General features: G+C 39.3%; 1 protein-coding gene across 4 annotated transcripts; it reads left to right on the top strand.

Annotated features, from left to right (window-relative positions):
- The first annotated feature begins 16,025 nt into the window (after positions 1-16,025).
- Positions 16,026-60,119, top strand: INTS6 (integrator complex subunit 6). 4 transcript variants are annotated; one of them, XM_065630251.1, is made up of 18 exons: positions 16,026-16,446; positions 16,690-16,767; positions 17,557-17,706; positions 36,622-36,711; positions 42,014-42,197; positions 43,160-43,285; positions 44,134-44,288; positions 47,126-47,278; positions 47,410-47,542; positions 48,059-48,153; positions 48,578-48,688; positions 50,461-50,544; positions 50,653-50,779; positions 52,031-52,173; positions 52,833-53,067; positions 53,825-54,196; positions 54,658-54,751; positions 59,647-60,119. In XM_065630251.1, the coding sequence occupies exons 1-18, from the start codon at positions 16,336-16,338 to the stop codon at positions 59,738-59,740; spliced, it is 2,535 nt and encodes an 844-aa protein (XP_065486323.1). In that variant the 5' UTR covers positions 16,026-16,335; the 3' UTR covers positions 59,741-60,119. The 4 variants fall into 4 exon arrangements, with proteins under 4 accessions (XP_065486323.1, XP_065486321.1, XP_065486326.1 ...); XM_065630249.1 differs by having other exon boundaries at positions 50,329-50,544; XM_065630254.1 differs by lacking the exon at positions 50,461-50,544.
- The last annotated feature ends 934 nt before the right edge of the window (positions 60,120-61,053 follow it).

Genomic DNA, 61,053 nt, shown 5'->3' with positions numbered 1-61,053 from the left:
AAACTGCTCTGCTGACAACGAGCCAGATTTCAGCTTCTGAGGCCTCTTCCTCAATCACCCATGCAAAACCAGAGAACTTATTTACACGAAAGATAACCCCATAAAAAAGGTAAAACCACTTGGCAACAAGTAGAGCGGCCTCTCAATAGCCATTGAATATGGCAGTGTTTTATTCTCTCCCATGCTTTTCTTCTCTGGCTGTTTGTAAACTAAACGTTTTCCAGCTTGACAGTATATAGGATTTACAATTTCTTCAAAACTTGCACTTGCACGCGACGGCAAAAATGTGTGCTTAAAATTCTCTCCTTCTCCTGTTTTGTCAGCAGTGATAGCCTTCATAAGATAGTTACTGAAAAATATTTTTAATTTCAGATGCTACCTCATTCTTGGAAGCATGTGGGAAACAAATATAGATGAGCTCTTTATAGAGAAGGGCAAACTTCACAGAGCACCAAAATGTTCTGTGGAAAATTTGCTTGTCCATCTTGCTTAAAAATACAAAACTTGCCATAAAAATGCACCCTCAAATTCAGACATTGCTTCTTACTTTGCTCCAGGCATTTATCAGTCACACAATGAATAGTACTGCCTATCACATTTCTATTAATAACCCCTACAGGCTCATTATGACAGTTTTCTCCTATATTTCATTAGTTTTGTTTTATGCAGGCATGCAGAAAATGAGGACCTATCAGAAACACAACCTGAATCTGCTGTAGGTCAAAGTTATGGAGGAAATGATTAGCTTTAAAAAATATGCATGGCAGTATCACTGTGTAGCACCTTATTGAGAAGAAACATACTCATTTTTAGCTGCCATGCAAGTGCTGTTGGCTTTGTAACTGACTGTGAACATGTGAGCACAAAAAAAGTGATGCTGTGTCAGTGTGTGGGCTGAAAATGAGAACTCCTGGCTCATACATTTTGCCCCATAAGCAGTTCTGGCATTGTACACAGTCTTACTGCTGTTTCCTTTGTCCTCACTGATCCTGCTATAGTGTTACTCACATTTTGGGCTCCCAACTTGCTGTTAAAAAAAATTGTAATTTAATTTGCTGTCTTTTTGGTGGAGCTTTCTGACCACTAATTCTTCTAAGCTCATTATTCTTTTATTTTTCTAGGCCTCAGGACTTCAGAACTCCTTTCCACCCCCCCCCCCGTAAGTTTTCCTTCCCTCTGCCATATTGAAGAATCATGGAGTATTGTCAATAAATACATTTTCTATTTGGAAAATGCATTAAAATCACCTATGTAACCTGCTTGAAAGGTAAATAAATTTCTCTTACATAAGGCACAAACTATATAAAAGCTTTGAAGTATTTCCTTTTCTTTCATCTGAAGTGTACAATTATGAACATGTTCAGGGAATATCAAGGAACATTTTCTTACAACAACTTCTGTCTTTTAGATATTTTTTTATTCTCGCCTTTACTACACATGGACCTACAGTGGATGTTGTTAGGTTGACAAAATGCTTTCAACAATCTGAAACCTCATGAGGGTCAACAAGGTCAAGTGCAAGGCCCTGCATCTGCATCGGGGCAACTCCAGTATCAATATAGGCTGGGGGATGAAGGGATTGAGAGCAGCCCTGTGAGAAGGACTTGGGGGTACTGGGGGATAAAAGATTGGATGTGAGCCAGCAATGTGTGCCTGCGGCCTAGAGAGCCAACTCTATCCTGGGCTGCGTCAAAAGCAGCGTGGGCAGCAGGCCGAGGGAGGTGATTCTGCCCCTCTGCTCCGCTCTGGTGAGAGCCCAGCTGGAGTCCTGTGTCCAGCTCTGGGGCCCTCAGTACAGGAAAGACGTGGGCCTGTTGGAGAGGGGCCAGAGGAGGGACATGAAAATGGTCAGAGGGCTGGAACAGCTCTGCTGTGAGGACAGGCTGAGAGAGCTGGAGCTGTTCAGCCTGGAGAAGGCTCTGGTGAGACCTTATTGCGGCCTTTCAGTACTTAAAATGGGCTTATAAGAAAGACAAAGAGAGACTTTTCACCAAGGACTGTAGTCACAGGACAAGTGGCAATGGTTTTAAACTGAAAGGGGGTAGGTTTAGATTGAATATAAGAATTTTTTTTATGAGGAGTGTGGTGAGACACGGGAACAGGCTGCCCAGAGAAGCTGTGGATGCCTCATCCCTGGGAGTGTTCAAGGCCAGGCTGGATGGGGCTTTGAGCAACCTGGTCTGGTGGAAGGTGTCCCTGCCCATGGCAGGGGTTGGAACTAGATGATCTTTAAAGGCCACTTCCAACCCAAAGCATTCTGTGACTCTATGATCTGAGCATATCAAGAGAAAAAAACCCAATAAAACTATTATTAAACTATTAAACACTGGTTTTTGCTTGCAAATGTTGAAAGTACCTTAGACACAGGTATGAAGGAATATTAAAAAAAAAAAAAAAGCTTTATACAACTTGTGGCCAAAAAGGTCCTAACAGTGGTACTGCTAACACAGCTATTGCATCATTTTAATATGTATTTTTCAATTGAAAGTTTTTGGAGCTGGGCAGTTTTCTTGAAGTCAAGCCATTTTGTAGACTATCCTTTACTGCAATTATATGGAAAGCTTCATATTGTACAAAATAAGCTTTAAAGTCTTTAAAAAAAATAGGTAGTCCCTCACTAAAGCTGCCAATTTTTTTCAAACCTAATGTTGTGGTTTAACCCAAGCTAGCAATATAACCATGATAGCTACTCGCTCACTCCCACCCCACCCCCAAATAGAGGAGAGAATCAAAAAGGAAGGGAGAAACTCATGGATTGAGATAAACACACTTTAATAAAATAACACTAATATACTACTACTATATATAAAATGGAAATAGAGTATAAAATAAAAGATACTCAATCCAATTCCTTATGAACTCCGTCCACACCAAGCAGTCAGTCCCAGGAAGCAGTACCTGGTCCCAAACAGCCGATCCCAGAAAGAGAAGAGAGAAAATGGCAGGATGGCAAAAGGCCAAACTAAAGAAACTCCCAAGCAGAACTCCCCTGAACAGGTCTCTATCTCTACAAACCAACTCGAACATAACTGGAAGATCCTGACTCTCCTTAGGTATGAAGCATGACACTAATGGCATGGGATATTCTTATCGATCAGTCTGGATGTCAGTCAAGCTCTGCCCCATCTGTGCCCCCCTTCCTGGCTGCCTCACACCTGTGGGCAGAGTGCTCAGAATGTCCTTGGCAGACAACAACAATTAAAAACACTAACTCTGTCCTGGGGTGTTATCTTCTTGTTCTCAAAATAAGTCCAAACAATGACTGTGCTAGCTATGAAAAATAAAGGTTTCTAACTGCATGAAGAAAATTAACTCATTTTCAGTCAAACCAGCACATCTGTGACAAAAGATTGCTTTAAAAGCTTGTGGTTCCTGAAGCAGGGTGGCTCAACTCATCCTTTCTGTGGAAAACAATTCCTGCAAAGATGTCCCAAGAAGCAAATTGCAGAAGTTTCAGTGTATAAAGGGACTTATGACTCAGTACCATAGAGCTGTCTGAGGAGCTAAAAAAGAATCCCAGATTGTCTAATCCAACTTTTTAATATCTTATTCTGTCCAAATGCTATGAGTCACCTTCACTTTAGCAGGTAAGTCAGCATTTCTGGCCATCGCTGCAGGAGGGGGTTCCTCAGCCTGTGAGCACATCTATACATCCCAGTGATACCACATTCAGATGGGCACTATCGCAGATGGTGTTGTGGAGCATTTGGTTCCCCAATTACCTCGTGGCCATTCCTGATAAGCATAATTTTTATTCTAGATAGATTACAGCCAGAATGTCTGATTGCTTTGAACATCTTGCACAGTAGTAGGCCCATATGTCTATAGTCAAAATCTACAGAGTGCCCTTTGATTTTGAAGAGAGAACCGTACTTAAGTCAGGTTTACCTGCTTTGGGGAGACATCCTTTGGCACAAGAATATGTGTGGAAGCACTGGCCCATTCCAGGACAGCCATCAAATAAGAAAATCCATAAAAGTGGAAGAAATACTCTTTATCTGTAAAACAGTAAATGCTCTAGAGACGAGAGGCCGCATGTGTTTGCAGGGGAAAACCAGTCACTCAGTCATGTCCTCATCTGTAACTTGGTGACCTCCTTGTGTAAAAACATCATCTGACAAGATAGTAGAAATACCTCTGTGAAGACTGAGAAACTGGTGAATGTACATATTCTACCTCTGAAAGTGGATGAGGAAACTCCAAATGGGAAAACAAAGAAAACTCCTTAGTCAGCCCACCTGGTACTGACTTAAAAAAAAAAAAAAAAAAAAAAAAAGTCTGACATTCCCATTAGTTTTGATTAGCCCCTGATACTCAGGCTAATTGGTCCCAGAATTGCCTCTGTATTGTATGCTTAATATGAGCCCAGGAAAATTTTCAGAGGTTCTAAAACAGGTATCAGTGTCAAAAATTAAGGTGCTCAAAACGCTCCATATGAGGCAAAGCGTTGCTCTTGAAGTCAAAAGAACTTCTCTGGTGTGTTAGATCAGTTCCAAATAGTAGGAAGGAACTAGGGCAATAGTTATTTTTCACTGAACCACAACAACAAACACTGTAAGAACTGGCTTTATTAGTGCTCCCAAACTGTTCAAGTGAGAAGACATTGGAGAAGGGACAGGTAGTAATTAAGAATATGTAAAGACCCTCAAATTGTAATGAATGAGTGTTGAAAATAGTTTTCTCCACCTGAAAATCCACATGGGTAGATATGCATGTATGCACATACTTCAACACATTTAAAAAACAAAACAAAACAGAAAGCCCCCAAAACACACACACAAAACAAACAACAAAAAAACCAAAACCAAAACAAACCAACTCAAAACCAATAACAAAACCCCCCCCCCACAAAACCGAACTAAAAAAGAAGCCTTTCCCTAAAGCTAGAGAGCCCAAGGCCAAAATTGTAGCAAGAAACTCTGGCACCTGCTCCACTATAGGTCCAACCCTATTAGCTCCTAAAACAGACCAGAGATTGTTCTTTGGGTTCTGAGGCCAAAAATTGTCCCAGCTCACATCACAACACTACATTTTCTTCTGCCCCCAGGAAAGAGTGATGATGTACAACTGCCTTTGGGGAAAAGGTCCCTGCTCCATGCTGTCCTCCAAGCCGTGTCCAGGTACCACCTGAGAGGCTGCTAAGTGTTGTGTACCAAAACTGCCAGGTAACATGCTTACAATTCAAAGGTAAGAGCTCTGCGTAGCAGTGCCAGAGCATTGGCCTCTGAACCTATCAGCGTAGATCCAGCTGATGGATCTTTCTCCAGGGTTTTGGTACCTTCCACTCCAGCAGCTGAGCCACAATGACCCTTCCAGTCTAGAAGCAGGTACCAACAAGACATCTAGCAAACTTCTTGGCATTCAGGAACTATGTAGTGGTGGTCCCAGGCAGCTGCTGGAAGCCCAACTGATACAGGTGCACTTGTGTGCCCGCAGCCCAGTTTCTCTCCTTCACAGTGGCACACAGTGAAGTATGAGCCATCTTCTCAAGCAAATTTATGTCCTAGGGACTTCAGCATCTGGCTTGCGGAATTCTTCCATAGGGATGTCTGACTGGACTTGTATCAATCAGCAACCGATTCCTTGACCCCCTCCCCTGCCAGAGGAGTGCCAGATGTTAGGGACTCTATTACCTCCTCTTTGATACAATTCTGCTTGATAGTTTTCCTCTCCCAAGTGGGAGAGATAAGAGAAACAAACAAACAAACCAACCAATCAAACAAACAAACAAAACCCCCCAAAAACAAAACCAGAAGAGAAAGTAGGACAACTTTCCTATGTAGGGATGGGCTCGAGCCTGATCTGAATGGGGAGAAGGAAGGAGGGAATGGTTATGCAGCTGCAGTATGATGTCATACTGTGAATACATCACTAGCCTGGAATAATGGTCTGGCTCCAGTGCCTCCAAATCCTCTTGTAAGACTATATTTGCCATACATGTAAAAACGACAGTCAAAGAGGGTTTCCTACCATGGACATTTCTAGACAGCTACCCTTTCCCCATCTTGAAGGCTGGCAGTGTCAGTTCTGACTTACATTTATGGAAATACTTTTTCTTTGAAATTATATTTTGATTAATTTCAGGGGTCCTTTTTTTTTGGCCAGAAAAATACAGAACTATACACATCAATGTATGTACACATTCACTAACAAAAAGGTTCAAAAGAGAATGAGGGAGAAATACCACTTCCGACTAGGCATAACAATTCTGAAATAAAATTTATACACATTTTATGCATTTGGTTTTTAATAAGAGGTGACATGCTGCCCTAGTGCTGACTTGTAGCAGAAGAGATTAAAAATTCTTGGACCATCAGTAGCAAGAAATCACAGGGCTGTACTTACAGAGGTCATTAACTGTCCAGACATCTGTTGGGTAACAAATTCTGCTAAACATAGATCACGAAACGGTTCTTGAATTATGCAGAGGATCATTTCACAATCCAGAAAACAGAGAATTCAAGCACAGAAAAAGCTGTGTAAGACCTTTTTATTGCCAGCTGGGGACGAATTCACTATGATTTCAGAATTACAGGGAAGTTTGGTGCTAGTGGCAGTGGTTTGCTGGATTGCTACCAGTGTGATACGGAACAGATATAGACGATGGTCACAATTACATATTCCACAAAGTAACTGACATGATAGCAAAATTTGCCATATTAATTAGAGGGACACTGTGACAAAAGTGTCCCATTAACTAGATAAAAATAAAAACTCCAAATGTCTCAGTGAAGACTACTGTAAAACATGTTAACATACAAGTAATAAATTTCACTATAGAAAAGGGAATTAGGAAACAAGGAGCGGATGCAGCAATGGAAAAATTAGCGCTGTGGTGGAAACAGGCTGGAGCATTCCAAACAAGGCACAACAAACCCTAATTCCTCTTGAAAAAGGAACACTGTCCGATTACCCATAAATGAACTGTAGTAGCTGGTTGGTAGAGGATCACAAGTGCGTCCAATTATGTGGCACTAGACTATAATTGGGTTAAAGGGCTGTCACCTCTGAAATGAGAGCTCAAGTGACATCTGTCAACCTTTGGAATCAGGAGTTACTCTGGAATCAGGAGTTACTTATTAGCTGCTGCAGAAGTAAAGCACACAGCACAACCAATCATTGAAAACACAGAGAGTGAAAACACTTGTCAGGGCAATGCATAGTTCTGGCTATTTTCCCTCACCCAGCTGAGACAAGCCATACTAAATATCTAAGTAGAAATGTCAAGAAAAACATATTGCAACTTTTTCTGAAGGAAAATATAAGATAAAGAGGACCTGAAATGGAAGACATGAAGAAAAATAAGATTGATCAAGGAAAATAAAATACAAAATGCCTGCTGCAATACTTTGAAAGTAAATGGAATGGATATAATTGGTAAAAGCCTGATTTTTTGTCTCATTTGCATTGTTAAGTTTCATCTTCCTTCAAGACCCCAGTTATGTAAATCTCTGTTAGCTGTGTATTCACAACTCACATAAACCAGCCAACATGAATGCATATAAGTGTCAAGGCCCTAGGAAAACAGAAATAAGAGAAAATAGAAATACCTTCAAGGAGGGAAGGAGCAGGAGAATCTCAGAGAAAATGTTACATTCATCACGCAACCAGTGTCCACAACACACTCTGCCAAACCTGGAGAAGTGTACACTTAGTGTCAGCCTGAATTATGGGATGGGCTTTCTTGGACTTTTTATTTTGAACCCCTGTTTGGAAAATAACCATAAACTGTATATTGCCTTAAAAATGGCTCACCAACAGGAAAATATTAGAACCGCTCCCGAAATATTCAAGCCTTTCTGATTGCAACATCATGAAATTGAAAGCCATCTCCAACAACAAAAGAACTCATCACTGACCAAAACAGTGGTGCTTGCTGAAGACTGTTCTTAGGAAAAAAGTTTACACTTGGAATTCAAGGTTCATTATAAGCTGGTCTCAAGGCAGTTCTAAAATTTCCCTAATGAGAAGTGTTTTTGTAAGCTCAACTTGGTAAGAATTATACTTTTGTGCTTTTCAAAGCCATGTTTTAAGTGTCCTTCCCATTTGAAATATTTCTAAAACAAAACAGTATTTTTCTGCAAGTTGGTGCAAGATAGATTTGCCCACAGTGGCAAGTTTTCTCTATCAAATAGGCCTTATTTCAGGGCTTCAATGTGTGCATGAAAGTAGAAAAAAACCACAAACTCTCTCACTTCATTTTAATTCTATCTTTTGAGTAACATGCTCGGCAAACAGTTCCAAAACCCTTGCCAGAGGTGCTCAAAGTCATGGAATACAGATGAACAGGTTTCTTCCCTGGATGAAAGAGGCTTTATGTTTTATTCTACAAGACCTACGTCTGTGCTTTATAGATGGCTTTTGTAGATATTTCCAATTAGCTACTAGTTGAGAGTTGATAAGTTTTCATTAACTGGCAAGTGGTAAAAGACAAACCAACAGGTCTATATTCCATTTGACACCAGGCACGCCAGCTGCTTTGCAAAGAGCGACCATGTGCATCTTTTTTTCAGAGTGTATTTTGACTTTGGGCAAAAGTTGGCAGTGTACAATAATCACATTTAGAGTAAAAGCTGGATAATAAACTTATACAGCATGGCAATATTTTAAAGAAAGAGCTCCCAGCTCTCAAATAGCACAAGCAGGTGTGATACCTCAGTGGGAAGCAATTTAGGGATGAATGAATAATTCCGTCCTCTTGTTTACCAAGACTATGCCCATTACATTAGCCACTAAAGAAGAAGAAAAGAAGAAAAATATACCTCATTGTTTTGCCTCTCTGGGAAGTGCTTGTAGACTATCTTTTAGCTGTAACTGCTTTATACTCCAAGCTAGAGTTGGTGTCCCTCAGCTGCTTGATTAGTTAGATAAATTCTGCACGCCTCTGTCTGGGATCCATGGTAATGGCGTGACGTTGCTATGCTATGAAATGTGCGGGAGGGTGCAGCATTTCGGGAAGGATATGATTTCCGGGGCTACTGAAACTTGGTAGTGTAGACAAGAAGGAATGCTTGGAGGAATGAACAAAAGCAATCACTGGAACGGTGACAGGGATCGCTCAGGTCAGCAGGGCACTGACACCCCAGGAAAGCTTCCCTGGGAAAGATGTAACAGCCATCTGAAAGGTTGTGTAAAAGTGGTGTTGGAGGGGAAGAATATCCTAGTTCTGTTCCTGTCATCCTGACCAGAGCCTGCATGGCAACATTGTGCGTTACAGGTATTTGTGTGGAGGGCTGCATTAACCCCTTACCACACATGCAGGAGCTTTTAAACAGGGCTACAAGAGAAAGCTAAACAAAACCAGGGTGGACTGCTACATATGACCTCTCTCAAACTATCTGATAGATATAAATATTATCTCTGGCTATCCTGACAAGAGAGGATTATTTTTTTTCCTTGGCATAATAAGCAAAGGTCTCCTCAGACCTGTTGTTTTAGCGAACACTAAAGACGACTCCTGTCTTCACGGCCCGGGGGGATGGAGGGAAGCTGTGAAGTCTGTACCAGTATTTCCCTGGGCACTCTGATGTTGTCAGGAATCAAGCAGACTGCTGCTGCTACCAGCATCTCAAGGATGGAAAATAAGTTCCAGAAGAAAGGAAGAAAGTAAACAAAAAAAGACAGGTAAAATGTCTTAGCTTTTGTATGCTAGAGGGTGTTTTCTGTTCTCTTTGGGTCTTGACACGCAAGCTGAGATACCCAAGAGACTGAATAAATTTAAAGACCTGGAGCTGAGACCGGGTTTTTTTTCTTGACCGGAATACTACCTTAAGTGAAAGGAGCAATGCAACATGTCAGGAAGGATAGATAAAAACTGTGCATCTATTTGAATTCTCATACATACTACTTTATTACAATGGTAATTTTGAAATGTTTGTTTTTAGCAACTTTCTCCATGTTAGATTTAATATTCACCCATGGCACCAAACAGGAGAGGTCCCGCTCTGTTGAACGCTGACGTAGGTTACCCAGAGAGGTGGTAGATGCCCCATCTCTGGAAACATTCCAGGCCGGGCTGGACGGGGCTCTGAGCAACCTGATCTAGTTGAAGACGTCTCTGCTCATTGCAGGGGGCGTTGGACTAGATGAGCTTTGAAGGTCCCTTCCAACCCAAACTATTCTATGATTCTATGACTGTTAAATACATATGAAGACAACTCATAGCCTAGAAGACCTTTCATTCTAAGGCCAGCAATTCTAAAGGAAAGGCATGTATCAAACATGCAGTTTGATTTTAATGACAAAAGCCTCCTTATCATCTATTCGGGTGCCTTGCAACTTCTCCATCGTTATTTGGCTGACTTTTGCTGTTACTGCACAGATGGTCCTCAAAGAGATTAGTTTTTCCTCTGAAAATAAATTTTATTGTGTACTTCCACCATAACTTTCTTTGGAAGAACCTAACTATTTCATGAATATTCAGGAACCTAGTCTCCCAGTACCCACATTCAGTCTGTACAGTTAGAAAACAAACTATATCAAACTCCTGTAATACCCATTTTCTTGCATTTCCACGTTAACTATTCTTCCCCTGGCTGGTACGCTGCTGTTCACTGTGGTTCCAGTTCCCAAGTCAGGAAACAGCAAAGGATTTGGATGACTGGAGGGGTGGTGGGGAATACAAAAATCCCTAGGAAGCTTCAAAGGCGATCCTCTGGGTTTCCCAACGGACAGACAATGGAAAGGAGGCTGTCTTTGAAGATGGGCCAAGAGAAGCCAGAATGCAACTTCTTTTAGAGGTCATCATTCTGCAAAGGGATGTAGTTTCACCGTGTTCTGGTGCTGGGGAGGCAAAGTACAGACTTCTAAAAGGTGCTAGACAGTTTCAAAGGCAGGCAGCTGCCTCTGCAAATTTTAGAAAAATAGGCCTCCTCAGTCCAAGTCATAGAATATACACGAAAACCTGAGATCCAGTTATCTTAATGTCACTTTTCTGAAAAATTTTGGGGGTTACATCTTATCCGATCCCAGCATTCTCAGTAATTACTCACTCTAGGATGAGTTTTATATGTTTACCTGAATTATAAGATTAAATTTGTTTCAATTTGGTGACAATTTCAGGAAGAGGAAAAAAAAGTAGGGTCAAAACCCAATGAATTGAAACTAGTAAAAACAACCAAAAAACCAACAATATGAGCTGCTGTGTATGCAAGACAAGTGAAAAATAAAATTTTATTTATTAAAAAAAGCAAGTAAGTTGAATACACATAACTTCGCTAAAGAAAGACTAAAATGAAAAGGACACAAGTATTAAAATATAATAAATTGAAACTCAGAATGCTGTATAAAGATATATATTTTAATGATAAGCAGTAACATAAAATTAGGCAATGGAAAGTATAAGACTTTCAAATGGGAAAAAAAGCTTAATGCTGACAACCTACAAGGCTACAGAATTGTATTCTAAAGGAAGCTCTGAAAAATTTACCTGTGTCAATAAAACCTGGACTGAACAAGATCTTGACATATTCTTTCTGAAACAATTCTGTACTGAGAAAGAGAAAGCCTACTCAAAAAAAAGTTAGACTGTCAATTTTAGTTCTCAGACCTGCCTGAAGGTCTTTAGCATAACATCTTCCATTCGAGCCTGCAGTTTAGGACCAAATAAGGCTAACACTATGAGATAATAGAACAAAAATCTCTCAAATATCGATGGGGAGAAGCAGCTGTTTAAGGAAAAAACACAGTAAAAGCAAATGATGTGAAAAATGCATTCTTCATTTTTTTCTTATGATGTTTTTAGGTATATTTTCATAGTTATGTTTGAGTTCTGATTTATTGACTTAGCATTCAAATTTAAAGCAAAATTTATATTGTTAATACCATCTTATTTGTCCCCAAATGGACAGTGCCCGTTCTGAAGATCAGAAAATGAGTATTCTTAGGCATGCATATACATTCATGCTATTTTACGGGTGCATGACAAATAACAGACTGTATGAACTGTATGAAAGTAGCTGGAATCTTTTGCATCATCAGAACAGCAAGAGTATTCCTTCAGACAGAACCATGCTGAAATCATTCTAGATTTAGGAGAAAAGGTAGAACTGACTCATTTGTGGGATTCTTCTATCTGTAATAATCAACAGGGATTGCACAGCCTGGAGAAGGCTCTCGTGAGACCTGATAGCAGCATTCCAGTACCTAAAGAGGGTCTACAAGAAAGCTGGAGAGGGACTTTTTACAAGGGCACGTAGTGATAGGACAAGGGGTAATGGCTTTAAACTGAAAGAGGGTGGATTTAAATTAAATATAAGGAAGAAATTCTTCACCATGAGAATGGAGAGGCACTGGAACAGGCTGCCCAGAGAAGCTGTTGATGCCCCATCCCTGGGAGTGTTCAAGGCCAGGCTGGATGGGGCTTTGAGCAACCTGGTCTGGTGGAAGGTGTCCCTGCCCATGGCAGCAGGGTTGGAACGAGATGATCTTTAAGGTCCCTTCCAACCCGAACCATCTTGTGATTTAGACTATGCATGGGGTATAACTTTGCCCATTATGCAAAAAAGCTGAAACCAAAGGAAGATGCATCTGCCTTTAGTGGCAGCCTCAAGCTCTCCCCCTGCTCAGCTGTGTCAGCTCTACCAGTAATGAGCATAGGCACTAATATCACTGGGTTTTGTTCCTTTGCAGCAAATCTCTCGTACAGATTTATAAATGTGACTCTGATGGCAGCACTAGCCATTATGACTCTCACATCAAGAGGCTGATACACACTTAAGGCTCAGACTGATTATCTTTGAAAGAATCTTTCTCAGTATTAAACAAATTGGCCCACTCCCAGAAGAAAGGTATTAATGCCTGCCACAGACAACACCCACCCAGCCTTGATTCTGCCCTATAGGGAACCTAACATGGATCTAAGATGCATAGGAGCAGGAAGAACCGAATGTTCCAAACAGCTTCAAATGTAACAGCAAAAAGCAAGTACATACAGAAAAGTACAGTAAAGTGGCTTTGTTTCTATAAATCCCATTGGAACCGTGCGTAAGTTTTATTTATGAGATTCTTCTATCAGTAATAATCACTGGGGATGAGGGTGTTAAGGGCAGAGTAGGCTCAGATGCTTTGGTCCCACCTCCCTCTTGTTTTGGTAAGAAAATTACAGTGTGCCTGCAGCTTTCAATTTTCAAGGCTGATTCAGAATTCATGCTGGTTGATGACTGATTCTACCACTAAGAGTTAACTTTTTTTTTCTCCCCTCTCTCTTCACTTACTGGCAGCAAAACTTGGAAATTCCAAATGACCCTCCAGGATTTATGCAGAGTCTCCATGGCCCAGGCTTCCATGACATTTTCCTGGTATAGCAGGGACTCTAAAATGCATTTTTTCCTGCAATTTTAAGAAGGAACCATTCCAGAAGTTTTTCATTTTTAGGATCCTCTCCAAGAAGATGCGTGATGCTTGACACGTAAAAGTGAAGCTGTTTTTATTAGGACCATCAATGAAACATCAGCAACATACAAATAGGAGAGAAAGTGGCATGTCTGAAGAGTGTATCTATCTCCAAGATTTAAAAGGAAGCCAATTAGAAGCTCACATCATACACTCACTCAACATTACTCCCATATGAAGTTAGTATTCCCAAGGTATGATTTGTTAAAGCAGCACTGCAGCCTTTACTTAGTAACTTGAATCCCACCACCTTAGGGAGACAATTACTACTCTAGCAGCAACCAGTACTGCCAGCCCCAGGAGCTGCAGAACATACCAGCAACCTTCTGTGGGGAAGAAGGGTGTCCTAAAACACCTCTGTAGAGAGAAAACAACTGTGAATCAAGTCTCTCCAATGGTTTTACTGTGTAACGGGGACTGGTATGCAGCTGGATTCCAGAGCAACCTGACAATGTGGCCTCTGCAGCACCTGCTGGTTTGCTTCCTCTGACAGCAGGGGGTCAGATTAACCAGCAGAACCTGGATCAGGACAGCCTTGCTGCCCGTAACGAGACACAGTACCACTGCTGGAGCTCTAACATCAAACTGCTTGGAAGGTACAAGCAGCGCAAGAGCCATGGGTTGCGCAAGAGCTTGGCCACTTATCCCCACCAGCAGGACCCACACTGAGAAATACTCATAGTAAAAGCTGTTACTTTTAAAGAATCCCAGTCACAGTATTTTGGTCTGCACCGACTCCAAAGATTCCTTCCCAGCTCTCACAGGGTCCTTCAGATTGAAGATTCCTTAGCGGCCTTGACTGGTGAACGGGGCTGAAAGGAAGCATCCTGGACTTCACCCCAGTGCCTGAGGATGGATGGCACAGGTCACACCAAAATAAGCTGCTCGCAGGCATAAGAATGCATGCCAATCTGTAATGGAAATATGACTCCATCGCTCTCTCTTCCTAGAAATGGAATTCTAATATTTCATTAGTCTTAAAAAAAAAAGCCAAAACCAGCTCTTGCCTAGCAAGACAGAAATCTTGCCTGGAAGAGCAAGATGAACCAAACCAGGACACTGCCGATTTTACCTTGAGAGAAGAAAGGAGCACAGTGGCTTTATACCTTCTAGAGATGTGGCTGTGGGAGCACATCAGCTGCATCAGGGAAAAAAATATCAGGCAGATAGGAAGCAGAGCAATCTCCTGAACAGATTATGCTAAGAAATGGCTCTGGAGTTACTGTTCAGGTCTATGAGAGCAGAAACTGCAGAGACTGAATTGCTGGGACAAAACAAAAAAAACTAACAAAACAAACCACCAAACAACAACTGAGAACAGAGATCTTCGTCATTAATTGCTTGGAAACACTCCACAATTATGTGATTTATAGGAAGTAAACTTGGAGTGCCTTGGCATAGATCGAAGACACATTAGTGTTAATCTCTGCTTGTATGTACGGGAAAAGGTCACAGCTAGGGCTAGCCAATTCATTTCTTTTCGTTTCTTTTTTTCTTTTTCTCCCCCCCCCCACCCCGCTTCCTTTTTTCTTTTTTCCTAAGCACCGAGTGAAAGGCCAAACCACGTTTCTGGGAATCCACCATCAAAATGGTTACGGAGCACTGTTCTCCACATCCGAAACCCAGTGGCTCTGACGGGCGACGGGCACCGCCTGCCCGGAGCCCGAGTCCCCTGGCCCAGCGAGCCCCCCGCTGCCCAGCACCAGGTTCAGGCTGACCTGGCTCCCCTAGCCGTCCCCGGGCCGAAGGGGCAGTGCTGTCACCCCAGCGCTGTACAGCCCCCCCCCCCCCCCCAAAAAAAAAGGGTTCCCTTCCCCCGGGTGAGGTGGAAGGACCCGCCGGGGCAGGTGGGGCCCGGGCACCTTCCCGCAGCGCCAGGCAGAGCGGCGGCGCCCGCCGGAAGGGGCGCTGGGCAGCGCCCGCGCCCTCGCCCCGTGACTCACGGCCCGCTCCTGGCGGGGACAAACCGCCAGCGCCGGCGTCATCGCCCCGGGGGAGCCTCCGGCGGCCCCCGCTCCCCCAGGGCCTCCCCCGCCACCCTCCCCGACCGGCTGGCTGGCTGGCTGGCTGGCTCCCGCCCGCCGCCGCGCCCCAAAGCAGGCGGGCCCGGCACGGCGCTACCCCCGCGGGAGGCGTCAGCCCACAGCCCTCGAGATAGCTCAGCGAGGGCGGCGGGAGGACCCTCCCGCCTGCGCTGCAGCGCTCCCCCTCAGCCCCTCCCCATGGCTTCTGCCCCCAGAACGTTCATCCGAGAAGCGGCGCCCCCGCCCTCCTCCGGGTCCCCCCGCCACCTCTCGCCACTGCGCCTGCGCGGCGGCCACGCTCCACCACCGCCCTCTCCCTCCAGCCACCCGCTCCGCCCTCCCCGGGTGATTTGAATATGCTAATGAGGCGGTTACGGGGAGGCCTATAGCGGGGCTGCGAGGCGGTCACGTGGGGCGGGGACGTGTCCTTCAGAGGCGGGGCCCGACCTGCCCAGGCTGCCTTAAAAGCAGGCGGCGAGCGAGGAAGCGCCTCAGTCAGAGAGAGAAAGTGCTGGGGTGGTGGGGCTGCGGCTGCTCCGCCTGAAACTTCTGAGTAACATCAACAGGGGGAGGGGAGGGCGGGCGGCGGTAGAGGAAGGTGGTGGGGGGGAAGGTTAGCAGCAGCGCAGCCCTATCCGCCTCTCCCTCACAAACCAGCCTGTGTTGGGCTGAGCAGGCCCCTCACACAAAGGAGGGCAGGGCAGGCAGGGCTGCCCCCCTGCCCCCCCGCCTCGGCAGAGGGGCACCGGGGAGGCGCCCTTCCCCGTGCAGAGCACTCACAGCCACTTACTCCTCTCCCGTCCCCCGCCGTCTTCTTTTCTTTCCCCCCCCCCCCTCCTCCTTCTCCCACCCCGCGGTTCTCCCCTCAGCCCCCCGCCCGCTGTCCATGTAGCCGCCCGGCCGCCGGCCCCTCCGCACTATGCCCATCTTACTCTTCCTGATAGACACGTCCGCCTCCATGAACCAGCGCACCCATCTGGGCACCACCTATCTGGACATAGCCAAAGGCGCTGTAGAGACTTTCATGAAGGTACCGGCTCTGCCTTGCGAGAGGAGGAGAGCGAGAGTGGCTGCGCGGGGAGGGGAGGGGGAGGCAGGGCGCGGGGGGCTGCCTGGGCCGGGGGCGCGGGGCGAGGGCGGGAGAGAGAGAGGGAGGGGGTGCGAGTGTGTGCGGGCAGGGAGGGCAGGGCCGTGCCGAGCCGAGCCGGGGGCTCCGGCGGCGCCGCCGCCTCCTCCTCTCGGCTCACCCTCTGCTTTGTCCCCTGCGCCGCAGCTCCGAGCCCGGGACCCGGCCAGCAGGGGAGACAGGTACATGCTGGTCACTTTCGAGGAGCCTCCCTACGCTATCAAGGTAACCTCCGCTAACCCCCGCACCCTCCCCCTTCCCGCCGCTCCCCCACGGCCTCCTTCCGGCCCCTCCGCGCCGCCGCGGGCCGCTGCCGGCCGCCGCCCCCCCGCCCGCCTCGCCCGCGCTGGCGGCGGTCCGGGGGAGCTCGGCACACACGGGCTCCGGCGGCGGCGGCGGCAGCGCTGACATCAACATGGCCGACATTTTTTTCCCCTGTGTGGCGTGTGTGAGCAGCAATGAACTGTGGGGGATATTTATTCAAGTTGGGAGAAGTGACAGCAACTCCAAGGAGAGTTGGGCTTGGAGGGGGCGAGCGGGGGAAAGGAGTGACTGCAGCCTGGAGAGTCCGGACTCGGAAGGGGACGGGACTTCCCTCGGCCCGCCGGGGCGGGGAGGGGCCGAGGGGCACGTACCGCGGAGGAAGGGGCGGTGGGTCCGCGTGACACACGGCGGTGAACCTGTTGGAGGTCGCTTCGCAGTGCAGGCGGCTTCCATCTAGAACAGGCTGTGGTGTCTGTAGCTGCAAGGTTTGTGCATCGGTGACTTCACAGAAATCTGTCCCGCGGAAGAAATTAAAAAAAAAAAAAAATCTTCATTCGATCTATGAGGAGCTCTAAGCTTTAAGAGAACTATGTGTTTTCAGGCTTTATGGAGTGACACTAAATAGTAACTTCTGAGATGTTTTGTCAGCATTTGTAGTGAGCTACATGTGGCACGGAAGGCACTCTGTAGCCTAATAGGAACACAAAGCTCATATCTGGAGAATAAGTCTTCTCACATTTCTCTTTTCAGGCTGGCTGGAAGGAAAACCATGCAACGTTTATGAATGAGCTGAAAAACCTTCAGGCTGAAGGACTGACGACTCTTGGCCAGTCTCTAAGGACAGCTTTTGATTTATTAAATTTAAATAGATTAGTAACTGGCATAGACAACTATGGGCAGGTAGGTTGACTATTAATAGGCAGAAAAATTGTAAACCACGAACTTCACAGACGTGACAATTAGCTTGTTGTCCAAAGTGCATCTTCATGAAATACTCAGTATGGGAGCTTCTTCAAAAGTAAGCAGAGCTCAAATAGGTTAAAGAATTGCAGGTGCTGACTGCAGTTTCACACCCAACTTTTTCCTTTTTTTTTTTTTTTTTAACTTCAGTTATTCCTCAGTTTTTAAACTTTGATGTAGCCTCCAAGTTGACTTTCTCAGTTAAACTTTGTCTTTTTTTTTTTGTATCAAGTCTATGTTTCAGAACCTTAGCTGGTGAGCCTGGTGGGGTCCTGAAAACTGCTTTGTCTATACAGTGCTGTATAATCAATTGAGTACAGTTTGGGAGATTAGCTGTTTTTCTAACACCACTGCATGTCCAAAAGTACTTGAATGGAGCACAACTTTTTCAAAACCTTTTTTTTTCCCAATGAGTTTACTACAACACTTCTCTGCATACCAGTATTTTTATAGGCCTGTCTGTTGTATCAGAGCCTTAAGAAGCCCTGCATTTCGAATGTCTATATTGCTGCTATTCCTTTAAAGCAGGACATCTTTGGTGGGCCAGCATTCTATTGCTCAGTAGTATGAGTTTGCTAAATGACAGTAACTCTAGGTTAAACACGTGCTTGAGGAAGCATACCTAGTTCTTTCTGGCACTGGATCAAACCCTGGATTTGTTTTGTGTAAAGTATTGGGCAAAGTATATAGTGTATTTTTCACATGGGACATACTCAAATATCCTCTTTTCATTTGTTGTTCACGTGTATGCTCCCTCTACTATCCGAGGATTACTCACTACTTAACATGGGAATGTGGTTGTGAAAATAAGTCCCCTTTCTCCCCCTCCATTTTCCAGTCTGAGCAGAGTCTGTGTGATAACATGCCATGTTTGTTTGGGAAGGAAATTTCTCTCATGTTGCATTATGTGGCTTTGCCACTAGGTGATCAAGTGAGCCTAAACATTTCTAAAATGCCAGTTTAGTGATGAAACTTAATAAAAAAAGCCCCCCCCCCAACCAGACAAAACCCAAAAAACCAGAACCCCAACTAGTTCTGCACATGGTTATTTTTTTTCTACTGCCATCTGCTGTCATCTTATACATCTGTGTGCTAATCTTTCCCATTTTCTGATGTTTTTGTTCAGTTACATGAGTTGTACAAAGCTTTTTTGAACACTTTCCACTGTAGGCACACACAAGAAATACTTGCTCTTTCCCATTGCTACTGATGCTTATTCTAATTGAACCTGCATCCAATAATTTGTTCTGAGTGAACCAACTGTGCTCAACTACTCAATCAAGTGGGCAGTTGAGCTGTCATGACTGTTTTGACTCACTAGTAGTGTTCACTAGTGCAAGTAGCTGCTCTTTTGTCTATGAGGCAATGACTGACCTGTTTCGGTTACAAGTCTCTATCTGGGCTTCAACCCACCCTTGCTTATGCATGTTTTTTGCTCTGTTCCACATGTGGACTTGACTGTTGAAGAGGTGTTCATGTGTGCTGTCAAGTGATGAAATAGAAATTCTAACTCTTTTTAGTGTCTGCAAAAATAGATGAATATATTGCAAGAGCCAGGTCATCTGCTGCTGAAGTCACAGGTTCCAATTTTGGCTTTACTTATCAAAGTAGCAGTTTTTCATAAATCAGATCAAATTGGGGAGCAGTTAACTGTTCTTTCAGCACTGGCAAGGGATGAGATCCAGGGCAGTTAACTTTCCTTAGCTTCACATTGGCCTTTGAGCACTATGTCATGTTATCCTGTCAACTTCCTGTTGTTTATGTTTACTACCTAAAATTTACTCAAGTTAAATGGGTATTTAAATGTATGTGGTATGAGAAACTTACAAATTCAGGATAATAAAAGTGATCAGGATGCTCACTTGCATTTGGAATGGTTTTCACTCAGAACATAAAGTCCTGATTCACTTTTTTAAAAGCAGTTACAAATATTAAGAACATAAAATATTTGAGTAGTTTATTTAACTAAAATATAGCAGGCAGATGTTTGAAGAATGATTATCTTAGAGTGGGAAGAGAAGATAATTTTCCAAAAATGCAGCATTTAGATGATCTTAGGTGTGGTATTACGTGAAGTAATAAATCTAAACTTTTAAGATTTTATCTGAAAACTTTCTCTGGCTTAACATCTTTTGACTATCACGCTTGGGTTTTTTGGTGTATGACAAGCTCCTAAGATGTTTGCTAAGATCCATTTTTGTTTCACATGTATGAATTGTAAAACAGATTTTTATTATACGTACAAATTACAAGACATTACACAAGCTTGGTGGGATTGTCTGGTTATGTCATCCAACAGCACGATGTCTTGTCCCCCTGCTGAGTATGAACTGTGTGTTTAAATGGCAGTGCGACTCACTATACTTGATTTCTCTCAAAGTAGACCAGAGTTCTCCATCAACTGATATGCTGAACAAGAGTGATGGCTGAACGGTCATTCTGAAATTGAGGAAAATCTTCTGCTTCGTATTTTCTTGCAACATTCATGTTTGGATTTTTAATATGAGTATTTATCATATTACTTTTTCAGTAAATAAATACTGACTCAGTCGCTCATGAAGATTGAGTTACCAAGTGTACAGCTGTATTAGCTGATCACAGTATCTCACATTCAGGTCTTAAAGGGACACTGTCAACACACTTAGATTGTAAAGAACCTGGAAGATTTTTTCATAAACTGTTTCTGATATTAGTGCTATGGTATGGCTTTATAAACCCTTGGTCTTATCTGAGGTTGTTAGGTTCATGTTTTTGTGGAGGTTTTTGTCAATAACAAAAGATTTTGGAAAGTACACATATTTTAAGGTGACTATTTGTTTAATTTTTACAGCACTTTCAGACTGATAAATTCTGTATTATATTGCTTGAGTCTAATAATAATTATAGTTTTTTCCCCCATAGTATGCTTTGTGCTGACCATGTTCGCAGAAGAATGAAGCTTCAAATAGGGTGTCAGCTTTTAGCACTTGCTAAAAATAGTGGTCCTCTTCATCTTCTGCATTTTTATAGAAATATTAGGAAAAATACATGATGTGGATGTTTTCAGGAAGAAAGTAATTTAAAGACATTAAGTTCAGTAAGGGCTCACTGTTGTATCACATGAGACATTGTACTTCATTAGTCCGGTTTGCACTTAGCTAATTGACTTCTCTTTGCCATACTTTTCCCAGTTTAGCTTCTCCATTGTTTCAGGTAGTCTGAAATACCACGCCTTTTACTAGCAGATTTTCTCTCCTCTTGGAATACACTCCTGATTCTTACACATGTGGCTTGTTCAGCAGTGGGTGTGTAGTCACAATTTAACTGAATAGTTTTGAGTGAGGCAAACATGCAGCTCGTTATAGTTGATGGAAGGGTTAAACACTAATATATGTCATTTTCTGTGGAAACAGAAAATGTGAAAAATGTAGATATTATTATAATACAGTAAAAATGTAGACAAATGGTTGAATTGAACCATCTATGTACATCAATTATTTGCAGTTCGTAGTGAAGTTTCTAAGACTGAGCTCTGAATCTAAGGTAGGTAAACTATGTATCAATGGTGTTTTCATACTCGCATGCGAAGCACCAACACAGCACTACCAAAACTTGAATCTGAAAATTGCTAAAGCTCTGGTTCTGTGATACCTGATGTGTTTCACCTTGTTTTTTGTTATTTGCATAATGAAGGTCTCTTACTATTTTTTTTCAGCAGTGTTGCATACAGTGAGGTTTGAGAGGATAAAATGTACTTATCTGAGTGCATTTCTAAGTGGTGGAGTTGATGTATCAAGGTGTTTCTCCAAATTTTTTCAGAGTGAAATTTTGTTGTAATGTTATGACCAGAAACAGTGCTTTTCAATAACAAGGTTTTTATGAGCTTTTTATCTCGCTAGAGTATGTTGCACATACTCTTCAGCATCATAATTATTAGTGATACAGTAAATCTGGCTTAGAGATGACTTTTTGACTTTTAAACAAATTTGATGTAAAAAAAGCACATGCTAACTTAGTTGTTTTGAAACAGAAAAGCTGATTATAATGCTTCTGTAATCCAAGTGGACTTGGGATAAGTATTTTTCATTCACAGCGATGAATAAGGTGCTCTCTGGATTTAGACTTGTTTGAGAAACACTGTTTAGATGACTTACCAGGCTGTGTGCCATCTTGGTGGAAGCCTTTTTTTCTGCAGTGTGTTTCACATACATACAAAAGTGTAACTAAGAAATTTTGAAACAAACTAAAATCCAAATGGAGTTCAACTGATTAAGAATGTTTTGGGAACTTAAGAATGTACTAAGGGCTGGAAAGACCTATTTATTTCTGATCTGGAAGTTGGAAGATGTCCTGTGTATAATGGCATTGTTTTTAGACACCACAGTTTCTCTTCCGAGGTTTTTTATTCATACCATGTGTGACCATCAAACAATCTAATCTTGGGTTAACTGCTGCTTTATAGTTTTCTCTAAATATATGGTTAGACCCATTTGCAACTACGGTAGCAGTATTGCTGATGTGTTCACACAGTAGAACTTAGTGTTGGTCTGTAGAGATCAGCATGTTTTGCCATAATGGCTTAAATACTGTAGTATTTCAAATACATGTAAATAGCACACCTAGGAGATCAAGTCTAATTGTGCTTGTAGGTGCATGACAGCTTTGTTTTTAAGTCATACATTGTAGGCTGACTCCTTGCTTATGTGCTTATCTGTGTCTCAGATCTGCTGAGCTTAAAACCCCACAACAATCATACATATGAAATTTTGTCCCGTAACACTGCACACATTATGCTTTTGCAGTGATACGTTCTCTTTAAGTTGTTAGAGCAGTTTTATTTTCCACTTGGTTTTTGAGGATTGTTACTGGATTTCGTTGCTTTCAAAATCCTTGGACCATGACTTTTGTCCTGGCAATCTGGGATCATAAACACTGCACTGGAATGGCCTATGTTGAATGTGCAGCCAAATTTGGAACCAAAGTTGAGGTTAGTGTTTCCTGCTTTGTCATGCTGGTGTGGTTGCACAGGCACTTTGCTTCTTCTGTTGGTAGAGGCAGAGTTTTGTGCTCACAGAGCAGCTCTCCCATTCTCTTCGTTTCCCTTCCTCAACAAAACCAAATGAGAGAGTTTCAGACAGTAGAAAAACAGCGTTGTGAGCTTAAGCATGGTAATAGCAGAAATATGTATAAGAAAGGACTTCTCATAGTCTTTTGTTTTCCATGGAATGTAAATGGGCTTAACATAAACCTTTATGCTAGTTAATATCAAAGATGTCTATGTGAAGTGATGGTGAAAGTCAGTCTTTCTCACCTCCTACATGATGAAATTAAGCATATTGCTTCCAATTTATACTTTTTAGGCTGTAACCTTTACACATGCTATCTCGTCCACTCTTGAAGTGTTTGTAATTTTTAATTTTGTTTTATAGTATACTTTATCCTTTAATGAGAACGACAGCAGACATCGTTGCAGTTGTTTTTTCATGTTGCGAGATGGAACTGCCTGCCTTTCAGCCTTCCCAGAGCAACAAAGTTTACTGAAAGTGTCAATAATAATGATCACATCAGACTTAAGTGTTCTTAAAATCACTTGTCCACTTCTAGTCCAGTATATTTTTAAAGAAGAATTTAAAAGTTAAAACTAGCTTACACAAAGTACTTTTATTTTTTCAAATGGAAATGATCTCATCAATCTGTTTCACTAGCAGAAAGAATTGAGATACTTCCTCGTGTTCTGAATATCCAATATGCTTTGACTGCTTTGCATCTTTAAGTGCTCAGTATTTCAATAAATTTGATTTGGAAGGGGCAGTGCCATAACATGTTTGTTGTGGCTTTCACTTCTAGGGGTCGGGTGAGCACAGTCACGCTGCCAAAGTTCAAACAGATGATACAGACGTCTGTCTCTGGCTGATACTCTTGGATTCACTAAAAAGTCAGAGAATGTCCAAAATTTTCTCTCTTGGCTTGACTTTCTATCTGGAACAGTTTATTTGCCTCAGGTCGTTATAGACTCGTTGAATATACTAGCTTTCTTACTTGGGTGCTTAAAGGTATGTGTCCCATAGCTGAGGTAGTCTTGTCTCTTTGAAATGTATTTGCACTTCTTCACAGCCAATTGTCAGGGAGGCAAAGCAAATACATATAGATATAGAGCCAGGAGTTTGGTTATCTTGTGAAGCACAAGTATTTATTTTTTTTTCCCAGTGTCTCTGTCATGATGTTTGTTCTCTTTAAGCTTGTTTTCACTTTCCTTACTGAATAGTTACATTCAGTCTTGATTTTCTGTTGTAGGCAGTCTGTATCTTTGGAGCTTGAAGGGAAGAGCTGTTATTTGTTTATGTGTCTGAATTTTAATTCAACTGAGACTCAGCTGAAACTATGATTGTGTTGCTTTTTTCTTGTAGTACATTCTGTACCTTTAACAATATAGTGAGTCTTTTAGCTTATAGAATATAGCTATATCTGCATCTTCCACTTAAAGAACGTATTAATGTTTCCACTCCATGTTGTGATTTTTAGCATCATATTGTCTGGCCCTTTTTCAAGTTTTTTTCAGCTGTTTACACAACATGGAATTTCATATAATTTCTGAGTGTTAGCATCTAACCGATACAGAACTCTTATTAAATTTCCATGATTATGGTGCTAATTTTAAATGTTCGAAGTGTAGACTAGTCTCATTTAAAGAAAAACTAATACTTCAGATAGGAGATAGTGGTTATATGTATATTTATGCTAAATCTTCCATACATATCATTGATTTTTTTTTTTTTAAATGAAGTGGACTAGCCTGTGAGCCGTCAGGTATTTCTGATTATTCTGTTCTATATTTCTGTGATATCTGCAAAGGCTATTGATGTTCATTAAGTAATTTCTATGTATCAACATATTTTTTATTATTGTAATTTTGAATATTGACAGCAAATAGTATTTCAGGTTCTTTATTATTGCCTGTATGTTTTAGTTAACAAAAAAACCCCAAAAAACCAACCCAAACAAAACCAAAAAAACAACTAAGGTGGAAGGAATGTATTTAATCACTCTGGTACCATAAAGTTGGCCCCAATGGACTAGATTTTTCAAAAATATATAGTATAGGCAATTTCGGTCTTACAGTAATGAGAACTCAAGTATCTGTTATCTAAGCACCTGTTGTTTTCATTTTGGAGATAGTGTCTCTGCCTTAGTTAACTGACTTGCTCTAGCTTACATAAATCTGCAGTCCACTATAGATTTAAGCCTAAATTTTTCCAGTGGGGAAACTAGGTTAGTGCCAACGGCTGAATTAAAATAGACAGGTAAGAAGTTGCTGGCTGCAAGATACGATACTAACCTGAGTCAGGAACCTTGAATGACTGTGACTGGGACACTGGATAGATAAGACTTGTGGTTGTATGAGAGGACAAGAGGATTTGTCAAAATCTGATCCTACTCTATTTATTCTAATACAAGTGGCAAGTGTGGATCTTGCAGAACAGCAGTGGTAGATAACTAGAATAGCAGATATAACTAAGTGTTGATTATGTGTAACATAGTTCCATGCCTTTAATATTGGAGGTCTTTTAGAAGACTGATCTAGCAGGAGCTACGCTAGAGATGAGTTGTCTATTATGGGGTTTTGACAGTGATTCAGGGACATACACATTGAAAATAATACTTAATGTCCTGTTGTTGACCATGAAACTTTCACCTGAATAATCACATTTGGTGTCTGCTCAGCATGGCCACTCCCATTTCCTTTAATTTATGGAGTTTTCTATCTACATGTAACTGCTACTGCTTGTGGAGAGCAGGGTGTTAATCTGATTTCATCTAACAATAGTGTTTGAGGATAAATTATATGTGAATACACTGTGCATTTTGTCAGCATCTCCTTGAGCCAAAAAGCTGCATTGAACAAAACCAGAATATTTGTCATTGGAATCAATTTAGGGCACTGACATTCTTTTTTGATGCTCATCATATAGAATATGAACAAAAAGTGGCCATTTCTTTCTTTGACTGATATGTTCCCTGCTCTGGGGCTTTGAATCCCAGAATGCTGGCTTGATTGTATGCATCACTCTATATAAGACTTATCCAGCCTAGCTGCCTGCTCTGCTCCTGAACTTACGGCCTCTCATGTGCACATAGTTCTGCCAAACTTGAAGCAAGTCAGCGATTGATTCAGAGCCTTAATAAGCTGAACTGTGAACTGTAGTGGTTGAGAATCTGTTTTAAAACAGCTAAGTTGCTCCTGTTGTAGGTGATGATAAACTCAGGGAGGGAGTTGTGGAGGAGTCTTGGGGTAGTTATTGAAAAGAATTGCCCAATGTTGGTGAGTCAATAAGCTGCTTTCAGTCAGCTTGTCAGTATTTTGGATTGATAACCCCCAAAAAGGTGAGGAGAAATTTATATACAACTCTCTTTGGCTTTTCTCCTTGTTTGGTGGTTGGTTGGCATTTTTCTTCCTTTTTTTTTTTTTTTCTCTGTGTTTTCCTTGCTCGGTGTGTTGGCAACTGTGAAATTCATTACCATTCTCCAGTATATGGAGAACAGAGCCTTGGCTGAGCACTGTGAATTACACTGACTGAGCCAGGACCAGCTATGTAAAGTCATTGCTGTGAAGCAGAAAGACTGCAGTAATTAGGGACTTGCTCCAGGACTTGACAAGGTCAGTTATTTTTGGAATAAAACACTCAGAAATATTTTTAGGAAATATGACCAAAATCATCTTTAAACCCAGATTCTTTGGGGCTGACTTTAACATTATGTTTGGTATGGATGGCTAATTTTTTTTTAAGTTTAAAAAAGCTCGATTATAACCTATTTTTAGCAGCTTCCATTTACCGTATTCAGTCAAATAATGACTAGGTTTTGTTTGTTGATTTATCCAATTTCATATGATTCAAGTAGTGACTAGTTTACTAATCTGTAACTAACTGATAAGGTGTATCCTTTTTTAAGTGACAGTTTCTATTACCTTAAAAATAAGGTACAAGTTGTGATCAGGGTTGCGTTTCTGCTTAGATATTTCAATTAATTTAATGTAAAGAAAAGTTAAAATTCTTCCCTTTTTGGGATTATCATGCATCTGTCACATGAGTGCTTACGTGTTTCAAATGTTAGTGGCTTTTTGTTCTTTGTTTTAATGCTGTTCTTCACTGTTTAGTTACTTGCTGGAGTTCACGATATATGGAGTCTGTTCTATGGGTTGTGGTTTTTTTTTTTTTTTTGAGAATGTCACATAAATAATTGTCAAAAATTGTGAAAGATTCAAGGACTGAATTGGTTTTGAAATTTACCAAGGACCTCATCTGAATTGGAGCACTTAGAAGTTAATCAAGAAGTTACTACTTATGTAATATGTTATTTAGAACTCAATTAAATTTATTCTTAGATGAAGGAAACAGGACAAACCTTTTCAAAAATGCCAGTTTAGTATAACTCTGTGACTTGGTAATGTTGGGAACTCTGTGATTTAGACACATGAAGACATCAATATATCTCAGGATTTTATGTTTGATGTCTTAGTAAATCCTACCATCATTCCTTTATTGTTCAATATGAACTTAGCCTAAAGTGTTTCCTTGAGACACATCCCTTCTGTTTTCACATGTGCAGTATTCAATATGGAGACTTTATTTTCCAAAATGATCATCTCTTGCATTGAATCTCCTTTTCAGGCTGCTTTGGGTTGCTTTTTTGGATTCCTTTCTGTTAGTTTCGGTTTTGTTCTTAACACAGACTTTTTGAGTGGAATTCCAGAATGACTGATGTAGTGCAATTAAATAGTCTCTAAGCAGTACATTCTATACCAGACTTGGGAACTCAGAATATGTAAATTATACTAAGCACAGAATTTTTTTTGTTACACGTTTCAAGATGGATATGCAGTGAAATTGCCTATAGAACTCAAACTTGCAAGCTCAGGCAAAACAACACCTGATATGTATTTCTGTGATTTTTTTTTTTTTTTTTTTGGACAAAGAGTTTGGCGTCTTTTCTTATGCAATTCAGCTAGATGGTTTGTCTTTGTAGTATTTGTAATTATAGTAAGTGATATCTGACTGGATCTTTGATTTTTGCTGTAGGGCTTCCAGACTGGGCAAGAAAAGTATAAGATGATGTATGTTTGGAGCTTCAATAGTTAATTGAAGCCATAAATGGTTATTTTTAAAAAAGATTTTAAAAAATGCTTATCTTTTCCTAGATACCTTAAATTTCCTTTTTTTTTAAAAGTGAAACTTGCATAGCCTATGTCATGAGGATAGCAGTTGTTTCAGGAATGCTGTCTTCATATAGTCCAGGAGTGTCAAACTCATTTTCACTACTCCTACATTTATACAGTCCTAAAATTACATTCAGCCCTTTGAAAGCAACTGCAAGGCTGATGTGGCCCCCCGTGAAAGTGAGCTTGACACCCCTGATATAGTCGAACTGATGCCCTGAGGAGTTTAATTGCTGGCTTGGCTTTAGGAAAAGTCTGCTGTTGCACTTGTGTTCTGCTTTGAAAAGAATTTCCTTTTTCTCTCTTTTTTTAAAAAAAATTTATTTAAACCTAACCTGCAACTCGTTTGATCCGATCAACTGAAATACAGAAAGCTTCAGTCATACCACCAAATCAATGCCCTAACTGTGTGTATAGAAATAATTTTAATTATTGCTAATCTGTAGTGCCAATAAGGGATGAAGCAAGAACCATGTAACTACCTTGTTAGTCTACTCCATAGACATTCCAAATAAGGAACTGTGATTAGTGCATGTCCAGGGCATTGGAGTAACTCTGAAGTATTTGTAATATAGTTAACTGAAGAATTGTCTAGGATGTGAAAAATGATTACTATAACAACCTTGCTGTAGCCTATAGGGAAGGACAGCTGTACACAGCTGAATTTAGGTTTTGGAATCTCCTCACCTCATGGAGGAAAGGTCTTCTGTGGTAGCCATTCTTACTGCAAAGTCGTTGCCATTGATACCCTGACTTTCAGAGTGTGAATGAGTGCAGGAGAAATGATGACTGCTTGCACAACATTTTCTGTTTCCTTGGGGGAAAAGATGGTGAGTTAATGGAAGCATGAGTCCAGACCTTGATAAATTCCAGCAGACTTTCTTAAAACTTTTTTAAAGTCTTCTCCAAAAGATAAAATCATTTGAGAGAATATTCTATCTTTTAGCTTTAGAAGAAAAGGGAGTGTGTGTGTAATACATTGAATGCTTGTGGCTGAGCCTTCCAAAAGATGAGCAATCGACAGCAAAGAATGGGAGAAGTGGAATGATATTAGTATGGGCTGTCTCTGATGTCAGAAACCATGGACTGACTGTTGGATTAAGCATAGAGTTAGATCAAGAGATTAGGGTTCAGTGACTAATTACTTATTTGTACTTATACAGTCATTTATGGCTTTTTAGGTATATGCAGTTTTAGAAAAGTATTTACCTGCTTGTATGTATTTTGAGATAGTATTCAAACAGAGCATGCCTCACGTTTATCTCCTTGTCACTCAATCACCTCATGCAAAGATAGATTTTACTAACTTGGGCCCCCTCTGCTGGCTAGTTTTCCAATTACAGAGTAAAAGCACAAGTTTACATATGTTGAAGTACTCTCTGGTAAGCTATTTTGGCCAGACATTGATGTATAGCAGTCCCTTTTATGGGGTAAAACTAAAATGAAAGCCACGTGAGTCCTAGTTAGTGAGAGTCAGTGGTGGTGTTGAGAGTTGGTGTTTCCATAGTGCATAGTTATTGTCATGGGCTCAGTCAAGACTCCTTCAGCATTTATCAAACCTGTTTCTTTCCCTCATCCCTCAGTTGAAGAGATCTGGTGTGTTTATCTATTCTGTTTGTGTATATTGTTTCATATACAGAGGAACTAGATCTCCGTGATTCTCGAGACTATGAAGGACTACACTTATGCTTCTAAAACCTGCTACTATCATCTGCATTTCTAATACTAGTCACTTTCCCTTCGAAGTGTGGAGTTCTCTTCTACTGGGTGTAATAAGGGGCTGTCTCAAATTACCTTTAACAGATGATTAATTTACCCGTGTCCTTCCTAAAACCTGTTTTTGAGGGTGATGTGGTATCCACTGCTGCTTAGCATGAAGGGGAGGTAGAGGATAAGTCCTCCTGTCTTGGATACTGCAGGGAGAGCTAAAAGGTTTCAGTGTTGTGATAATATATGCCAGTATTGCAGATGTTTATAGACTAGAGTTAACTAATGATAAGAATCCCCCCTACTGTCCTTCAGCCCTTTCAGAAAAACACTAGGATTTTTTTCTTAGTGGTGGTGTAATTTCTGAAATAGTGTTTTATAACATTCCAATCTGTGACCAACCTGGCATCTATCTTTGCCATTAATCAAGCATCAAGGGAGATTTCCATTTCATATTAAAATTTCTTTTATGACTTAAAGAATAACAGACTTCAAAATGCTTATATCCTGTGTTTAGTATAGCTTTCATTGAACTTTCTTCTGAGGCTTCTGAAAGTGATCTTGAAATATATTTGCTGTATAAATAGCTGACCATCTACGAGAAGGACAGAATTGCCACTACTGCAAAACTGCATTATCTATTGAATAATCAACAGCATTAAAGGAATGTATCAAAATCTTACAGACAGCAAAACAGAGACAAGTTAGCAGCTTTCTTTGTGCATGAAGCCTGGCTTGTCAGATCTTAATCCTGTACAGAATTCCAGTATGTTCTTCATCTCTTCCTCATTCAGCCTGAAATCACAGAAGTCTCTCTGACACTTAAGTGGTTCCTGTTTCTGGAGTCAGTTTCTGTTCTAAAATGGCCATAGCAAGTAAACTCAAATATGGTTTCAAAGCTGGCTTTCTCCTGCAGGTTCAGTCACTTAGGTGACACCATGATGTAGTTCAGAGGTGCTGTGCTTTTCAGTCTGGCCACAGAATCATGGAGCTCTTACGGCATATCCTGTGAGAAGTCAGATTTATCAAAGCCAGTGTTGTGGCAGAACTCGACTGCCCTTCTTGCTTCCTCCCCCACCCTCCAGCGTATTCTTCCTTGCGTTCTGATAGATCACAGAGTTTCATAGTGTGTTTGTGCTAAATATTAATTAGATGAAATGCAGGACAGCTTCAGCTGGGAAAGATTCAATTTAAAGCCATTTTGCTTCTTATCAAGTAATAGGAAAGAATTTACTAATCTACTGAAGCAGAAAGCTTATTCATTCCTGAGTACTATAGACTGTACGTATATATGTGTGGTTATGGTGCATGTCTATGTACATTTGAAAAAGGGCAAAGTAGTTTTTTGTGAAGAGACGTTGCCAATTATGAATTCACTAAAATACTATGATGCCAGTGTATTCAGCTGTGTTTGTGACTTGGGAAACAGTTGTATGAATGCATAAAATACAGTTGATTCTATAGGTCTTCACAGCTATGTTGACTGGTTCTTCGGGGATAATAGAAAATAGTCGAAGTTGCTGAAAATGAGAGTGGGATATGTAACAAGATGCCATGGTTGCTATATAGCTGACTGTCAGAGCACAGAGCAGCTGTTAAATGCCTCAGTGTACTGGACTGATAGTGTTCTGCCTTGAGCAATGAAGGGGAAAGCCTCTAATAAATGTTAAATTAATTTTTTAGACATTTCGTGATTTTGCTAAAATGTAGCTGAAGTTTCTAAGACAGAAAAAGTCAAAACTATGATGGATTTGGACTGTTTTAGTTTGTTGAAATTCAAGCTCAGTGGTTTGATATTTTTAAAGATGTTATCAGTTAAAAAAATAGTTTTAAAGCTATTAATTTTGCTGTCATTCTGGCTTTAGAGTTCGTTTTAAACTATTGTTTTTGAACAATGGTTGCTCACAGATTCTCATGAGCATTTATGAGAATCTTGACCTTTTAAATTCTAAAAAATCCAATTGAATAAAAAAACTGATAGTGCACTTTTGCATTTCCTGGTCAGGTGACTAAATTTACTGGCAGTTAGGGTTGATACTTCTGAAAATAAAAAGGCTCTGCTGAGATAATATAATATATGATGGGTGTGCAATGCAACTTCTGTTAAATTTTGTGATTTACCAAAATGAAAACGTACCTTTTAGACATTTTATTGTGATCTGAAAATGAGGGTTTTTTCCAGTGATTCGTAATGTGTTCTGTTAAAAATACGCACTTTATTTCAGCTTACGTTTATTTTCCACTTGTAGCCTTTCTTGGGCATGAAGCTTTTGTACTACCAAATACTTCTTTTTATAGTAGTTGCTTGTTGATTGTGTCATTTTTAGTCTTTGGCTTGGCATTTTTTTGGTCATGTTTCTACCTCAGCTATTTCTTAAGTTTTTCAACGCTTCTGACTCTGAAATGAATATTTAAATGTGTGCATTGAGATAACAGTAGTCTTAAATCAGTTTCCTCTTACTGCCTGTATAATACGATATACTTGCACATCAAAAGGTCACGATAACTCTGGAATTGCTTTACCTGCATACTTTGAAGAAGGAAAAAAAAAATCCATAAATGTATTAATTGGCCATGCTGAAACTGGTTGCTCAACATAGTTGCCTATTAAAGTGAATTCTTAGTTTTGGGAGTTTTAACCAGACAGTAACGTGGCTTGATATTTTGATACACTTGTGGCTGGATCTGTGGCCCCTGTCAGAACATCGCGGGCTGGGCTGGGCTGGCTCTGCCTTTTCCGTGACCCGAGGGAGCCGCGCGGAGCTCGGTGCTGCTCGCAGCTCTGTGCTGGTTTCCTATTATCTGAGCATGGAACTACTTCAGCTGGAGACTGAAGAAATGGCAACCAATGTAACCGAGTTGCTCTGTGATTGGGAAACAAATAGTCATGGAGCTGTCGAATTATTCAAAAGAATGTATGTTGTGTAACAGATACGTTAGTTTTTAAGGCTTTGTATCTCTTGCATTTTAGCCTAGCAGGCTTGCAAGGTTTTCCTGGCATTGATGCTGATTTTTAAATAACTTTCTTCCAAAAAGAGGTATGTGGGGTTTTTTTTGTCTCCTTGGTTCTGTTCTTGAGAATGCAGGTTGTAGGAGAATGACAAAACCTCTTGTAGCACATCACAAGACTTGGTGGTTGAACAGGATGATCTGTCATTAAGACTTTAGGTACTTCTTAGTACTTTTTTCGCCACTGCTAGGAACCTTCAGAGGGAAAAGCATGTTGTTGAAAAGAATTTTGACTCTAGCAGTTACTTGGACCGAAAAGGATACCAAATGAGCCAGTTTGTCTACATGACGCAATTAGCTGAAGTCCCTGTGGGAGCTAGTTGCCACTGAATTTTCAGCTAGAAAAATAAGTAATATTTAGTTTTTCCAAAACAGTTGTTTATAAGCAAATCTATTTAAAAATAAGAGTTTAAAATAAAACTTGAAAATACTTTTCAGTTTACTGTAGCCTGAGTAGTAAACTTGGACTCAAACTTCCACAGTTTAAATATAGCAGTTGAGTTTCTAGACTCTCAAAATGTTTATCCACTATCAGTGGTTATAATCTGTCTGAAAACAGGTAACACAAGAACAGAAGTGTCTTTGTTTATATGCTTGTTAGAACAGACCTATATAATGCCAGCTTAAATTGCAAGCAGTGCCCTTATGTTTCCCAGTATATTGGTACTCAGTTGCTCTTTATCCTACTTTAAGAACTCAGGGTTTCACACTTTCTATCTTTGACTTTCATGTGTGGGTATGTAAGATGATACTAAAATTAGCTGCTGGATTATTTTTGGTTTTGAAATGAACAAAAACTTGGTGGTAATTAGTTAGTTGTCAGAGTAAGTTGTAAACAGGCTTGTTATTTACCCCTTGGTATGCTGGGCTGATTTCCAGCCAGGGAGCTGGTGCTGCATGCTCTGTCACTCACTGTTTCGCTGTGTAACTAAAACAGTTGTGCTGTGCTGAATTGATTTGATATGCATTCACAGTCAATGGTGTTGCTACGTATTTTGAAGAATGATATTTCTAAGATATGTAAACTCTTACTGTTTTATTTTAATGGTATATTTCTAATGGAAGAGCAATGGAATGTTATTACATTGAAAAGCAGTTCTGAAATGGTAATTGACAAACCTCTTGCCATTTATTTAAAAAAAATGTAAAGTGTAATTCTTCTGGTATTTCATTTTGCCAGATTTACTAAACCATCTCTAAGTTTTGAGAACTTATTTATATAAGATTGTGTGGTTTTGGTGTTGGTTTTTGTTTGTTTTGTGTGGTGTGATTTTTTGTTTGGTTGGGTTTTTTTGGTTTTTTGTTATGCCTGGTTATGTACAGGTTTTGTATGCCTTCATATAGCTAAGGTGAGGAGTAGAGTCAGAACAGTAAGTGGTGTTTCCATGTTAATGACGTGGAAATTTTTAGTCAAAAATAGTAAACCTCCATGATAGACACTTTATCAGAAATTCTTCCTTGATATATTCTGCTTCTGCTACTTTCAGTGGAACGTAGATACTAATGTTTCTAAATTGCGTGGAGTTGTGAACCCAAGTGCAGCTAAGCGAACTCAGCTCTGTTCACTTGTCTTTAATTCAGTAGTGAGTTGCATACTCTGTGACTTGGTTTAATAAACTCTTTCTAGAAAGGGTAATATTTATAGCTGTATTGATGAGTTGATAATCTCAATATGACTGTATTTTTACATCTAACTAATGAAGAAGAGATTTCAAGGGGAAACTTTCCTTTATTACTTGAACAGGTGTGGATTGTTCTGCAACAGTGCACTGCTAGTGTTTCCACAGTTATCCTGTAGATGATACATGTGGAAATGTGAGTTACTTTGTTTTGGGGGTCAGAGATTCTCAAATTGGTTGTTACTCTGGCTACAGATGAATGTTGTTCTGGTAGAAAGAGCTTCTTGCTTCTCTAAGTATGTTGCTGTGCGAGTTGATTTTTGACTTAAGGTGATCATCCATTGTACAGGTAAAATGCTTATGAAATTATAAAAGATAGATGGAGGATGAAGTAATATCTCCCTCAGATATTTTTCCTGGGGGCACTTAAGCTTAGAATCTCTCATTTCCTTCCTTATAATTTTATAGTAATTCTGAGACCAAAGCGTTTAAATTTAAGGCTTACATTTTGGATGGGTAAAATTGAGAAAGATTATAGCTGAGGTACACAAAAGTGTTTAAGATAATGAGGATATCCAAATAATAGGGGTTGTTAGAGACTATATTTTTAATACTCGTATTTCAAATTGAACTAGAATATTGACCTGAAGAGCATTGCTTATTACATTCTAAATCTAAAATCTTGTGATTTTTTAATCATTTGTCAATTTATTTTTACAGTCATTTATTAACAATAGGATTAAAGTATTTTTATGTTCAATATTCATGAGAACAATATTATTTTCCTCTAGTTAGAAACTCTGCTTTCAGTATTATTTCAGTGCAATATAATTAGCTTCCAGCTGATATTTTGCAGTTGTGGTGAACTACTAGTTGGCAGAATAACATTACCATAACTGTTCTTCAGAATTAAATAAGGCTAAATATTCTTAGGAAAGAATTTTAATTAAAATTGAGTGTATTTTGAGAGTACTTAAATTCTTTTGAATAATTGTTTAAATTGGATTATGAACTAGCTTAGCTTTCATGGGAGACGTTGATTTTTCTCTGTTAAATTTTAGTTTTGTATATTTTTTTGTCTATAGTAATGATATGCTATTTAAAAACAATTTTAGGGTTTTCACTAAGGATTGAGAAAATATTGAGCAAATAATTTAATTTTTCTGTTGACATATAATAACTTGATCACTGTAAATGTGATGCCACTTCAAACTGGACACCTCTCACCAAATATATTCCAAATCGTTAGGTGATATTTCTGTTCTAAGCACAGAATCAGTAGATGATCCTTTCTATCAAATGGGTTTTAAAAAATTGGTTTAAATGGTCTTTGTCTTTGAACCTATTAGTTTTCTCTCCATATTTTCAGAGTAAATTATAAGCATTCATGAGATAGTTTCTGTTTATAAGCAGAACAAGGCTATGTGTTTAGTTGTTTTTCTTTATTGTATTCTGAAGAAGAAAAACGAGGCCTTAAGTTTGGCAATAGAAGGACATTAAGACTCACAAAACAAAAGCTTGTGGTGGCCTTTATCCAGTCTGTCTTTAACCCTCACTAGAGTGGAATGTGCTACCTTGGGCTTGGAGTTCACACGTGCATGGGTTACTTTTGGATCTGCTTTTTCAGGAGGGACAGAAGGCTCCTAGCATACTGACAGTAGGAAAATGAAGGGCCAACAGCAAACCAAGGAGTTTTTGTTACAGCTGAACTAGTTGAATGTCTTGGTGGGGCCACAGAATATCTTACCTCGCATGTGTTTATATCTTAAATGATTCATATGGAAAGTTTCATGTATTTGTTTCTGAAGTAAGTCTTGCATGCATGGTTGAACCACTTTGGTCAAAACCTAACTGGTACTATTCATGTCAGTTTTCCTTAATATATAAAGCAGTAGCTCTTAACACAAGGGTCATAATCAGAAGGTACTATGCAAATACTTTAGTTGGTCATACAGTAATTAAATTGTGCATAAAATCTAACCTGGAGTAGGAGCAATTGGAAGTGCCTCTGAAGAGACGGTGTCTCCTCGAAATAGCTGCTAGTTTGTCAGAATAGTGCAGTAGACTTTGTTCTTCAAGTCCTGTGTTAGCCATTTTTGCCATGTATTCAATAAATGCATACAAAAACAGATATATTAAGTGTGTAGCTTTACGTGGCCTAACTGCAACAAGACTCAGAAACCCATAGCTCTGTACTTTATAATACATGCGTATAAATACCTCAGGCCTCGTTGTTTTGTCAGTGGGTATTGGTGGCCGTTTAACGACTGAACAGAAGCTTGTAGATTTGTTACAACATTTTAAATGAAATTGCTTTTTTTCCCTTAGGGACGAAACCCCTTTTTTCTGGAGCCAGCAATAATTATAACAGTTACTGATGGAAGTAAATTAACTACTACCAGTGGGATACAGGAAGAGGTAAGATCTGACCTCTGTTTACAATGGTGTGTACTAAATGTTATGTTAAAATACTGCTTACAGTAGGAACATAAATGGCTCAAAAGTACACTCATTAATATCTTAAACTTGCATGTTTTTTCCGTTTAATTTGAGGAAATATTATGCAATATTACTACAAAAATCCGAATAGTTCTTTTTCCTTACCACTTGCGACAGAAACGTATAGCACAACTGTTGGTCTGTTTAGTAGATTCAGTTTGCTATTTCTAACCAGGGAGTTCATGGCTTTTCAAATATGTTAGCAGAAGAAATTGATTTCTGTAAAGCATGTATGTGTTTAATTGGTCTAGATATAAATTCTTTATGCATAGACCCAAATTAATGTAGTGATTTCCCAAAGGGTGTGGCTGCTAGGGAGTATGTGAAATATGTATTTCTTTCATGCTGGGCTCTTAAAGTGATTATAATAAAATCAGTAGTGTCCTTATAATCCAAGATAAGAGCTGAATAAGTGTGTTTCAAATTAAATCTGTAGAGCAGTTTAAAACACCAGATCTTAATATACTGGAGTAGCTGCTTAGACATCTGGCAAACTCAGAGCTATAGCACATGCTGAGGCCCTGAACTGTTTTAACTTACTGGCTGTTTTGAATTCTTTCCTTAAAAAGATGAAAGAGGTCACTAGGGAATAGGGTTGGTCTGACCAGCTCAGTGCCTATTCCATGCAGTAGTAAAAAAACCCAAACAATATCAAGAATAACAACAAAAAAAAATCCCTAAGCTCATTCCCTTTTTGGTAAAAAGGTGTGTCCAAAGATCTGTCCTAAAGCTTAAGGGGAGGATTCAGACTTGTCTGTGTGGTACCCCACGTTCGACTATACAGATTAAGTTGTCACACATTGCTGTTCATTACTTACTTGAATTTATCCTAATACTCTATTATATCACATTCTTACAGCACTTAAAGAAATTGCTTGTACAGAAAGTAGTGTTTGAGTGTTTTTGTAATTTATCTGACTTAAAGTTAAATGACCTGATAGTTCTATGTGGACTAGTAACAAACAGTGATAGCCAGTAACTGAAAGGGAATGCTTGGATCCATGATACTAAGTAGGTTGTCTGTGCAAAACCTCACTTTCATCACATTTTTTTTTAAATCCAATAAGATATTTTCACTTTAATCTGGTGATTGGCTGTGGTCTCAAATACTGAGTAGAAGAGCATCCACGGTGCTTCTGTCTTTCAGGAATGGTCTTTTGCTTTTGTCAACATGTGTCCTATTGATCAGAATTTTTCTTAGTGTAGCTTGAGCGTTCTTTACAACTAACTCTCAAGTTGGACATGCAGAAATGAAGCAAAACTAATACAGTCACACCACCCTGGAGATACAGAAATCCATTGTTGCTCTTCTGTTCAATAACAAAGCTTCTCAGTCACTTTCAAATGTCTCTTGTGTTCTTTGGGTTTAACTTTAGGGAGGCTTTTCAGAAGTGATCATATCCCACTGGCTATGACAAAAGTGTCGTTACTTCCTGTGTAAAGTTCTTGTCATGGACGAAGGCAGTGCATTTTTAGTTCTTTTAAAACTTATGTACAAGAGAACCGACAGAGTAGTTGTTTTTGGAAAGCCTGTGAAGCCAGCATGGAACTTGGAGGCAAGTTTTCTCAAAGCTTTGTCATTCAGATGAACATTTGCATTCTTACCAATTACATCAGCTTTATCACTATGGGAACACTGTCATTTGCCCTAGTGTGAAGCAGTCAAGCTTAAACCCTGTTTCAGAGCTCTTGCTGAATTCTTCAGATGTCCTGCTCCTTTGTGGAATTTCATGTGGGTTTTACAGATAAAGAGTCTTACCCTTTCAGCGCTACCTTGTCTCTGATGGATGTGATTCCTCAGACTGAAGGACAGAAATGATGCAGTCTATGCAAATATCTTCTCCACGAGCACAATTTAGTGGGATTTTCAGTCCTGTCTCTTCTGGCACTGAGTTCTAACGCATCACTGCTGATGTACTGAAAAGTGCCAGCATCAGTTCTACATTCAGCATGGCATGTTGACCAGATTCTTCCCTGGATTCACTTGTCCCAGTTGTAACTTGAGGAATGGATGGGTTCATACTGTTGGAATACCATCATTAATTATTGGTCTCATGCTATGGGTTCTTCTTGGGGTGACTTTCACTTCTGGCCTGATCTCTCAAACTTGGTCTTAGCCCTTTCCTGATCTTTCTTAAGAAGCGTTTAATTCCTTGAGGGGATTTCTCTTATTCATTTTTATATTAGGCCATAAAATGGCATACTTCGGTTTTGCAGCTGCTGGGTTATCTTCCCTTGTCTTCCTTCTGCATACCCTCTGTTTTAAGAGGAAGCATTAAACTCCTGTTTGCAAGACTGAAACTGGGTTATTGACCCAGATTATGCAAACAAAAAGCACGAGCAATGCTGTTTGACTTCTGCATGTTGCCGTTCTTCTGATCTTTCAGTTATAAGAGACTCTTACAGGAGGAATCAGTGATTTTTTTTTTTTTGACTTTTCATTGCAGAACTCTTTCACATTGTCACATTGATCCTTCCCAGAGTTGATCATCTTACATCCCTGCCAAAATAACTAATAAGTGGAAAAGTCCTGCTTACTTTCACAAGTAATCAGGAACTGTAAATGCTCCATAATATTTTTAACCATAGTTTTTCTAGCTAAAAAAATCTTGATCTCAACAAGTTTTGCAGTAAATCTGTGGCAGATCTCATTAGATGTGTTCCCATCCTTTCTCATCCATGTTATTCCCATTGGCAGCAGTTGCCAGGATTGCAGCGTTTAGCACTGAGCCCCAGAGCTCCCGATGTGTGGATTCTGTGTAACTATCAGCTCAGTGTGCACTTGCTCACGGTTAGTGCTGGCATCAGAATGGCCAAGTGTAGCGTGTCGTTGGTGTGGTGTCAGTTGACCTGATGTGTCTCTGTGATCTTAAGTTATTTCCTATGGAAAAACAATTTGTGGCTTTCTATCTTTGTGTTATAACTGCACACCATTGCATGGAAAAATACAGGAAAACATAACGCTGTTGTTAATTCCAAGTAGAGTTTTTCAGTCTATCAAGGGCTTGTTTTCTCAGCTGGGCTTGAATATTGTCAGTCATCCTTAGTCCTTCAGTCCTCTGAGGATGAAATGCTGCATTTGCTTGGAATGTTAGATGTGTCTTGTCTTTTTATGGTTACCAGAAAAGCCTGCAAGGAAGGTTACTTGCAGATTATTTTTTTTAAAGATTTTTTTTTAGATGCAAAAAGACAGAGAAGTTGACTGTCTCTTTAGAGAGAGTATCTAATCGTGCAACAACCTTTTAAGAGATTTCTCGAGATGGACCTGTCTGTAATTACCTGGGTACTAAAGCTTAACCAGTGCTAGTGTAATGTATGTATGAGCCTGTATGTGCAGTCATTGCCAGAAGGGCATTGCGCTCTCACCAACTACCCTGCCGCTGCTGAGTTCTCTAATGCTGATCTAGCTTTTATTCAGCAAAAGCAGATATTCAGGAGGAAGCATCAGGTACACTGAAAAATCCAAAGTGTTCTGATTCTTGCTCACATTTTGAGAGTGCATTTGTTGTGTTTGCTCCTGCCTTTTAGATTGTATCCTAAAATTGACTGGTTTTCAAACACAAAGATGGATTTTTCTCAATATGAGATGCTAGCAATTATGTAAATAGAAATAGCTGAGGTTTCCAGTTTGGAAATCAGGTTTAATGCTTTTATGTTCATCCCTTAAAAAAAAGCAAGCAGAAAAACTTTTTCAACAGCTAGTTGCAAACTGCTTAACTAACTAAAAATGAAGCAAATTTGTCATGGATGCTTTTGTGGATTTGCATCAAGTTTTGAAACAGACCAGTAGTTTCCTTGGCTAACATAGAGTTGAGATTGAGAATTGGGATTTTTTTGGATGCTGCATGAAAAGGAAAGTGTTGAGTTTGCCTCATCTTTTGGGTTTGACTCTTGTATTTGGCCAAGTAATGGAACTATTTACACCACTTGAGTCATTGCTTTGGGGATTTTTTTTTTCCACTTTATAGCTGCAGGGCTCCAGATTTTGCTTGTACTGACAGTGGTATCGTCAGCCAGGGATCTATCCCATTTTTCTGAAATCTGTAATTGTTCTAAGTCTAGTCTATCCATTCAGCGCTTCTGTAGTTGAATATTTTGGTAAGGTTTCTTTTCCCCAGTAGTCTCTGTGTGAGGTATCTGGGTTTAAAAGGAGAGGCTAGAGTCTTCTGAATGCCTTGTGCTGTTATCTTAGAGGCTAATGCATTGATTTTTTTTGTTTGTTTGTTTGTTTCAGTTAAGTAGTTTTAAAACTACTACTAGCCTTGGGAATTTTGGATGTCCTGTTGGTTGTTGCTGTTGATGGTAAATAAATAATATCCTGACCATTGCTGTATTTTCAGTGCAGCAGGCTTGAAGCCTGAAACTTGAATATATTTACAGTCTCTTCTGGGAATTAAAGCAAAAAGAAATGCTCCTATTTGTTGTATGTCCCTGGACCAGTATATTCAGCATTTGGGACTGAAACTTCTGTGTAGTTCTTCCCAGACAGAGGCAATACAATGGCACATGGCAAGCAGCTCTTCCTTGTATGGGTAGCTGTGGCTACTGTTATCTGTTACCCAGAAGTGAGAACTCATTGTGCATTTCAGTGTTGATTTTAATCTTAATCTCTGCTTTTCACTTAAAGGACAGGCATGAGTTTAGTTGTGGGATACACCTGTTATGTAAAATCTCTGCATTCTGATTCTATAACATAACTACCACATTAGTTCACTTATTAAAGCTCAATTATTTTGAGTAGGTGATCCTGGCAGCTAGATTTTTTTGAGTTATATTTCTTCTGTAGGAGTCTTAGATTAATATTACCTTTTCATTCAGTTGTGCTTTTTATCTTGAAGAACTGAGGAAAAGACTGAACTGAGAATGGGCCTGTTCTGCAGAAAATTGTTTGAACAAAAGAACACTGCGGTGAAGAAGTTCTTCCTGCTGAAATTCTAAAGAAAATATTCTATTGATTCTGAAGTTTAGACCAGTTTTTAAAAAGTTGTTGTTCCCACTTGGTTTGGAACTCTCAACTTCGTGCATCATGTTGCCTTGAAATGTTTGAAGTGTTGGATTAAATGATGGGTGTCTTGCTGGTAATGTACAGTACCTGAATCAAATTATAAGTATCTGTAGAGGAGTTATAAGTGTGTTTATATAGAGTGACTTGCCATCACTATGTAACCTTACTTTTTTCTTTTTTAAAGCAGTATGTTCACAGATTTAAATTCTTTTACAGCTCCATTTACCTCTAAATTCCCCTCTACCTGGAAGTGAGTTGACTAAGGAACCCTTTCGATGGGATCAGAGGTTATTTGCTTTGGTTCTCCGTTTGCCTGGTGTTACAGCACCGGAAACAGAGCAGATGACAGGGGTACCGGTGGATGACTCTGCAATCACACCTATGTGCGAAGTCACAGGAGGTGAGTGCCCTGGTTTCCTTTGACAAATCAATGCTTTTGAAAATGAAAATGAATTCAATTTAGCTCTATTAATCATGTGCATGCGGTGGAATAACTATTCTTAAGTTCTTATATTACTTGTAAAAGTTCAGAACTCCGATATAATAAAACTAAAGACGCCACATTGAAACTACAGACAATTTAATGTAAGAATTGGGTCTGTTCTGCAGTAGAGTTTTGCTACATTCATGGTATACTCTGATCTAAAGAAACCAAAAATGAAGGAAACCTGTTGGGTTGTGGTTGGTTGGTTTGTTTTGTTTGTTTGTTTGTTTTGTTTTGTTTTTTCCCCTCTGAAGCATGTAGAATTTCTGCAATGCAAAATTTCTGCAATGCAGAATACATAATAATTCTGCAAAATTGTTACTTTTCTCTCCGTCATAATTTATATTCTTAATCTCTTAGAAATTATATTCCAGATTAAACTCATGCATTAGTTTTATATTTTTTTGTAAAAGTTTTTCATTACATCCCGTATTAAAAACATGATTCTTCTGATACATCGGGGTGGGGGTATGATAGAAAGCAGGCAGTGATCTAAAAAGCATTCCAAAAGGATTTGATTCCAGTGCTTTCTGACTGTAATGTAGGCTATACTTAACAGTGCTTTGACTGAAATTCATGGACAGTTAAGTGTTGATGTCTGTCACAAGGGGGAGCCCATTTTCCATGAATGCAACTAAGAATTTGAGTTAACTCATTAAGGGGCTAGAACCCAAAGATTTCCAATGAGGTGCCTGTAACACTGTCACTGCTTCACTAGGCTGCTTTGCTGCTTAAACGAAGAGAGAGTGTTTGGTAACAGCTTTAAATCAGTGATCCATATATAAAGCAATATGTGTGGTGGGTGAAGTTTTGAATAATCCCAGTTAAAATAAGGGCAGAAACACTGAGCAACCTTAACACTGACTGTTTTGTTTTAGGTCGATCGTATTGTGTGTGCTCTCCAAGAATGCTGAATCAATGTCTTGAGTCATTGGTGCAAAAAGTGCAAAGTGGAGTGGTAATAAATTTTGAAAAAGCAGGACCGGATCCTTCACCAATTGATGGTACTTGAGATTTTTTACACTGTGATATCAAATGACAGGGATGACTATCAATACAATTTAGTGAACTTAATGTAATAGTTGCCGAAACAAAAGGAAAACTGCTTCAATTTAAAAGACATTACTACGTGAAGTACCTGCTATGTCTGAAATTCTGTTGTACTTTTTCAAAATACTGGCTATAGCTGCTAGACGCTGTGTAAAACCTCTATGTTTGGTCATAATACTCAGGTATTCTTAAACACAGTTTTTCATGTCAAGCATAGTTATATGGGTTCATGAGTTTTAAGCAGTAGTTTTCAAACAGCAAGAAATGTAAATAGCTTAATATGAAAATACTATGGGTTTATACGCTCATCGTTTTTTGTTTAGTGTAGTAAAGTGGCTGCATTAAGAGTTAAAATAGCAAATGTGACTGTGCAGCCTTAACTTCTCATTCTAAATGGCTTGGCCGGCTGTTACTGGGAAGTGTTTGTGAGATTTTTTTTTTTTTTTAAATCCTGCTTTTCTGCAATAAAAGTTAGTCCAGCAGTATTAGTTGTGTGTATCAGTTTTTTTAATGCTTGGAGATTTGAAGGTTGTCTGGTAATAACAATGGGAGGAGAAAGAATGTGATTGTGAAGGGCTCCAGATAATTGCCTTTCTCAGCTCTGATCCTGTAAATGTTCAATGCATATTTGGTTTCTCATAGTTTCTGAGTTTTTACTGACAGCTATCTGCTATTCTTAGAAATAATATTAACTGCAGGAAGAGCTTCCCTGGGGGTATAGTTCTTAAACTCTTCACAGTTGTTTAATACTCCTTTTGAGTTTTAGCGCTATTTTGACTCATAAAGCCTTTTTCTTCTGTAGATGGGCAGGTGGATATATCTAGACCTTTTGGACCGCAACCTTGGCACAGCTGTCACAAACTTATTTATGTCAGACCAAACCCTAAAACTGGGGTTCCTATAGGTCATTGGCCTGTTCCTGAATCCTTTTGGCCAGATCAAAATTCTCCAACACTGGTACGTACTGAAGTTAGATAAAGCTAAGGGTTGTGCATAGGGGAATATTCCAGAATTTTCTATCCACTTATTTTAAAATTTTGAGATATGTGCTTCATTGTACCAAATGTAACAACAGTGTTGACCCGAGAAGGAATGGCACATGTAAACCTGTGTTGCAGTTATCTCGGATAAATTACTGATGAGCAGATAAGATTATGGGGTTTGCTTTTTAGTGACTTTAAAGCATTAAGAAACTGCCCGTAACAGATTTGTTGACCTAGTACATACATGTCATGTTTCTGTTTGAGCTCAAAATATCAAACCAGAAATAAGGCAGCACTTTGATAATAGCCTATCATATTCTAGTGCCTCGCAGATGGTATTAATAGAAGATAGTATGATCTTCTCAATTTTGAATCCTTATGATAGTTCATTCTAGCAGGCAAATGTAATTTCATCTGCAGTTGTGCACTTTAGCCATACTTTCAATTTATCCCAAGTGGAGAAACTCACTTCTTTTTTTTTTTTTTTCAGTACAACCCACAGAGTTAATTTTTTTTTGTTCTCTTTCATAAAAAAAGTACGTGACTGCCTTTTGTTTTGTCTGAGAAATAATTATTATTATAGTATAATATATTTTTGTATTTCCGCTCATCTTTGAAAGTCATTAAAGTAGAAATAATGCAGTTGTATAATTATTCCCTACATTTTGTGATTATTTTTATTGAATTATTTTTTAACTGAAACTAGTGTGCTGACTAGCAAACTCGTTGAACTTTTCAAAAATTTTACCTCCTCTGTTTAAAAAAATATAAAGTCCTTTGAAATACTGGTTGTTGAGGAGTGATACAGGTATGAAATTTTAGTCATATGTACAGGTTAGATATTACTGGTGTCTGTGGCCACATTCCCTGAAGGATGTGCATGTCCTTTTGAACTACAACGTAAGCTAGCATATATGAATAAAAGTAAATTTTATGTAGTCATTTAAAAAAACAAAATGCCATTCTGTATTGAATATTAAAAACCTGCTCTGTAGGAAAACTCTCCTGTGTACTCCCTGTAATCACTATCAACGGCACATCTGCCTCCATTCACCCTATAGAGTCAGTGCAGTGTCCGCCACTGCAGATCTTGATTTGGATTGCTGAAATAGATCTTACCAAGTGAAGAGTTATTGAACTGATCTGCTAAAAACATGATATTTGACCTACCCAAATGTTGAGAAGATGAGAAAAAATTTTCCCAGTTGTAGCATGTCTAGCTCTCATAACGGCATAAAGCACTGGACTATTAGGTGTGCAGCTAAATTCCTGTTGTCATTTGGAATTCCACTTTGAACTTATGCAGTGCCAGAGCGCTACGTTTGCTGATAGTGTGTTTCCTTACTATTCTGAAAAGATAGTGTTTAAACTTAGTATATGTTGTAACTCTCGTCTACTCAACAGTCCATAGTTAGGTATTTTTCTTTTCCTCCCTGTTACCTGATCCACAGTGGAGTTGTCTCAAACAGTCCTACCCCAATAACTGTTTCATATATTGTAGGTAATGATAAGATCAAGGCTTTCTTAAATGAAAGTTTGCTAATAATGTTGGCAGATCAACATGTAAATAAATGGCTGCTCCCACTGCTCTGAAGTAAAAATAGTTCTGTTTTCCAGCCAAGGGTTATTGGACTTCTCAAGACATAGCACTCAACTGCTTTTGCAGCGTTTTTATTCCCAGTACAACTGCTTCATGGCTTGGTCTACAACTCCACCACAACTATTTATTTGAGGCATTGTCTTTGAAGAGAACTGTGGTTCCTTCAGTTGGTTGGGCCTCCTGTTTTGTGTGTGCTTGGACACCTTCCTCAGAGGGGAGACTTCAGGCACAACCAGCTCGGTGGGCTGATAAGCTTTGGATGGGTCATCCTAAAAGAAAGAGGCTAGAGCTTGTAGGCATAGAAAAATGTCTTTAAGGTGAGGTGGTAGGAAGGTCCAAGAAAGCCAGTGTTTCCCGAGTTCATCTTATATATTTATTAGTTACCTTCTTGTAAAAAGAGTAAGTGGAAGGAGGCTTCCCAATTGAGCTCTTCCCCAGATTCTGGTGGCCTTGGAGGAGGCTTGGGGGTAAGTACAAGAGCTTATGTTCCTTTCCTGAAAACCCTTCAGTGGAAGGTGTGCAGCTCTCATTTTCATCACACATAAAAATCAGCTTTCCCTTTCTGCAAAAGAAATTTCAAATATGTTGTTGATTTATGCTTGAAATGTGAGGCACAAAGGTCTTTTCCCTGTGATTAATAAAAAGATTAAAATCCGAACACTTGAATTGCTTGAATTGAAATAATTTTTCACGGGCCTAGTTAAAATATGAGTTTTTCTAAGACTTGTTTTTTTCTGAATTCTGGCTGTTCTCAGTCATTATAATTCAGTCTGAATTTTGAAACTTTTATATTAGCTGAGGAGGAAAAGCACCGGAGGAAGTCAGTACATGCAAATTACAGTGCCTGTTTCTGTGGGCAATAAAAACGGGCATGCCCCAGACTAGCAGTGAGGATGTTTTTTGTCCCTACTGGGATTTACTTCCATTTGTGAAGTTTTTATGTATATGCAAGAAGTTTTACTTGCATAGTGTTCTGGACTTAGTAGGTAAGATAATTGGTATTTATTTAGAAAAGATGTCTTCAAATTTAAAACCAGTGCTAGCATCATAACTGCTTAGGACTCGTTAACAATAAATATTAATCTGGTATTGAATAGGCTCCTTAAATATGTCTGTTTTCAAAGAAACTGTATTACTTTAATTGTCATACATACCACAACAGCATTTTAATCATTGTGCAGACTTACTAACAATGGGATGCTTATGTTTAGCCACCTCGCACATCTCATCCTGTGGTGAAATTCTCCTGCACTGACTGTGAACCGATGGTCATTGACAAACTGCCTTTTGATAAATATGAGTTAGAACCTTCACCACTGACCCAGTTTATCCTGGAAAGAAAATCCCCACAGACCTGCTGGCAGGCAAGTAGAGTGCATGCTGAATTTATAGAATCTTGTTCTTCATAGAGTTTATTCTATAGTCAAGATGGGATGTTGAAATTTCAGAACACAGTGGTTTGAATTTACATACAATGTAATGTGTTTTATTGCAGGTGTACGTGAGCAATAGTGCAAAATACAGTGAACTTGGTCATCCTTTTGGTTACTTGAAAGCTAGTACAGCGCTGAATTGTGTGAATTTATTTGTGATGCCTTACAATTATCCAGTCCTCCTTCCACTGCTAGGTAAATACCACTTCATAAAAAGTTTTCTTAGGTGGTAGGCAATTGAAAAATGTATCTCATCTAAATAGATTACTGCAATTAGTGCCAGTATTAATCACACATGTGTAGAAAGGTGTCATGCTGAGCAATGTATTTGTTATCAGTAACTTGTTTCAGTTGTCACCAGTTGGCTGCCCTTCATGATTCAGACTCAATGCGTAAGATTTACTTAATCATGGTTCTTTCAGGTATGTTTTGGTCTCACTTCTTTCATTATTTTAGGAGCCATTTTTCCCAATATGTTGTCTCAGTTACCAATTCAATTTTATAAAAAAATTTTCAGGTTCCATCTTTTGACTGCAGCATTAATCTTGTGTGTGTGTATATTTAATTTAGTTTTATATATGTAAAAATACATATACTAATTTAAGCATTGAGAAATTGGCATTTCTTTGGGAGTTTCTTTTGTTAGAAAAAAAGATGCAATGCTGTCTAGATGTGCCTTTCATTTTTTCTCTTTATTTTTATAACCATCAGATGACTTGTTTAAAGTACACAAGGCAAAGCCTACATTGAAATGGCGACAGTCATTTGAAAGCTATTTGAAGACAATGCCTCCTTATTACCTTGGGGTAAGATGACTTCCTGTGTTAAAATTTCTGTTTTGTTATGTAAGTAGTAGTTATCTTTCCACTATGCATGCATTGCCCATTTCAAGTAGAATATATATTAATTTAAGAGGCAATAGCTAAACATTATGCATAATGATAGTTACTCTTTCACTGGAGTCCTGTGGAATGCTTGAGACCTGAATGTTATGAAAATTTCATCAGATGTGCCTTGTACCTAAATGATATCTCTGTTAATATTTGAGTTTGTATGAATAGAACAATGCTTTAAAACAACAAAAAAGATGCTGCCATGGAAGTCTTTGTTTTTCTTCTTTTCTAACTTTGAGGACCTAAAGTTCTGTTTGAAATGGATACAGTTAGTTGAACATATACATACAGCACTTATCAAGTTAAATATGACTGTATAATATATTCCCTGTTTCAGCCTTTGAAGAAAGCTGTGAGAATGATGGGAGCACCAAACCTTATAGCTGACAATGTGGAATATGGACTTAGTTACAGTGTCATTTCATATCTCAAAAAGTTGAGTCAGCAGGTAATGTTGAAGCAAAAGAGCAGTTAAAACTTATTATAATATCAGGGTAGTCTTAAAATACTCAAGTTCAATGGCTTTGAAGGAAAAAAGAGCAGAAAGATCAAGTTTAATACCCTCCTATAAATAATTAGCAAAAAAGTAGTTTTTCTCAGTTTAAAGAAAACTTGACCTTTAAATATAGACTTTATAGACTGAACTATAAAGATATATAGAGGTACAAATCGAGATTGTTTTGGGTTGTGTGGTTTTTTGTTTTGTTTTTGTATTTAAGGAGCTTTTTTACTTGTACAGACAGTAGCGTACTTTTGTCCAAAAGAAAACATGTTGTCTTACCTTAGATGTTAAAGATGTTCTAGCATTTTTCAGGAACTAGAGATTTGTACTTTGTACATCTGAATCAAACAAAGTGTCCTTTCATTGGCTTGTGAAATGAAATGGGAAGTGTTCAGCAAATGTAAAATAAACTGACATAATTCAGAGTCTCAAATAAGGATGAAGACGTAGAAGTAGAAAGTGACCTTTTGAAATTGTTGACTGTGTTCAGAATAGTGTCCATATCTTTCATTAGTCTCCTGCACCAGCTAAAGCATTTCTGCCCTACTACCTCCACTTTTATTTTATTGAAATGTGCATGTCAAGCTTTCTTGTTCAAGATAATGCAGTAGGCTTGAAACTTCAAGAGGCAGTGCTGAAGGTAATTGTAACTTAGCTAATGAGTTCTTATGGACCAGCTTTTTCTTAAAAGATTAATATAAATGATTATTTTTCCTCTTGAAGGTTACAGTATATCCTGTTAAATCCTAGTCATATTGCTCAGTATTCTGTGAACTAATCTCTCAACCTAGACATCTTAGACTCCTAAAATGTAATGACATGCACTGCAAATTGTACTTAAAGCTTCTCTAACTTCCGAAAGGCTCTGCCAGTAGAGATTCACTATTCTTAAGAAGTACATATTCAGATTTTGAGTAGTCTACAAATTTATGTGAAACTGCAAAACCAACATTGGCAAGTGTGTTACTAAATTACTTTTGGCTCTTTGTTCAACTGTATTCTGCCAAAAAGCTAGTGATTATGAACATGTTTCATTTTGGTACAAAACTAACATGATATTGGGGGGTTAGGTCTGTCTAGTCAAACAGGTTCAGGTATTATCGTGTATTTCATATTTATTAGTGTTATGACTACTCATATTGAGTTTTTAAAAAGTTTGTACCATTGTGTGACTGATCGCAACTATAGTTGTGGGAGAATCGGTCTTTTGAGAGTTAGCGTTTAGCTTTTTCTGTAGAAAACAGTTTATGTGAGTACAGATAGATTTGCAGAGAATTACTAGTCAAATTATGACATTTTATGAAAATAAAAGCATTGCATGCATATTGGTGCTTAGATACTATAATGGGCAGCAGAGGAGAAATATGCAGAGGACCTAGGCACAAACTGTTCACTATATTTAAAGTTGTAGTAAGCATTAAGTGGTTATGTATTAAGCGCTCCTTAAGCACTCATCCTGGGTATGGTCGTCATAATATATTAGCACATTGTTGAATCTTCTAGGTAGGAATTTAAAATGAATAAGTCTGACTAATCCTTTTGAGAGCATATTGTCAATTTTATTTATTTATTTATTTCAAATTAAGGCCAAAATAGAGTCCGATAGAGTCATTGGCTCTGTAGGCAAAAAGGTAGCGCAAGAGACTGGAATTAAGGTCAGAAGCAGATCACACAACCTGTCTATGGCACATAGGAACGATTTTCAACATCTGCTACAGGGGATTACTGGGGAAATTCCTCATAGACCTCTAGACCTCAATATGAAGGAGTATGCTGGGTTCCAAATAGCTTTGCTGAATAAGGTAAGCACCACTGTGTGTAATGTTGTTATTTTCAATATACTTCCATTGAAATGCTGGATATTGTTTTGTACGTGGTATTAATTGGAACTTTATTTACTGGAACCATAGGATTTGAAACCTCAGACTTTTAGAAATGCTTATGACATACCCAGAAGAAATCTTTTGGATCAGTTAACACGAATGAGATCTAATTTACTGAAGAGTACTCGCAGGTTCCTCAAAGGACAAGATGAAGGTCAGATAACAGTTTATTTTTTGCCTACCTGTGATATGATAGGTACTAAAAAAAATGAAGACTGTAACAAAAAGTGTAGTTCTTTAAAACTTAGTGGATGTCTGATACTGCCATTAAACTACGCTTTTTTAGATTTTTTTTTCTTTAAATAACTTATTGGAAGAAAAAATGACAAGGACAGAGAAGATGTGGATTCACTGCTCTGTCCTTTAGTCTGTATGAGGAGACTTTGGCTTTTACATAAGATTCTTTGTTTACTGCTTTTTGCCAACTTTCATGATATTTCTGAGGAAAAAAAACCAACAGGGCAGTTCTGAACATTATAATCTCTCTCCATAGAAGTGGATTGTGAGCAGTGGAAAAGTAAACTTGCTCACTGGATGCTGCCAGTGTGATTCTTTTGCCCTTTAGGCCAAGAGCAAATAGTTCAGTAGTCTACTAATTTATTCCTTTACCTTTCTGCTATGTCTTCTGGTACTGCCTTATGGCATCAAACAGAAGGCAATGAAATAAGTGGAGAAAATGAGAAGGGCAGTGTAAGGGCAAGTGTAATGTTGGATTAGTCCTGTCACTACTTAGGTCAGATTTACATCTGTGATCAAGTGAAGTTGCTCTTTGGGGAAGGGGTTAAACCACATAAAAACTACTAAGGCTTTTTTTTTCTGCTAGCGTATGTTTTGCTTGATCGAAGGCTTGGCAACTTTAAATCTATAACAAGTTTAGAATCCCGTCCTATGGATTTTAAGGATTTGTTGATTCCAGTGGTCAAAAATTACTGTTGCTTTGGGAGAATGCTAGCCTCAACAATTACATTTCGAGTGGCTAAAATTGGGTAGAGTTATGTCAAAGCTGTATACAACAGGGCATTACTACTTTGCATTAATGCAGCTTTTGTTTGTAGTAATGTTTTTGTTATAATTTGTTCCCAGTCTCAGTTTTTTCACCCATCTACCCTATTGAAATGTCATGGGACACATTGGAAAACTAACATCCATGCATGACAACTACTCCTAATTTCCCTGTCATAATGATGAATACACAAGATGTGTACTGATTCACTTAAACAAGTTTCCTGCACTCAAAACATGATGTTAGAGATACCATTTAGGCAAGAATAATGGTGAGGTTCACACACCTATTTTGTTAATGCATTTGATAAAAGAGTGAAAACTGGTGGTGTAAAGTGGATATAGACTAAATTTTTTCAAGGCAAGCAGTCTTATATATTAATAAACCCTTTTGTTGTGATAGATCAAGTTCACAGTGTACCCATAGCACAAATGGGAAACTACCAGGAGTATCTAAAACAAATACCTTCTCCACTCCGAGAGCTTGATCCAGATCAACCACGACGGCTTCATACATTTGGCAATCCATTCAAATTGGACAAAAAGGTGACTTTTCTGTAAAGCTTTTTAAAAATGTGCTGTTGTGAGTGTGTGCGCTACTGATTAGACCATTCAGAGAGCAATGTATTGGAGAAACAAGTATTTGGAAAAATACTGCTTATAAAAAAAGCATCTCGAATGTTTTTCCATCAATACTATACCATGGAGAGCAGTCTTTATTGGAAACCAGTATTATGCCTCTGAATTCTATTATAAGTTAAATGTGTTTGTCACTGTAGTGTAGGTAATACCTAATCATGTTTCCTTTACCAAACTTCCCCCATAAAAAACTTGCCATAACTTTGAGTGTGGACACTGTCTTTTGTCCAAATGTATCTTGAACTTGACCAAATTATGAATGTCATTTAAAGCCCTTCTTTTAAATGTTTGAGTCATTTTGCAGTTACTGAAAAAGAAGTTCGACAGCCCACTCAGTTGTCTTACTTTGCAGACTGTTGGATAAAGGTCTTTAGTCAAGGAAGAATTTGATACGGTTTTCCCATGTTACTTTGGTCGATATTTGAGAATTCAGTAAATAGTAGCATGTTGTACATAGTTGCCTTTTACATGGTAAACATCGTCATAACATCAAAGCATTAATTATATTTTATATTATGTATTTTTGGCATAAATTTTAAGAATTCTCCTGTTTAAATTAATTACAGGGAATGATGATAGATGAAGCAGATGAATTTGTGTCAGGACCTCAAAATAAACATAAAAGACCTGGAGAACCAAATATGCAAGGGATTCCGAAAAGACGACGTTGTATGTCCCCCCTGCTCAGAGGTCGACCGCAAACTCCTCCGGTTGTGAATAACCACATTGGAGGAAAAGGGCCACCGACACCGATGACACAAGCACAGCCTGACCTTGTTAAACCTATTCCTATTCACAAAAGTAAGTGAATCTTCTTTATCCTTAGAGAGTTTGCTTTTTAATTTATACAAAAACTTTTTTATGTAGAAATGCCATTGGCCGATTTCCCAGATATGGCAATTTTATCCCTCATTTTTGAAAATGAAATATTTAAGTGCGTGTCTGGGGTTAATTACGGAAAGAGTTAACATAGTCCTTCAGACAGAAGTTTCTTTCATAGTATAAACAACGTATTTCCTGTATTAAATGAGGAGACAATGTAAACAGTCAGAACCATGTTCTTCTTTTGCCTGAGAATTCAGACCTTCCAAAAGTATCACAACATGAAGCTAATTTGAATTTTGCTGTAGCGCAGTGAATTCGCTTCGCCTATTGTGGAGCTGAGGTGCTGTGTAACGGTCTTGTTCACTGTTGAGCACTGAAGTTAAGTTTGTGAGTTCAGTATAATGGGGAAATACAAACATGTCATGAAAGCACATTTTACAGGTGCTTTTTCTTTTGTTGATAGTCCATATAGCAATTTCCTTCTTCATATAAAGAATATACCTGTGATTTTTTTTTTTGTTTGGTTGGTTTTTTTTAAGCCATTAATTGCCAGGAGGTAAAGTAATGTGCTCAGTGTTATAACCCACATACATGTTTTCTTAAGTCTGGCATGTACAGTAGATTATACAAGTTGGAGCTTAGCTTTTTACAAGAGTTTAATACTGAACTAACTTATCAGCTTCTATCAGATGATAATGTGAAACTGGCAAATGTAATCTTTGGTTTTTTTCAGCATCAGAAACAAATAATGAGGTTACAATGGATGATGTGGTTGAGAATCATGTTACAGACCCACTTTCATCAGATGTTTTCCCAAATACTGTGGATTCGGAGTTTTCAATGTCCTCTTCTCTGTTCAATTCACTGGACCGACCGGCAGCTCACACAGAGGATGTAGGCCATGAACATTTAGGAAATAACTTGAATGTTGATGGGTTTTTGGAGAATCATGAGGAATCAGGTAGTAAAGAACAGAGTACTGAAGAGAACCTGCCAGTGTCTTCACCCAGCAAAGGGAAAAAAACAGTGCATTGCAGAAGTTCCAGAGAGATTAATATAGAGCTAAGAGCACAAATTATGAAAGAGATCCGAAAACCAGGAAGAAGTAAGTATACCAAATCTCTCTTTCAGATGATTGGCATGAGAGCTAGACAAAGAATTCATATTAGGTCACTGTTTTAGAAACATACTCAACCATGAGGCTGAAGCAAAATAAATTTAAAGCTGAAAAGATTTATTTAAAAACCTCTGCCAAAAATTTCCTGGGTGAGTGATTAAAACATTGTTATACCTATTAATGTTCATGAAAGTCATGGTTTTTATATTATCAGTATCACAATTAGTTTGTTAGGTGTTCCACTAGTATCCTAAACTGCATTGTCCTGTGTTTTTTAATGTTAGTTTTCATTAAACAGTGTGTCATCACTGCAGGCCTGGTTGATAGGAGATATATCCTAAAAGCTTACAAAAGCTGAATGAAATCTGCAGCATTTCACTCAGATCTATTACAACAGGTATCTGTATAGGCATTTCTTACATAACTGTGATTTCGCTCTTCTCTTTAAGAGTATGAAAGAATCTTCTTTTTACTGAAGCATGTACAAGGAAACTTACAAACCCGACTGATATTTTTACAAAATGTTATTAAAGAAGCTTCAAGGTAGGTAACTGAATTGTGTTAATCTTATAAAACTACACCATATACTTCCATACATAACTGCTTGACAACTGTGCAGTTCTTTGAAACTTGCAACACAATGCAAGTAAACAATTCCCTGGAAAACAAACAAACAAAACCAACCAACCGAAAAACCAGAAACACAAGAACTTTCTGATGTGTGTTATTGCCTCAGATTTTGTCCTGAAAATGTTGGCAGCTGTAACTGCCAAATCACCATAAATGTAGATGGACAATGGTTTAGAAGGAGAAGATAAATGTAGAAAATCATACAAGTTTCAAAGTTCAAGTGTGAGCATACTGGTAATTTGAAAAACTGACAGAACTGCATACTACTGTGAATTAAGCTTTCAGAAACAGTTTAAATTCATTATTCTGCATCAACTCAAAATCTCATCCTAAAGCCAGTTTTGAGATCCAGGTATGCTCTGTAAAGATACCTCTCTGTTCTTCAGATTTATTTCTTTTAGAGATATTGTAGTTCTGTCTGAGGATGTGGAAACGGGGATGTAGTTTGTCAGTGGAGTAGAGAGACTTGCTGAGGACTTAAAGCCAGTGTTGTTAATCCAGGTAGAAACTGTTCATTACAGCATCCTTAGACTAACCATACTTGCTTAGCCTTCTACATCTTTACTAAGAGGAAAGAAAGGAATAACATGTAATTATGATTGGAACCAACAGTGTGTGAACTGAGGTGAACTAATAATTCTGTCATCTTGCTTGAATCATGAGTATAACTGGACCTTTAAGGCTTATTTTCAGAAGCCTCAAAGAATAGTTGATTTTTTTTCTCTAGTCTGTTTTTGTAGTACTCAGCTTTTTTAAAACTATTTTTTTCCTGTGGCATTATTATACAAATTTATGATTAAATAAAAATCAAAGTAATTTTTGTATAAAACCATGCTGAGAGTTTAAGGTAGACTGAATGCTGGATGTTCATAGAGCTCCTCTAGCCTTCTGCTGCCAGCACAGTGGGGCAAGTAGATGTATAGAGATCATGCTCATCCTATAGCAACAATTACTATATCATGCTTTTGCTTGATTTGTCTATTGTTATATCACCTGGTCAGAGTTACTCCACAGCCTGTAGATCATATATGCTTCCTCACTGTCTCAGCACACCGAAACAATATTCTTGCTCCTGGAGTCTGTGTCAGCCCTTAGTGGGGTTGGAATATTTGCACCTCTAGAATTAGGCTCTTTAGATCACCTGTAATTCTTTTTTCTGTTGCACAGCTTCTCTATTCCAGTTATCTTGAGTTGACTTCCTACAAAATTTGGCAGCAGCTGAGTGTTGCTGTTGAATGCATCAGAATTGAATCTTGTCTCTCACCATAGCCAACAGTTTTCTGTATCTACTGGTGGAAAAAATTGGCAATTCTGTTTCTCTTGACTGTTGTTAAAGTTTAATTTTTATTGGTTTGAGTGTAGGGACATCTTAATCTCTCTCCTTCCTCTTCTCTCCTAGGTTGGGTTTTTATACTGTGGTCATTTTATCCACCTGGATAACACTGCCAACAATCCCTATGCAGTTCTCTGCTTCTCTCTTTGTCCAGGCAAACTATCACATTTAACCAAGGTTCCCTGTGGGAAACATCTCTGGGCTCTCTGGAGTTGTCAAGATAGTCTTGTTTTGTTAACTGATCGCTGACCTTTGCAATGGTGTGGAATGCAATTCCGATTTGGGATGCCTGCTCTCTTTCCCTGCTCCAAGCAGCTCTGACTCTGAACACAAAGTTAAGAAAGCTCTTGAGCATTTCAGCAAGAAAGTGTGTGTTTAAAAACAGTCCCTATTGAATTCTGGAGGTTAATCCACTAGAGAATTGTGAGGGGAGAGGAAGGTTTCTAAAACAATCCACAGTTTTCAGTTTCCTTTGGAAACCGACTGCCTCGCAGTTCCTCTTGTGACAGCAGAAAAGCTATCACTTTTGAAAGGTAGAATCAAGATGCAGTAGATAGTTGATCATAAAAATATTGAAGATGAGGAGATATCACATCTCAGTTTCAAATTCTTGGCTATTTCTATTCTGACAAAGATTTTTCTTGGGCTTAGTGATATACATTTTGCTCAGCCTGGCAGGTGGTATTAGTGCTTACAAGGAGTTCTTTTTAAACACAAGAGACATGACTTCCCAGTAGCTGGCTATGGCTTTGGATGCACAAATTGAGGAGTTATTTGGGAAAGGGCTAAAAGAAGTTAGCCTATGTAGTGGAGAGGTCTTCGATATTTCTAGAATTGGCATAGCAATCCTTTTATGGTCCTAGCACTAAGAATGAGTGGGTTTTTTTGTTCTCTGCTAAACAGCCTAGAGCAAAAGCTGACAAAACATGGATCAAAATTCTCCCAAATTAACTGACTTTTCAGTATTAGAAATTCAATTCCTTTTTATTTATTCTCCAAACTAGGAGCTTTGGGCTTTGATACGTGTATTAATAGCTTAAAATGTGTACCTACGCAAAATGCCAAGCAATACCCATTTGTGATACCAGTGCTGGCAAGAATTAATATAAAGTAAAATGAAAAATTATGCTCAATAGCTAGAACTACTCAAGGAAGTCTTATCATTAAGGCTACTAATTTTCCTAGCAGAGCAAACAGCTGAATTAGAGTCAATGCTTAATTCTCTTAATTACAATATTAGTTAATGTGGTAAATTTTCGATTGCCTTGAAAAAAAATTCCATGCTGTAGGGTTCAGCATTTAGAAAAGAAGTTTTAGTGAGTTATATTGAGGGGCTGGACATAGTGCACTGTAAACCTGAATTCTTGTGCCAACAGCCATATGAGAATAGTTAGCAATGTGTTTTTTCCCCACCTTCCACCAGGTTTTAAGTTTCTAGGAAATATCTGCTGTTAACTTGTACAGCTGCTTCAGAGAGGCTCGAAGGTGTTCTGGAAAGTAACATTGCCCAGTCACTTGCACAGAATATGAGCATGTTAAATTTTCACTGGGATATATAATAGTAAAGCACTTTGCTATTAGCTTGAATAATTTGGCTTTTACTAGAGGGAATGCGAAGGAATACTTACCTATTTCCCAGGTTAGTACTATTCAGCATGCAGGAGGCAGTTGTGAAAGCAATGAGGAAGAGTGGAGGGGAAGCAGTACTTGAAGTGTGGGGATTCTGTGGGGTTCCTGAGGAGAGCTGTGATGAGGATGGGTAAGGGCCCAGAGCTCTGGCTGTACATACAGGCTGGGGGACGAGATGCTGGAAAGCAGCTCTGCGGGAGGGCTCTGGGACTTCTGGTTGACAGCAAGCTGAACATGAACCAACAGTGTCCCTGGCAGCCAAGAGGGGCAACCGTGTCCTGGGTGCATCCAGCCCAGCATGGCCAGCCGGGCAGGGAGGGGATTGTCCCGCTCTGCTCTGCACTGGTGTGGCCTCACCTGGAGCACTGGGTGCAGCTCTGGGCGCCACAGGATAAAAAAAGATATAAAGCTACTGGAGAGTGTCCAGAGGAGGGCTACAAAGTTGGTGAAGGGTTTGGAGGAGAAGCCATATGAGAAGTGGCTAAAGTCACCAGGTTTGCTCAGCCTGGAGGAGACTGAGGGGAGACCTCATGGTGGCTGCAGCTTCCTCACAAGGGGAGGAGGAGGGGCAGGCGCTGAGCTCTTCTCTTTAGTGACCAGTGACAGAACCCGAGGGAATGGCAGGAAGATGTGCCAGGGGAGGTTCAGGTTGGACATCAGGAAAAGGTTCTTCCCCCAGAGGGTGGTGGACACTGGAACAGGCTCCCCAGGGAGGTGTCACGGCCCCAAGCCTGACAGTGTTCAAGAAGAGACTGGACAACACCCTCAGACACATGGTGTGACCTGTGGGGTTGTCCTGTGCAGGGACGGGAGCTGGACTCGATGACCCTTGGGGATCCCTTCCAACTCAGGACATTCTGTGATTCTATGATTCTATTCAGCGAGATAGTAAGTGGCTGGGAATGGAGCTTGTTTCCTTATAGCCAAGCTGGGATTGTGGGGAGGTCTGTGGTCTGGGAATTAGGGCAGATGTCATGTTTCTGTGAGCCAAGAGCATGGACTGGGAGGCTTGGCCAGGACTAGAGGCTTTCGCCACCATTTAATAAGGTCATAGGAACTTGATGTATAGTTCAGAATAGCACTGAGTTGAGAGTGTGTGATCTTTGCTTGGCCACCTCTCTGAGTATGCGCTCAGCTGCCAAAGCACTGGTCAGAAATGGCTTCTCAGATGCAGAAATGTTGCAAGGGGGATGGCTCACTGGAAGCAGTGAGGAGCTGTGTGTGCCAAGGCAAAGGTGATAGCAAAGGTGACAAAGTGGTCTGCTGTTCAAATTTCTGTAATCAGTGTAGAATAGAATTTCAGAGGCTTCAGGTATGGATTATGCCCGTATTTTTTTTTAACTTTTCTCAAACTTTTCTTTTGTACATTTTGTCAGGATAGCTGCTCTGCACTGTGTAGTGGGTATTCTTTCATCAGTACCAACTTCACTTAACTTTTGTGAATGCACCAGGAAGGCATGCAAATAATCCCTGAAAGCTGTTGCCAGCTTCAGGGTTATAGCTCTTTTGGCATACATTTTATTTCTATACTTCAGAACTTTACTTCTGGAAACAGCAACCACAAAACACTCTCTTTCCTGGCTTTCTGAGGGCTGAGTGATGTTCAGCAATGTGCTAGAATAGACTGTTAAGCATAGTTTTGTGTTCTCTTACTAAATGGAAAATCAAGTTAGTACTTTACCAGAACTTTAGGAGACTGTGTATATACGTATGAGATGTATAATAACCTCATCGTGCACTAGACCTAAAATAATAACTGAAGTTTCCGAGGTTCAGTAAAAGTCTTGTGAACAATGTTTCATGTATTGCTGTGTACATCCATTGTTATGCTTTCTTTTAAATACAGGTTTAAAAAACGAATGCTGATAGAACAGCTTGAGAGTTTTCTGGAAGAAATCCATCGCAGATCCAATCAGGTCAACCATATCAACAGCAGCTAAGAAACACTGCACACAAGAGAAAGCCACAGCAGGGCACTGCTGTCCTTACTTGCATTCATTTTTGACATGCACTCTTATCTCAAGTTCCTATACCCAAAAGAATGAGAAGCTGCTCTATAAAATGATGAGAAAAGTATCCATCATCTTTTTTTTTTCCCTTCACTTCTGTTATTTTTGTAATGTGAAAAATATCACAAAAACATTTTTATTTAACTAAACGGAGAACTTCTTGCTTGTCATGGACTTAAGCGTCACTTTCCCTCAGGTTCTATTTTTCTTAATCCAACCTTCAAAACTATCACCTCTTGAGGTTGAACTTTGCCAAAAAGTTGCTTTGTAATTTAAAAAAAAAAAAGCACATACATTAAACAAGGTAATGTTTTGTATATACAGTTATTTTGGATATATTATTGTAAGATGTATAAATGTATTTTGAAAAATATTTAAGAAAAGCACTTTTGTTATTCCATCAATAAAAACTCTATTTTAATCTTTGTGTAGGATTGAGTACTGTTTTTATTGGAATGGTTCATTTTCCCTTTCCAGAGCGGCTGTATTCTGGTGTCAGCGTTGAAGAATGAAGAGCAGTTTTGTATTGCTGGATATCCTGCTCTTAATCAGAGAACAAGTGAAAGGGAGCTAAGGCTGAATTGCAGCTATGGTAGGATGAGACCCTGTGGCCTTGTGTACTCTGCTGTTTGGTGACTGGCATAACAAACTGATGCACTGCGTGCACATCCACAGCAATGACAAAACGCACGGTTTTATGAGGATACACTGTCGTAGAGCAGGAGTCAGTGGCCTTTGAGGAATGCTGCACAGAGGTTTTGTGTGTCAGAAGTTTTTACATGTTTACAAATTCGGGAGCAGCCAGAAGATGCTGCTTCCTGGACACAAAATATCACTGAATGCTTTATTGGCCCATGTCTTTCATCTGCACTAAACTCTCGTAAGTTCTGGAAAGCTTTGTTTGGTTCAGTGGGAGCAGCTCCCCTCTGATGCTTTTCCTAGGAGACAGTAGTTCACAAACTTCACCGAAAATCTTAGTGAGGCTGGGTTTCTGATGCTTGTGCCATGAGTTGCAGAATCTTGTACTAAAACACTTGTTGTTATGCCAGCTTTTGTCGGGATGCTGAAAAGAACATATTTCTAGATGCTTTTAAGCTCATTCAGAGTTCTTCAGGAATGTCCATTCTATGCTGTGTTCATTAAAAAAAAAAAGGCAAAATAAAAGCTAGTAAAGGTAGTATCACTACATTTTTTGGCAATAATATTTGTTTGGTCGCGGGTTAAGCGGGTATTTCTGCTTCCCA

Source organism: Caloenas nicobarica, chromosome 1 (assembly GCF_036013445.1).
Source record: "Caloenas nicobarica isolate bCalNic1 chromosome 1, bCalNic1.hap1, whole genome shotgun sequence".
Classification (NCBI taxonomy): Eukaryota; Metazoa; Chordata; class Aves; order Columbiformes; family Columbidae; genus Caloenas; species Caloenas nicobarica.
The sequence above is the reverse complement of the archived record's forward strand: the minus strand, read 5'-3'. Positions and strand labels throughout refer to the sequence as shown.

Coding starts and splice junctions, on each gene's coding strand:
- INTS6 (XM_065630249.1), top strand. CDS start 16,336: ATGCCCATCTTACTCTTCCTGATAGACACGTCCGCCTCCATGAACCAG. Junction 48,154..48,577: donor TGCCTCCTTATTACCTTGGG/GTAAGATGACTT, acceptor TCCCTGTTTCAG/CCTTTGAAGAAAGCTGTGAG. Junction 52,174..52,832: donor CATTCAAATTGGACAAAAAG/GTGACTTTTCTG, acceptor AATTAATTACAG/GGAATGATGATAGATGAAGC.